This window comes from Telopea speciosissima, chromosome 10 (genome assembly GCF_018873765.1).
Source record: "Telopea speciosissima isolate NSW1024214 ecotype Mountain lineage chromosome 10, Tspe_v1, whole genome shotgun sequence".
Lineage (NCBI taxonomy): Eukaryota > Viridiplantae > Streptophyta > Magnoliopsida > Proteales > Proteaceae > Telopea > Telopea speciosissima.
In genome coordinates this window covers 37,647,017-37,719,105 of record NC_057925.1, presented here as the reverse complement: position 1 = coordinate 37,719,105, position 72,089 = coordinate 37,647,017, and the positions used below count along the sequence as shown (strand labels likewise).

Genomic DNA, 72,089 nt, shown 5'->3' with positions numbered 1-72,089 from the left:
CACATTCTCTACCTATCACATGTGAGATGCGTGTAGATAATTTCACCAATTCACCCAAATATTATCCTATTGGCATCTACAAGGGTAGATCGATGAAATTTCTACACTCACCAACTAGGGGAGGCCATGAGAATCCCACCAACTAGGGTTTCCCATATCACACTTGTATTAAAAATGAGGGATAGTGGGAACGCATATAAACCACAAATATACATCCAATGTATAAACGAAATAGCACATCCATCCAAGGAAAAATATAAACACCAATGGTTATGGGATAGCATCTCTAGTCAACATGAGTTCATAACCATGATAAACTCACTTTGATTAAAAGATGGATGGGAGCAAGCATAGCCTCATATGTCATCCCCACTCATGGCAATTATAACGTGATAATGCATATGCAACTAACTATTACAGGAAAAAATTCCAAAACTGTAATAAACTTGGACACTTCAAGTGAGCAAGTCCTTCCTTCAATCATCTCTCCAACGAACCGGCAAGATCCTTGATTCACGATCCGAAAATGCGATCCCGATTTCAATACGATCACCAAGCGGTTACAATGAATAATTTTAAACTAATTCAAAAATTATTACAACTCTTTCCAAATAAATAAAATTACATAACAGAAAATCAGTCCACCAAAATTGGACTGCCTGGAAGATAAAAAAGGAAATTACATATAAAATCACATCCATGCCATGCCTAGCACACACATACATCTAATGCATATAATTTTTAAATCCCATAACCATGGTCCACATTACATATATGATGCTTAAAAAATAATATTCCAATATTTTATGCGAAAATTGCCCAAAAACACATAAAAACATCATTCCATGACAATCCAAGTCATTATGATTATGTGCATCCAATGCATCCATCATACAACTATTACCATGACAACTTATGTCACAATTGTTATGTGCATTATATGACCATTACCATGACAAACCAATTTCACTATGATCATGTGCATCACATAGTCATTACCATGACAACTTATGCCATAATGGTTATGACACATACCCCCACAAAGCAATCACATACATGCTCAAAATAAAATTAATAACCATAAAATTATAATAAGCCATTATGCTTATTGGGGAAGGTGGGTGAAGTGAGGAATCTCTCCACCCATCTTCTCCAATGAAATTTCCTTCAACAAGTAAACCAAAAATTTTTTTATTATTTTTTTTATATTGAAAAACTGCTACACAAAAAAAAAAAAAAAAAAAAAACAAAGCCAAAGGGAAAATCATTAAACAAAGTGCACAAAGGCACAAGGCAGCATCGCATGCAACAAGGCTACCCACGCACGCGCGCACACGACAGGCAGCCAGGTACGCACAAAGAGAGGGGGGTATGGCACGGCATGGGGCTGGGGTGCGAGTGGCAGGTGGGGCAGCCAGCCCGCGGCCCCCTTGGTCGCATGCATCTCATCCCAAATTTTTTTTTTTAATAAACACTAAATACAATTTTTGAGAGTATCACATAAATAATGAAAAAAAAAAATGAAAACAACCCCATCGATAAAGAGGCTCTGATGCCACTGTTAGCATCGCAAGTGTGATCCATGCGAAAGCGTAAACAAGATCACAATATCGATGGAGAAGTCATTCAAAACAAGAACGAAACAGGGATTGATTATTACCTAAGCCTCACAGATGCAAGACCTCTAATCGATGATAGCCCTTTCTCGATCGTTCTACGCACCACGCAAGCTTTGCGTTTTCACACAGTCAAGCTGTATATCTCCTCCACAAACCAAGGAACACACCACCTTGATTTCTTCTAGGATCAAACACCAAAGAAGAGAGAAGGGAGAAAACGGATTTTGGAGAGGGAGAGAGAGCTCAACGTTTTTTTTTTTTTGGGTTCTTGTGAATATTCTGTGTGATTTTGCCCTCCACAAAAATATATATTTGTCTCACACAATCCCCAAAAGCTATCTCACATGGGTGTGATATATTGAGTTTCCAAAAAAGACTCAATTATCTACCCATCCAATCTTTCTCAATGAAGAAAGATCTCCATTGCTAGAGGAATCCAATCTTGGGTGGAATATCCAATATTCCCCATGGGTGTCCTTTTCTAACATAGTGGGCATCTAAGCCACCATAAACCCTTGCATCCTCATCTACAAGATATATGTTTAATCCTATTCTATGATTCTATTAAGTCCAGTATTGTGAAATCATATGCATTCATACACATTCTTTCCTACAATTTCAACTTTGAAGTTAAATCTAGTAACCTACTGGGTGGTGATCAATGTATTCAATTCTGAGTCCATCATTTTCAGTATTGCTGACTTGCTATTCATCTATATTAATATCCTCAAATCGCCCTTATATAATTATTGGTTGCCTAAGATTAAGTGATTAGGTCCTATAAAACATGGCCAATATCTTTTAAAATTTCTCCTTGATCAGTTTTATAGATGAGTGACACATATACTTATCTATCATTCCATCAAATAATATGCTTATCTATCATTTCTGAATATCAGCTTAATCAAACCTAAGCAATTAATTAATAAATTATATACAAAAGAGAGCCACTGATAAGCTTATTATTCCATTATTTATTGGAATATATACATCTTTGCCAGAGTATCTCCTATCCAAAATATATGCATTGGAGGAAAGATCCCATTCATTTTGGAATAACATTCCTCTCACCATTACTTTGTAAAAACCCTTAAATTGTTCCACAAACTTTAGAAAATAAGATTCTCCTTTCTTTTTTGGAGAGATGATAAGAAGGAATTATGTTGAAGACAACACATTTGGACTGTAGAGACTAAAATTAGCATTTGGATTTCATCACCAATAGGCACATACATATCCCTACATTAACAAAAAAAAAAAAAAATCTAATTGTGGGCTGGCTCGTCAAAACCTATGTGGCTCATGGGCCTAGTAGAAAATTAAATTGAAGATTTATGGGTCATTGTACCCTTGATAAGGAAAATAACTTTGTGGCACAGTGAAGTGTGAGAAAAAATGATGGCTCGGTTTGGTTGTAAGGGAAATTAAAAGGAAGGGAAGTAAAAATTTTTAAACTTCAGAAGAAAACTTTGATCATCGTTCTTAGGAGGCTGGGTGGGCCTCATTTATTCTAACTCATGGTCAACTAACTTTTCTGGCTATGGATAATGATGTTACTGGAGACATGGTGGAAACAGAAGTTAGGGGGTTGCTCTAAGGGCTTGAAGGAGCAGTCTCCTTGGGTTGCAAATTTATCGAAGTAAGGATGGAGTTGCTTGAGCTGGTTTAGATGTTCGCTCAAGAACAGTGGAGGAAATGGCCTTGGGATCCCTTTAATTCATTGTTAAAATTTGAGGAGGTTACTTAGACAATTTCTATGGATGACTGCAAATATTTAACTTCTAAACTTGTTGTAAAAGCTATGACTAATAGGCTTTTACACTATTCTCCTATGAGGATGTACTGGATGTTTTAAGCTTTTTAAGTTAATGGTTAGTTTTAAAAAAAATATAATTGTCTAAACTACATAATTACTTAAATATTTGCTAATGATTTTTTTAAAATGTAATTTCAATTTTCTTTTTCAAATCCAAGGGATATTAGTTGCAAAGTAAAATGAATTTTTATAACTAAATATGGAATGACTTGGAGTTAGTAATATAATCGTGTGGCGTAATTACAAAAATTTCTTTTTTAGGTTTCAAAATTTTACTTCCCTTCAACTAATAATTTCCAAGAAAAAGTAGTTGTTAGAGCTCCTCAACATCAATGAAGATGTTTCAGAGTTCTACTCAAGTGGTTATAGTCCAAGTGATTATTAATATATAGTCAATGTCTTTCCAATTTTTTGACCACGTAAGATTAATTACTTTGCACGGAAGATCGTGCAATAATCACTGAAGACCCTGGCTATAGAGACTTGAGATGGTCACTCTTGGACATGCACGAAAGATCGCAGAAAGACCATAATGGTCGTCCATGGACACTTACTCAATAAAAGCTCGGTTGTCCATCAGTCTAGTCTTAAGATTTTTAGATATGCCAATATAGCTCAGCCATCCATCCTTGTTCACAGAAGACCATGGACAATAGACTTTGACACTTTTTTAAGTCAAACCACCTAGTTTCTTGGTTTTTCCAGTTAAGCTCTTTCTAATGTCATTATTTAGACTTTTCACACCTTTTTGATCATCTACAATAGGATTACAAAGATATTCCAATTTAAATCCAATCCTAATGTTCATTCACCCAAAAAAAAAAAATCCAATCCTAATGTTTACCTTGAAAGAATCTTCCACTTAATGTAACATTCAACTCCTTGATTCTTCAAGCACACATAAGACCGTCTTCAATAGTTCTTCTTCCAATCAACATGCTTTGTTCTTCTTTCAACTGTACCTCTTCAGTAGCTTTGTATCATTCATCTCTTAGTACATTTAGCACACACATTAGTATACCCAAAACACACATCACACAATAGTATCCATATTTAAAACACCTAGTATGTTAAATGAAGCCTTCTAGTTCCAACATAATCCTAGTGTATAAGATCCACAAAATACAAAAAGGCCAAGAAAATGACATCAAAATGATAAAAAATGGAAGAGCCAAGAAACTACGTGGATTGACTTAGAAAATGTCTAAGTTTGTTATCCACGGTCTTCCGTGAAAGAGATAGACGATAGAGCTTAAATGGTAAGTCATATGAAGTTCTAAATCATCTGGGATGGACTACCATGCTCAAATGTTTGAGTCCACAAAAGGACTTGACAGTCTTCCATGTGAGCTTCCGTGAGTATCAGAGAGCAATAAGACAAATTCATCTTAGGATGGATGATCGCGTGGTCATCCTTGCTATGCTTCCATCTATGTCTGCGAGTGAAAGTCTTGAGTCCCTACAGCTGCGGTCTTCCGTGATTGTCATATAGACCATGGAAAAGTATTTATTACCACATGATTATGGATTTGAATGGCTTTGACTTATCAGTAATTCTGCATTTGGACACTAACCACTTTAGTGGAACCTTTAAACGTCTTCATTGATGATGAAGAGCTTCAACAACTATTTTTATCGAAAAATACAAGTTGAATATTGGAGACCAATTTGGTTTAATACTTTCAACAAACTTAGAATATAAATGTATATCCAACAACTAGTTTTACCTTGAAAAATAAAAAGGTAAATCCAGTGTTTGAATAAGAAACCAAGCTTGACTCTAACAGCTAGTTTGTTGCCTATAAATGTGTGGAGTCATTTGAGGTCATGTATCAATTTAAGAAATCACAAGAGCAACAAGTGTGTAAATCGATTCATCATCTTAAAGAAGGTACTGTGATTGAGCTACATCATCTATATCATCTTGAGAAGGGATGTGAACAGAGTTGCAACATGTTCAACATCATAAGAAAAACATCTTGTATTGATCATCTAAGCTTCAAAGTGTGTATAGTTTCAGGCTTGAAAGAAGAAGCCATTGTTTGCTTTATTTGAAGTACTTTTTGTACTTAAAGATAGAAATCCTCAGCTTGTGTGGCTCAGATGGAAATCCTTAGCCTGTGTAGTTTGAGTCTTTAATATGAGGGATTGTGATTGAATGTAGAAGGGCTTTGATTGGTCAAAGTATCTGGGAGTAGATATTTTTAAAGGAAGGGTTATGAAGGTGAAAGTGCTGCCTCTAGTTGACAAGTTCAAGGCGTGCCTGGCAGGGTGGAAAGGCAAGTTTCTATCTTTGGCTGGTAGGGTGGAGTTGATTCGCTCAGTTATGACAAGCGCATAATTTTTCTATTTACTGGTAGTCGTCGTCACTTGTTTCCCTTATGGAGAAATGGATCAGAAATTTCATTTGGTCAAGGGATATTGAATCTAGGAAAGCTATTATGGTGAAGTGTGACATTGTTTGCAAACCAAAGACGGAGGGGGGGGGTTGGGTATTAGAAGACTTCGCGATATTAACTCAGCTTTGCTTTGCAAATTAGCATGGTCTTTGCATAATGATTCCCTAGTGTGTAATTTTTTTAGAGCCAGGTTTGTTGGTCTTGATGGGAATCTGAAATCCCAACATCTTTCTTTGTTGATTTGGTTGGGCATTAAGAAAGTCTGGAATTTGGTGAAGATGCAGGAAAGATGGACAGTAGGGAATGGTTTGTCTGTGGATTTTTGGAAAGACTGCTGGTTGGAAAATGAATCTATTGCAGCTGCGTCAGGGTTGGATTTGGTCTTCTTAAGGATTTTTTAGCGAAGGTTTCAGACTTTACCGTTGAATCGGCTAGGAAGCTGCCTCAGGTGCCGTCTACTTTCCTTGGAAAAAAATTCCTTTATCTTCTTTAAATGGGTGAGATCAGTGTTCGTGGGGTTTGACTGCCTCTATTTGTTTAGTGTTAAGACGGCTTGGGATTGCATCAGGGTAAAAGTTCCAATCGTTCCTTAGTTTGGGCTGATTTTGAACAAGTCTCTACTCCCTCGTCATTCTCTTTTTGCTTGGTGTCTACTGTTGGGTAAAATTTCGACGGAAGAAGCAGTGAGATTGAAAGGGATCTAGTTGGCTTCTCGGTGCCAGCTGTGTGATTCTGCCTCTGAGTCGTCCCATCATATTTTTATGGATTGCTCTTATGCTCGGGCAGTGTGGAATCGCTTTTTGGAGTTCTTTGGTGAGCAATGGCCGGATCCAGTTTCCTTTGAAGGTTTAGTGGCGTGGTGGAAGAGGAAAGGTAAGCTGGTGCCTATGAAGGACACTTGGCTTGTTGGGGTAGTACTAGTCTTTTATGGTTTGTGGGTGGAACGAAACAGTAGGAAATTTGAGAATAAATCGAAATCGGTGATTGCTTTCTTCGAGGGGATTCTTGCCTCTCTAAAGGAGATCTCGGTCAGCTTCAAATATCTAGTTTCCTCTCCCTCTAATCTGGTATGTGCTAGGCGCTTGGACCTCCCTGTGCTCTCCAAACCTCCTCAGGTTATTAGAGAGGTCTTCTGGTGTTAAATTGATGTTGATGGCTAGTGTTCTTAGGGATGAAGGGGCTGTCCCTTTGTCTGCTTTCAGTCTATTCCTTGGTATGACCGCAAATTATGCTGCGGAATTTTAGGCTATCTTTCATGGCATTCTAAGGGCCAAAGAGTTGGGGGTTTCTCGTCTTTGGGTTGAATGTGACTTGGGATTAGTTACGGGGGCTTTTCAGTCGGGCAATATTCCTTGGTTTGTTAGACAAAATTGGATCAGTTTTCATTCCTATCTTCAGTCCATCCAATGGAAGATTTTGCATTGTTTTAGGGAAGCAAATCCGATTGCAGATTACTTAGCGAAATTGGCAGTTAGAAGTGGGGCTTCTTCTCCAGTGGTGTCTGCATTTCCAGATTTTGGTAATGTTTCCTGTCTAAGGATGCTCTAGGAAGAGCCAGATATAGATTTGGGTAGTGGGGAGCTATTTTCCCCTTCTTTTTTTTTTTGGGTAAGACTTGTACCAAGTCCATGCTTTATGTTTTTTGTATACGTCTCAGTATGCCCAAACGTCAAATAGTTGTTTCTGTTTTTCTTTATAATTAATTCATTGTTGATTTGTAGCAAAAAAAAAAAAAAAAGGGCTTGATTCTTGCAAGAAAGAAATCCATAGTGGAATAAATCCTTGGTCTGTGATCAAGGTAGTGGACATAGAATCACTTGGGTCCTAACCACTCTCTCTCTCTCTCTTTCCTTGAACTTGCATTGCATTTTAGTTTCTATTTTAACATTTGCAAAAAGAGTAGTCACACAATTCTCCCCCCTATTTGATGTTGCCATTCGATCATACATTGCTTAAAGAGAAAGAATCCTCACTACAAATACATAGCAAAATCAAGGAATATAAAGGGAGGACCCGGGGCCAGATCAAGTTGGGCTGGGTTATTGAGCCATAAACGTTGTGGGAAGTGACAGAGGACGTGCATGTACGCTTCATAGAAGGGGTATGATCAACTCGTTGATTGTTAGGGACTTTCACTCCTCTATATTCGAAAATGTCTTTCTAGGAGCATTACGATTGCAGCTCAAATGGTCGAATTCTACTAACAAATGGGTAAAAATATTTCTCTTTTGTATCTTGCGAATTTTTTTTTTTTAAATCGAATCGACAAAAAAAAAAATAAAAAAAATGAAGTGCTAAAAAAAAGTCGTCTGAAGCGACAGAACAGGACACTACATTTTTCTAGGAAGGCAGAACGAGACCTTTTCAGCCTGACTTGATGTAGAGGGGATTTCTAAGATAAGGGTTATAGTCTTGCACTCCTACCAATACATAGAGTAGCTCGGACAGGACCCTAAATTGTTCAAATTTTTGTTGAACATCGCATTGCCAAGGTTTTGAAGGCAATTCAACAAAATTTCATTCATCTTCGGAACAAATCCTATCATTGCCTGATGAGTTCTAACTTACAGACGTGGAGTGACATTGCGGGTGGTGGAAGGATGATAGTTCTATTTAAAATTCTTTGGGTTATAATTATGTTCGGCTGATGGGCCTAACCCAAAAAAATTCCTCAAAGCCTATGGCCTCTTACCCTTTGGAATCAACCCACTTTTTTGCAAGCAACGGAATATGAGACATTGTACCCCCACACTAGCAACTTTTTTCCCCATAATTATGATAAAAATTATTTTTCCAAAGTAATCTTATTGTTTTTTTTTTGGGGGGGGGGATAGGTAAAGTAATCTTATTATTGAACACACACAGTATAGATGGCAGTGACTGTGTTTTGGTTGTCATTATTGTCAACATAGTGCATCTTGGTGTAGTATAGAGATTGTGGCAGTCAGTGTACAGTAGTAGTCCAAGGCAGTTATAAAGTTCAGGACAGTTCAAGGAGCATTCTTGTTGAGTTGGCAGTCTCGTGGCATGTTGGCAGTGATTAAGGAGCATCCGAGCCTATATGGTAGCATAGGGGATCTTATTACATAGTTACTCAATGTTTGGAAACCTTGTACAACCTCTGTTGAAGGCTACATGCCTCCAAAATGATGGTTTTCATAGGATCTTGCACTGGCAGCGGGTTTGTCGGCATTTCGGAGGGTCAAATGGAAGATTTAGGTAGAGCATTCTACATGAGAAACGTAGAGCAACGAGTTGTCTTTCCAACACAAATGAAAACGCTTCGTTTCAATGCCGGATGATGAATATATTGCAGTTTTTGTGCGGTTGCGTAGATTAAAAACAAATCTGAGTTTTGGGGGATTTTGTGTATATGAATGCATGCTGCATTGTTGGCATGTACATGAAGTCAGTTGATGATGTGGCACTTGAGGCTGCAAGATGGCATGGTCACATAGCCAAGTGGCTAGGTTCAAGAGAGCCACGGGTGAAGCCCTTTTGGTGATAGAGAAATGAGGAGAGAGAGAGAGAGAGTAGGTGGACCCCATGTGTCACAGGACAGTTAGATTGTGATGGTGGCTGTCCCATAGTTATAACTTTTTTTTGGGTTAAGGCCGTCCCATAGTTATGATAATATTAAAATGCATATGATGGAATGCATGGTAGATGCCATGAATGATGGATGTTGAGATGCATGGATGCATGAGTTTGTTGGTATGAAGTGAATATGGACGAAACATGATGGTTTAATGCATGTGGAAATGCATGGTATGGTGGACATATACATGTATGTATATGTGAGGCATGATGATGATGGTGGGCATGAATGGCTTGGAAGGAATCATGCAAGATGATGTGCAAAGAGATGATGACGATGATGGCTAAACTGATATATATGGCACCATTATTCATGAATTGCTAAGTGTATGTGGGTCCTACATGGTTGCTGATGTGGCTACACAAAGTGTCTAACAACTTGCATAAAGGCCAGCTGGGCATAGTTCAAGAGACAATGGTCATTTTTGGCCATGGCAACGGCCATGCACATGCACAGTAATGCAGCCTGGTTGGAAGATACGGATCGGGAGGGTCAAGAACACACTTCAAGGGTTTAACGTGACTCTTCAAGGACACGGGAAGATTGCAACTCTTCAAGGATGCAACGTAACTTTCTAGGGTTACAGGGAGGACACTTCAAAGTTCCAAAATACTCAATAGAGTGAACTTTCATTAATCCATTCTTTACTATTTTTTTTTTCACCCGAATATTATCTGGGGCCCAGACTGGCCCCTAAAATTTTATTAATGATGGAATCAAATTTGAAGAAAAGAATTCACAGGGGGGACTTTCCCGCCTTACCCCAACCCGAAAAGACATACTATTCTCACGCACTTGAAAGGGGAGCTTGCCACCCTACACAAACCCAAAAGTAGAAAACAACATTATTTTTGCACAATCGGGAAACCAGCTGCCTCCTCCAGAGTAATCTGCTTAAGATCAGGAGGAAGATTAACAAAAGAATTAAATAGCATGTTGGACGCCTAAGTGCAAGCATAATTTGCTAACCAGTCTGCTGCTCTGTTACCCTCTCTAAAGATGATGGACATCATCGGGCAAAGAGCAAGATTTCATGGAACTAGTACTACCCCTTCCAAACATTGCACTCCTTGGAAATGCAGTGCACCGCCAAGGCCGAATCTGAATTGACGTGGAATTTCGAAAATCTCATTTCAGCGCAAAGTTTCAGACCATCCCTTAAGGCTCTCAATTCCGCAATGGAATTAGTACAATCACCATAAAATTTTGCAAAGACTGCCAAGACATGACCATTTTCATCTCTTATAATTCCACCTGCTCCACCTAATCCGGAGTTCCCTTTACACGCCCCATCCATATTAAGCTTTACAGCATTAAAAGGGGTACACCAAAAAACAGCAAATAACAGCAATAGGAGGCTTGTACCAAACAGGAGAAGGGGAAATATTAAGGATTTAAAGGAAAAATGTTTCTTTAAATGATGAGGTTTTTTTAAAAGAGCCATAGTAAGGGGTCTCCTTCATCCAATTTTTAATCGCCTCCACAATGAAACTAGCCGCGCTAGTTCTCCCCTCATGCCTCCTATTATTTCTCTCTTTCCAATAATTCTCAAATGATGAGAGAGGGAATCAATCCAGTAATCACCCCACATAAACCCTTTCCCTTAGTATGCTCATGCCAGAATAAAATATGACTCTTATGTCCTATGAAGCAATGATCTCCACATCAAATACTCTTGAAAAATAAATCCACACCTTTGAAGCCATTTTACCATCCACCATACAATGGGAAACTAATTCACAAGTGCGGTTGGTGCAACAGGAATATTTTGATGCCAAAGGGATTCCCAGAGCTTTCACGGTGTCATCAGTAGGGATACCACCACACATAATCTGCCAGGAGAAAAAACCAATCTTAGGGGGAAGAGAGCGATTCCAAAATCATTTTGACATTATTCACTACTGATGAGCATAGCATTTACATATTTAAAAAGAAAATAAACTCTAATGTTCAAGCCTAATTGCAATCTATCCTATGGCTATGATTAAATAAAAAATTACATCATAAAATAAAAGAAAAATAAATATCAAAGCAAATCCTAATCTAAGCTGAACTCTTTAATAATTAAGAAATACTAAAATTAATAAAACCTAAATTAAGGAAGGTTGGACCGTAACTCTCTCTCTCTCTCTCTCTAAACCGATTCTTTTAGATAGATTTTCCAATTCCTAAAATATAGGAAAGGATATTTCTTTAGCAATCTCTAGCTTTTCCTCAAAAATACAAAAATGGTTCTTGTAGCAATCCGTTGAGGGGAAGGAATCCTTTCTCATGACTTGGGCTAGAACTTGACCTCACATGGACAAAGGAAGTTGCTGGTGTGGCAACACATCCATAGGCTGTGGAGCTTGTTTTGGTATGCTTGGTATGCAGATCTAGACCAGCATCATTCCAGGTTGAAAAAGAGTTTGTCCTCGAACTCTTGCCCCCATCAATGATGTTTGTCGTCCACTGGGGTCAACTTGGAACCAAGCAAATTCATTGGTGTTGTATCCAATTGAATGAAACAAAATTTACATTACCACTTTCGATTTGATGATGATAGCAATTGATGTGTTCATGGCTCGAATAGATGAGGCATTCAAATACGACCTATTGATGATGCCCATACCTAGAATTGAAGTAGAGACGTGAAAACAATAAAGAGCAAATACGGATCTTCATACGTACTAGCAATGTCACACCACAGGAACGAGAAGAGATCATGGGTTATAACCTTGATGTAATGTGGGTAGAAATCTTGTTGTGTTTTCAAAATGTAATCTGGTTCAAGACTTTCGAAATCACCATTTTTGTCATTGTACTCATCTTGGTACTCGTTAAAAATTGGGGGTTTACTCAAATCTATTTGAACAATGATTCGTTCGTCTGCAACATTATTCATCATCGTATGAACTTCATCTCTTGTGTTGATGTCCTCCACAGGAGTTGTATGATTACCTCTATGCCTGTGTGCCATCATAGGTAACTTCAAGGTTCCAAAAATACTCAATTGAGTAAACTTACATTAATCCATTCTTCACTACTGAATGAGCAGTTTTTTTTTTTTTTTTTTGCTAAAGGTCAGCAATGTATTGATATGTAAAGAGAAAAATGAAGTGTTACAATGAGAACTACAGATCAAACCAAAAACCCCTCAAAGGGGTGAGAACCTTACAGCTCAATAGAGCATGTCAAGTGAATCTGTAATTAGGCTGGCCAGTAGCATCCCAAAGTACAGCCTGAGCAATGAATGCAGGGGGAGCTAGCCAAGCTCTTGAACTCTTACTTTGTGCCGCATGATTTGCTAAGGCATCGGCGGCTACATTAGCTTCCCGATAGCAATGCGTGATCCTCCACTGAATAGAGTCCAAAAAAGTAGAAATGGACCACCAACCTTGCATCAAATTCCAAGGAATCTTGCAAGAGAGAATTGCATATATTGCTGCTGCCGAGTCACTTTCGATCCAGAGCTTTGTTATGCATAGATTCAGGGCTTCTTTTATTCCCACCATAAAAGCCGCCATCTCTACCATGAAATTTGTTCCAACCCCTTGGAAAGATGCAAAACATCTAACTATAGAGCCCATATGGTTTCTAAAAATCCCCCCCGCTCCAGTAGATCCTGGGTTCCCCAAAGAGGAGCCGTCAATGTTAAGTTTCCACCAGCCTGTAGGGGGATGTTTCCATTGCACCTCCAAAATATTTCTGGCTTGAGGTTTGGTGATCAAGACCTGCAGTCTTCTCGCAAGGATCAACTTACTTACATAACTGACTTTCACTCCTTCTATGCTAGAGCAGTCCGAGACCTCTCTGATGCATAGCTTCACCACTTGAGTAGGCATTCTTTTAAGGTTGTCGTAGCACCACTTGTTACGCTCTAACCAGATCTAGTGACAAACGATTACAATTAGAGCACTCCAAGCATTGGGTAGGGGGATGCTCTGTAGCTTTTTTCGCCACCAAGAGAAGAGGAGTTGGATAGATGGGAAACCCCTCCAGCCTTCATTGAAGAAGTAAAGCAATTCCCTCCATATAATACCCGAATAAGCACAGCTCAAGAAAATGTGGTTTACTGATTCACAATCGATCCCACATTGCTCACATCTGGACGCCAGTGGCACTGCTCTTCGACTCATTGCTTTGTCAGTTGGAATGGCGCCATGCAACAACCGCCATCCAAAAACTGAGGTTCGAGGCTGCAATCTTTTCTGCCAAATAGCCCAGCCCCACCCAATAGGCACAGCCTTGGTTCGTATTGCATCCCAGGCAGACGCCATTGTGAAGGAACCCGATCTGGTGTGGGCCCAAAAAACATTGGTCACTCCTGCTTGTATCTAAAGTGCCCAAGGCTTGGATATGATTGAACATGTTTTGTAATTCAGGAATGGAGGTTGCTGGAAAGTCCCAAGTTCCATCCCTAATAAAATCTGAGACCACCACATTAAGGGTGCGTGGAATCAGAATTGGCTGCAAGAGGTCTTCAACACTTTCGTTCCCGATCCATCTATCATACCAGAAATTAGTGGAGTGACCGTTTCCTACCACCCAACGCTCTGATTCGCAGACAAATTTCCAGACCTTGCTGAGTCCAAAGAGAATTGATGAGGTACCTGTAGCTTTTTTAAGCGAACCATCTGCTTTAAGCAATCTTCCTCGCATGAACGCTGCAAAATCCGAGTTGTCAATTTTTATAGACCATGCAAATTTGGATAACAGCGCCATATTAAGATCCCGTAGGCGACGAATCCTAGGCCTCCTTCTTTTTTTGGCTTGCAAATACTGTCCCACCTGACCGTAATGGATTTAGCACTATCAGCCTCGCCCGTCCAGATGAAGTTGCGAATCCACCTTTCCTTTAAATCTACCATTGAGGCCGGCCACAAATAAATAGAGAAGTTGTGGATTGGGAAGCTTCCCATTACAGATCGGACTAGCTCAACACGTCCTACCATAGAGAGAAGGCATCCCAAGTTGCCAGCCTATTTTTAAATTGATCAACAAGTGGTAAGACCATGTCACGATTCACCCTGCCTTTCCTGAGTTGAATACCCAGGTCTCTTGTAGGGAATGTACAAATAGGGATTTCAAGCTCCAAAGAAAGCCGCTGCCGCCTAGCCACTGAAATTCTTCCCAGGAAAACTTTTGCTTTTTGCCAAGTTGATTTTTTGGCCCGAGTATGCTCCATAATTATCGAGGAAGCGCATTACCCGCTTTACTCCCTTCAATTCAACCTTCATGAAAATAAATAAGTCATCACCATAAAGCAGGTGGGAGGGGGTGTATACCTATCGTGGGCTTGGAAGAGCAGAGATCTAGCCTTTAAGACGAAGCTCTCTGAGTCCTCTGCATAGGATCTCCTCAGATAAAATAAAGAGGAGGGGGGACAGCGGGTCGCCCTGTCGTAGCCCCCTTTCAACTCCAAAGAAACCAACTGGCCCTCCATTTATCAACACTGATATTTTAGTAGATTGCAGGATCTGATGCACCCAAGAAATCCAAAGCTGCGAGAAGCCAAAAGCACTGAGAACATCAAACAGGTAGGGCCATTCAAGAGTGTCAAACGCCTTTTGAATATCAAGTTTTATTCCCATCCCTCCTCCTCTGCATTTGACATGCATTAAATTAGTAAGCTTAGAAGCCACCCCAATGTTCTCAAAAATAACTTTTCCTTTCTGGAAGGCACCCTTCTCAGTCGAAATAAGTTTATGCAATATGGTGGATAGTCTGCTAGCCATAATTTTTGGGATTAACTTGAAAAAAAACAAATTTCCCAATCAAATTGGGCAAAATTGCCCTACCTTGTTGGCATTGTCAACCTTTGGAACCAAGGTGAGGAAATTGCAGTTAATACCTTTGGTGATCACTCCCTCCCTGAAGAAATTTTGAACACCCCTGCAAACATTGCTCCCTACCGTGTCCCAGCAAACCCGGTAGAACATTCCAGGAAAACCATCCGGGCCTAGGGCACTGGAGGGATCCAAGTCGAACACAGCAACCTTAATCTCATCTGGAGAGGGGACCTTAGAAAGCATGGCATTGTCCGCATCAGAAACTAGGGCTGGAACCATTGAGAGCAAATCTGAATTCCTTATTCCCGAATTGAGTTATGAGCATGTCGGATTTTAGTAGATAGATGGAAGAATCTAGAGCAACGATCACCACATGTAACCCTTCTCTCTCTGGCCTTTTCGCTCCAAAGCTTTTCTTGTAACATAACAGCCTCATCATAGTTTCTTCTTGCTTCTAATTCCCTATTAAATAATTCTTCAAGGCTTCCTTCGGTGTCCACTGCATTTTGTGCTGATTCAAGGAGGGCCCTAGTTCGAGAGACATCATGACCTATATGTGGATAGACTTCACGCGCCCAGCTTCTGAGGGGACTTTTTAGCCGCTTAAGTTTCATGGCCACCACAAAAAGAGGAGAACCTTGAACTGGCTCAGACCGAGAACGCTGCACAAAGCTCCTAAAATCTCCATGCTCGCACCAAAAACGCTGCAGTCGAAAAGGCATATTAGGCGGCCGACCTGGAGCCTCACAATTGATGTAGAGTGGGGAGTGGTCTGAAGGACCCCGCACCATAACTCTCTGTAGACAACTTGCATACTGCTGCCACCACAGGTCATTACCAAAGCTGCGGTCCAGTGTTGCTCGAACATTCCCAATCCTGCGATTGTTCGTCCAAGTAAATGTTGGACCAGTGGATGGAATTGGTGTCAGAGAGACCGCTTCCACCATGGCTGCAAATTCTTCAGCTGCCCCTAAATTGAATCATCCAGGGCCCTTTTTTTCAAAGGAATACAAACAAGCATTGAAATCCCCAGTGACAAGCCACGGCCGGGCAATCCCTGCCAATGACACCAAGTCATACCAGAGCTGTCGACGAACTGCTCTGAAGCAGCTTCCATGAACCACCGTAATGAAACTTTTGAGGCCATTCACTTCAACCTAAACTGTGATCTGCTGGTCTAAGTCTAATAACACCACTGGGCGCACTAAACCATCTTTCCAAAAGAACAAGATGTTTGGATTACCTCCATCCCTCGAATTGGAAATAAGATCTGCTTTCAACCCGAACTGTGAGAGAAACAACAATGGGCACCGTTGCACCCCAAGCTTAGGTTCAATCAAACACACAAAGTCTGGTTTATTCTCCTTTACTATCAACCTTAAGTGTGCCTGAGCTCTGTCATTGCCAATCCCCCTTATGTTCCAAGTGATACACTTCATGAAAATTCAGAAGTGGGATTACATTGGCACCTATCGACGGCACCCTCAATCTGGGAGCTGTGAATGGCAGCAGCCACTAATCCTACCTCCACCTCGCGCCTACGACGACGAGATCCTGGGATGATATTAGCTTGTTCAATGTTTCGATCTCTGATACGATGACGCCGCTGCACTTTGATAAATGGATCTTCACCTTCAGTGACCCTTTCTTGATCCTTTGAAGCATGTGTCACAACAGCTGTGCGACCACAGTCTTGGCTGGTGATAACTGCGGGTGAGAGAACCACCTCTAAGCGCCCTTCACCTTGAAAGCTCGAACGACCCGGGCTAATCAGGCCTGGCCAGCCCGAACCCCCAGGGTGGACCGCTTCTACTGATTGGGTTTGAGACACGTGAGTTACTTGCAATCCCACATCCTCAACGTCAGCCTCCTCAATATCAGCCTCCTCTTCGCATATGGACTCTCCAGGGGATACTTCCAGGTTCTGCGGAGAGATAGGTGAAGGTGCTCTGGAGGAGTCCTCTCTTGCAGGAGAAGATTCCGAAATATTTGCAGCTCCTCCCTTGACTTGCGTGGCAATGTCCTTCTCCACAACAAACTCCTGGTTCGCATCGTGTGAACGCTCCCTCCCGACCGGAGCAGGCCTTCGCTGCCACTCCCGCCGCCGCCTTCTTGGCAGATCATCAACATACGTTGCCCCCGGAATGGGACCATCCACAGTCTTCTCAGTCTCACGAGAAGGAGGAACTACTGAATGAGCATAGCTCTTACATACTTAAAGAGAAAATAAACTCTAATTTTTAAGCCTAATTGCAATCTATCCTACAACTATGGTAAAATAAAAAATCACCTCATAAAAGAAAAAAAATAAATATCAAAGTAAATCCTAATCTAAGCTAAACTCCTTAACAATTAAGAAATACTAAAATTAATAAAACCTAAATTAAGGAAGGCTGGACCCAAAAAAAAAACAGACATGATTAAGTAGAATTAATAAAACCTAAATTATATGAATGCATGGTGCATTGTTGACATGTAGTAGAATTGTATCGATATGAGAGAGAGAGAGAGAGAGAGATGGATAAGTTGACTTTAGAGTTTCCCAGGTAATAGAATTGTTGTGATCTCTGTTTGTTTTGGCATAAAATTTTATTCGAAAATTTGCACTTCAAAATATTTGACATGTAAAATTCTGTGTTCAAGGAAAATTTTCCATTTCACTGGAGGCTTGTCGAGACGTTTTTATCCCGCACAATGCATATTTAGGTTAAGGCTTCACTGTCATCGAACGAAATTTTGCTGCTACACTAGTAGTAGGAATGCTCCTGCTACAAGGCTGGCAGCCAAAAAAATGAAATCTTAAAAGGTATTTTAGAAAATACTAAAACCTAGAAGGATATTTATGAACCCAAAGAAAAAATGAATTATTCCATTTTCTTGACCGCCACCCTTGTAGCAAGAACATTCCTGCGTGTTCCTGCTACAAGTGCAGCAGCAAAAATTTTTGCACTGTCACCGACTCACTTTGCAAAGTGATACTAATGATCGGTAAGATCGATCGTAAAGTTGTAGTTACAGCAATTCCGATGCTCATTAAGAAAATAGCCGAAAGATATATAGTAGATTTTATTAAGAAAGGATTTCGCCATCAATCATTACTCTTGAGAGCCTTATTTTCAAAAGTCCCACCAACTTAAATCACCAAAGCAGCTGGGGGGTCATACTTATTATGTAATCCATTAATCCCTCCCACCAACCCTCTTCTTTAATTTTGTGGTTTCAGCACTCGACACCTCTCTCGCTCTCTCTATATATATTATTATCTCTTACGAAGTTATGGATTTACACATGAGTTAGGCCACCAATCCCTTCTTCATTTGTTGACCTCTTCATAGTGACATCTCTTTTTATCCTTAACTTCATAAAGAATTTTTGGAACATATAACAATTAATTATTCCAATAATTACATATCCGATTTGACCTATGGACGAATATGCAAGCATCCGTTTTATGCTTGTTTGAGTAATAGTAATGAGATTCTCCAATATCATGCTAAGAATAGCTAGGATTTCTAGAAGAAGATGCCATTCGTTTGATGAGAAATAAAAAGGAATATCGAAAATTCGACTGGCTGAAGCTGAAGCAGCTACTTTCGAAGTAACAGAAAGAAAAGCAAAACTTCTAAGTTCATCACCTTGGTGACAACAAGAAACAACAAGGTAATACAAGCTTCATACTCGGCTTTCCAAGAATTTCAGAATTTTATTACGCCACCAGGATAAAAATATGAGCATTGATCCTTGTAGTCTTTAAGTCTTTCGGGTTGGTCTGCCCCTGCACTATGTTTGATTAAAATCAATTGTGATGTAAGTCTGATCCCCAGCACTTCAATTGGAGGCTTAGGTATTATCTGTCAGGATTTTAGAGGGTATTGTCTTCATACTGTGTCGATTCCAACATCACTTACTGTAGCAATTGGTGAAGCCATGGCCATTCGATCATCATGCTACATGCACTCTCGAAGGGTTTTGAGAAGGTGATTCTTGAATTGGGTAATAAACATACGATCTCCCTCTTGCAAAATGGAATTACTACTTTTTCATTAAGTCTGAGAGCAATTCTAGAGGATATCATATTTCTTTCAAGCTATTTTGATTGTTGTACTTTTAACTTTGTTCCAAGGTAGAATAATAGCTTGGCTGACTCCCTGGCAAGGAGAGCCTTTTTGGTAATGTGTACGACGGAGTGGCCTATTTCCGATACATGATTTTATGATTTGTGTAATCTCCAGCCATGAGCTTCTCACGTTATCTTTAATAAAATTTTCTTAAAAAAAAAAAAAAAAAAACACGTACAAAAACTAGTTTCCTTGAAGTCATTCTCTAGGTAAGTGGATAAAAATAGTGATGGAAGTATGACTTTGAGCTGGCTTGTGTGCTTCACAAAAAAAAAAGAAAGTATGAAAGTAGGTCACGGAGACTATGAAGAATTTGAAAAAAATATAAGTCAAAGGTATAAGCCACTTGGCACTTGCTGCCTTTGTAACGAGCGATCGAGATCGTCTACGGTGCCCTGCTCAGAGCGGTCTGAGCGATGCATAAATAGGGCACCCTGCAATGACCGTCTTACCCCCATTCGGATAAGATGCTCTGACAGGGGCAAGGCGGTCATTGCAAGGCGACCTGTATGTGCACCGCTCAGACCGCTCTACCCGTGGCGCCGTAGAAGATCTGGGTCCTTGTAACGAGAGTGTATATAAAGAGACCCATGCTCCCTGGCACCCACCCAATAACCACACTTTTCATAGTAGCAAAGAAGAAAGATATATATAATATCTCTATATCTTAAGGTTTCGTTTCGATAATGGCGATTGATTTGATCAGAAATACCATCTTGAAACCTCCTTCTTCTTCCGACGCAGATGCCGTTGTTCCCAGGGTACCCCTAACCATCTTCGACCAAGCAGCCTTCGATCTCCACGTAGCAGTCCTATATGCTTTCCGTCCACCCATGCCCTCCAACGAAGCCTTAAAAGAAGGTCTCTCCAAAGCCCTCTTTCACTACCCCCACCTCGCCGGCCGTCTCACCACCGACCAATGCGACCGCCCTGCTATCATCCTCAATAACGCCGGCATCCGAATCATCGAAACTTTTGTGTCCACCACTCTCGCAGACCAGCTCCCCTTCACCCCTTCTACAGACTTGACCCACCTACTTCCACCCACTCAAGGTGTAGAGGAGCTACTCCAGATCCAACTCAACCGCTACGCTTGCGGCGGCCTCGTCATTGGCCAGACCGCCCACCACCACGTCGCTGACGGCCAATCCATGAGTTCCTTCTTCATCGCTTGGGCCAAACTCGTGCGTGGCCTTCCCTTAGACCCACTCCCCTACCATGACCGATCCGCCGTTTCCGTCCCAAGAAACCCACCTAGTCCCGAATTCGACCACCGTCGGATTGAGTTCCGGAAATGCGCCACGTCGCACTCGATCACGTCTCTTTCCTCAATAGCTAACATCGCTGTACACTTCTCGGCTGACTTTATAGCCAATCTGAAGGTGAAAGTCAATGAGGGAGGAAAACATCGGTACAGTGCGTTCGAGTGTCTTCTGTCGCACATGTGGAAGAAGGTGACGATGGCTCGTGGGCTGGCAGAAGAGGAGTGGACCCAAGTGAGGGTGGCAGTGAACGGAAGAGCAAGAATGAAGCCGCCGGTGGCGATGGAGTACTTCGGGAACCTTGTGCTATGGGCGTACCCGAAATTGAGAGTGGGGGAGTTGTTGAAAGAGAGTCACAAATACGTGGCTAAGGCAATCCACGAGGCGGTGGCGAAGTTGGATAGTGAATATTTCCAGTCGTTTGTAGATTTTGGGGAAATGGCAGCGGGGAAGGAGAAGGGAGGAGGAGGAGGAGAAGAAAAATTGGTCGCGACGGCGCCCGAGGTCGGGACTGTGATGTGCCCGAACCTTGAGGTAGATAGCTGGTTGAGATTCGAGTTTCATGACTTGGATTTCGGTGGAGGAGGGCCGGTTGCTCTCCTTCCACCGAATATGCCCGTCGAGGGTCTCATAATATTCGTGCCTTCTTCCAAAGAAGGAGGTGGTATGGATGTCTTCGTGGCTCTCTTACATGAACATGTCCAGCTTTTCAAACAAATTTCACATTCCTTGGATTAAAAGTTTTCAATGTCTGGAAATACCCTTTTTATCAGGCATGATTATTAGGGAGTATTACCCCAAAAAAAAAAAAAAAAAAAATTATCATACGTTAGGGAAGTTGAGAGGAGGGATAAACATATTTCATGCATGCAATTAATGTTGAAGAATTGATAATTTTAATTCTATACAATCTCAATGAAAGAAGTAATCAATTTATGGGCTTTGAATCTTTGATCCTCATAATCCAAACTATCATGGAGCTTCAATTTATTTTTTCTATGTGTAACTATTATGGAACTGCTTGATATAGTAATTATTTAACTACTTTTTTTTTGTGGAATTATTTAATTAAGCACTTTAGGTACCACAAATACGCAGTGCTAGATCATGGTTTTGTATTGTATATTCTCATTAGGCAACTGAAGACAATAGTTACATATATACAATGAGGTCTATATACATAACAGGGATATACAAGGAGAGAAACTCTAAAAGCTAGGAAGAAGAGGTCTAGCCTAAGTTGGTAATTGAATGTACGTTGCCATTCAAATATAGAAATTACATATTTGGTTGATAAACCTGCTCAAGGTGAGGATTTGACTGAGTCGATCTTCAACTTGTCCCACAAAAACTAAAAACGTGTAGCAGCTAAACCCTTGGTTAGGATATCATTAAGTTGATCTATGGTGGACATGAACTGAACGAACAATTCATGTTTGGCAACCTTGCCAAAATGAAAATCAATCTTAACATGCTTTGTGTGAGCATGGAACATAGGGTTAGCCGAGATAGGTGGCTCTAATATTGTCACACCATAAAATTGGTGGCTGAGAGAGCATGGAACACAGGGTTAGCCGAGAGGTAGGTAGCTCTAATATTGTCACACCATAAATTGATTCAAGAGATTAGATTATTGCCAAGAAAAATGCCGTATACTCCAATGGATTTTTGATCATCAAAGTCCCCCCTATCTAGTCAGCATTTCAGAAAGCTTGGAGACGAAGACTTTGGGACTGCTCAATGAGTAACCCATGAGTGCGAGTATGCTTCAAGTAACACAACCAATGATCCTCAATGGGGCATGCATAAATGACATGCATGATTCACCACAAAAGCCACATCTGAATGAGTGAGGGTGGTATACTATAGTGCCCCTACAATGGAGCGATATTGTGTGACATGAGAAAGGAGCACACCCTCGAGTGAGATATCTTTGTACTGGCAACAATGGGGGTGCAAGAACCGTTTTGCACTCAATCATGCCGACTCTGTATAAAAGATCTGTGATGTAACTGTGCTAAGAAAGTAGTAGTCCCTTGGAGTGAGGGATGGTTTCAAAGCTGAGGAAAACGCTGAGAGGCCCCAAATCTTTGATGGAAAATTTAGTACTTAATTTGAGCTAGTAGAGAGGTGGCATGACCAGAATGGCTACTTATAACAAGAATGGCATCCACATAATTTAGGACATAAGTAGTGATCATACCATTCTTGTAAATGAAGAGAGAGGGATCAGTGTGACGAGCATGAAATCCCAAGCGAATGAGGAATTGGGAGACTCGCTAAAACCACGCCCTTCGTGCCTATTTCTACCCATATAAGGATTAATGCAATTTACATACATGGATCAAATGAGAAGAATCTTCAAAGCCAACGGGTTGAATCATGTATACTTCTTCATCTAAGACCTCATGAAGGAATGCATTGTGAACATCCAATTGAGGAATGGGTCATCCCTAAGACACTGCAAGAGAGAGTAGTCTGAATAGTGGTGGGTTGAGAACAGGGCTGAAAGTTTCAGTGTAATCAATGTCTTACTGCTGATGAAAATCCTTGGCTACCAAAAGTGCCTTGTACCTTTCTAAGGACCCATTGGTGTTACTTTTGGTCCTGTAAACTCATTTGCAACCAACCAAGTTCATGTTAGGATGACGAAGCACAAGTGTCCAAGTGCCATTGCGAAGAAGAGCATTAAATTTGTTGAATATGGTAGACAGCCACTCAGGTATTCGGTTGGCAAGGGAGAAGCAGGTAGGTTTAGGGAGTGGGGGAGATATAGGAGATGTGGGTTTGGGGTTTGTGGCAAGGCCAAAGGATCATGGGGTGAGACCGAGCGGGTGGGTGAGAGGAGTTTCGAAACATGGTGAAGGGTGGGGTTTGAGGATCATCACAGGAAGAGAGTGGTTGGGCATAGAGGTCTGCTAGGGGTCGGGTTTTAGGATGAGCATGGAGAGGGCACCAATAAGGGAGTATGTGCTAGTCGAGTGGATGTTGGTATGGGAAGCAGGAGAGTAGGTAGGAGTGGGGGAGAGTGAGAGTTGGGAGCAAACACCCAAGGAGCAGAAGAAGGAGTAGGTGGTGTCGAACCTCGAATAGAAGGTTTAGCAAATGGATAGGACAACTCATTAAAATGAACTGTCTTGCAATATAGTTTCGATCTGTGGTTAAAACCAAGCATTGGTAGCCCATGTGAGAAGGGATATACCCAAGAAAGACAAAAGGAGTACATCTAAATTGCATCTTGTGATTATTTTAAGGATGAAGAAATAAAAACATAGACCACCAATAATGGAAGAAATGTGTAACATGGAGACTTGTTTTAAACAAGATGAAAGGGAGAAACACCTTGAGAAACCTTGGAGGCCATGTGATTAGTGAGGTAGACAGCTGTTTCAAAGGCGAAATGCCAATATTGCTGAGACGAAATTGTAGCCAAGGAGTGGAGTGGAGTGGAGTTTTCTCTATTTAGTTTTGGCACGGTTTGGTTTTGCAGATGCTTGGATTGACCTAATTAAAAAGACCGTGGAGAACTGTTGGTTTTCTGTTGTTTGGGGAGGGGCTCCCACGCCTACTCCACTCGTGGGCTGAGACAAGGCGACCCACTTTCACCGGCCCTATTCATTCTTGTAGAATAGGTTTTGAACAGAGGTTTGAGGAAGCTTTTGTGGAGGGACGGGCTGCTTACTTTCATCTACTGAGGGGGTGTCCTGGCATCTCCCATTCTTTGTTTGCAGACGACACCATTATTTTTACCAAGGGTTTGAAGAGCTCGTTGAAGCAAATCCTTGGATTTATAGGCAGATATGAGGATTTCTCAGGGCAGTTTGTTAACAGACAAAAGAGTTGCTACATTATGAGTCATAAGACCTCAGAAGCTAGAGCTCGTAGGGTTGGATGTATTTCTGGTTTTAGCAGGAGAACATCATTTACCTAGGGGTTCCTATCTTTACTGGAAGAGCACGGGTAGCATTTTTTGATGAGCTTTTGGGTAAGATAAGGAATAAGATTGAGGGGTGGCAAGGGAGGCTATTATCTTCAGGAGGACATCTCACTCTTCTAAGACATGTTTTGGCATCCATGCCAATACATTTGATTGCTTCGGTGGACTTGCCCAAAACAGTTATTCGTAGTTTTAATGGAATCTGTGCGGACTTCTTATGGGGGAATTCGGACTGGGGCAAACGACATCATTGGGTGAGCTGGAGGAAAGTTTGTAGGCCTCTGTTGGAAGGTGGGTTGGGTATAAGGTGCTTGGATGATGTGGGGCTGGCTCTCCGGTTGAAGGGCTTATGGCGAATCCTTTCTGAGACCTCGCTATGGAGCAATTTCTTTAAGGCTAAGTTCTTCAAGAACGTTCACTTTGTTTTAGTTGGATCAAGCGGGGTTGGGTCCAGGTCTTGGAGAAGAGCTTTGGCACTTAAAGAGTTTATCCTTGAAAGGTCTAGATGGTTGATCAGCTCAGGCGATGTAAGTTTCTGGCTTGATGACTGGGTGGGGGTGGGGCCATTAATTGACTTTGTGGACAACGCATTGCAGACGGATCTCTCTCTATGTGTCAAGGATGTGCTTGACATGAATGGTGAGTGGGATTGGGCTATAGTAAACCAAATTGACTCAGTGTCGGTCAAGGAGTGCATTGCCACGGGGAATTTCCATTGAACTACTAAACAGGACAGGCTAGTCTGGACACCCTCCTCTGATGGTAATTTCTCAATTAAATCAGCTTGGAACGAGTTGAGGCAGCAGGCCACTACAACTCCCTACACGAGATGGATATGGAATCACTCCATCCCTACGAAGATTGGGTTTTTCATATGGCAGGTTATGAATGGTAAAATCCCCACTAATGACTCTTTGATGGCCCTAGGAATCCCCCTAGCGTCAAGATGTGTTTGTTGTGGCAACCCAAAGTGTGATACGGCCATCCATTGCCTGGTGGAAGGGGTAACGGCGGCTAAGGTGTGGTGTTATTTTGCTGGGATTTTTTACATTGCTTTGGTTCACAACCAGGATCTGAGGAGTAAATTTTCGCTTTGGCTCAATGTGGCAAATTATCAAAGCATGTGTGGACAGATCACGGGTTTCATTCCCTCATTAATCATGTGGGAGCTGTGGCACGAAAGGAATAATAGGATGCATGGGGAAAATCCAAGGACGGCTGGTACTATTATTTGGAAAATCAAGGAGTGGGTACACAGCCTCCCCTTCCCCTCCAAAAACAGGCATAGGTCGAGTCTCAGGGAGGAATTAATTTTGCAGTGCTTTGGTTTGAAGGGTCACAACCCGGTGAGGAAACCACCAATCCCGGTTTGCTGGCGGCTGCCGGCTAGGACTATAAAGCTAAACGTTGATGGCGCATGTAAGGGGAATCCAGGCATAGGAGGAGGGGTGGGCATTGTATTAGTTCTGAGGCCGAGTTAAGGGCCCTTCGAGATGGGCTGTTAATCTGCTAGGAGTTGGGCTATGTTGCTTTTGATGTGAATTCTGACTCAGCCATGAAGGTGCAAATGGTTAACCAGAGGAAATGTCAACTTTGGAAAGGGTGGTACTGGTTTGAGGACATCATGAAGATTAGCTGCTCTTGTCAGCTCACAGTCTCTTTTGCCTACAGAGAAAGTAATAGAGTAGCGGATTGGCTAGCCAATTTTGCTTGTGAAACAGGCGGCAATAGCGTTTACCGCTCTGACTCTGCTCTCCCAAGAGGCTTTCAGCAAATTCTCTGGGAGGATAGGGTGGGGCTTCCAGTTTTAAGGAAATAGGAGGTCCCTGATAGTCAACAATGTAAGGGTTGGGGGCTCAATGAGAGTTTGAGAGATTATGTATCATTTGGGCCAGGGGTAAGGTGGGTATGTCCCCCCCTCTGTATTTGATTTTTTAAAAACTTTCAATAAAATTCTAAGGGCCTCCCCCGGTTCCTAGATAATATTCGGGGTATAAAAAAAAAATTAAAAAAAAAAACTGTAGGCAAGGAGAGTGAGATCAGTTTCAACTATGTGACAGTGACGTCTTTCAATGAACCCCCTTGTTGTTCGTGGATGTGCTGTAATGTTCCACATTTTTTCATTTTAATATTTTAATATTGAATTAAAATATTTGTGATTATTTTATTATTAATTGGAGTATTTTAATGTATCTTAACATGTTTTTTTTTTTTTTTTTTCTGGAATGACAAAGGTATTAGCAATCTCTAGGGTATAAGGATGTAAGCTTCTGGGCTCCAGAAGGCGTAGCCCAATCTAAAATCAATTGTTAAAATCGTGGGGCTTTTGTTGGCCGTAGGTTGGCTCATGAAGTTGTGATGGCCTTCCAACTTCACACTTGAGATTGAAAAGTGGGCCTATCTTTCTTTTCTTTTTTTTTTTTTTTTACTCGAACATTCACTGGGATCCGGGTCTGCCCCAAGAAATTTTATTAAAAAATTGATTACTCGGGGGGACATAACCCGCCTAACCCCAAACCCACAAGAAGAACAATATAATTCTCTCACACAATACACCCTGAAAAACCCATACACAAGACCAAAAACAAGAATTGCATTCTAAACACTGGCAATCCAGCTTTATCCTCACGAATAATGCGTCGAAGATCTGCCGATAAAAGTGGGCCTATCTGATATAAGTAGTGTGGTCGATAACATGAATCATTGCATCACTTATAGGTAATTGTTTTTGGTAAATCACCACAGGTAATTGACTTGCTTAGGAATGGATTTTGGGATTTTAGAAAGAGGAACAACAGTGCCTAAAACCTATTAAGAATAGGGATGTAAACGAATATTCATAAATCCGAATTCGGTTAGCATCTATATTCATTTAGGGGCATTCGTATTGGTTTAGAGATATCCAAAAAAAAATTATCCGATCCGAATAGATATCCAACTAATAATAAAAAAATAATAATTAATATCTTGAGGGTTTTTGAAGATTCAACAAGTTCTAAGGAATGAGGAAATGAGAATCATGAGACTATGACAACTAAGATACATGGATTGAGAGTGAATTGTATTTGCTGGGGGAGGAAGGTATGGGTTACACAAGTCAGGGATGTAAATGGATAATCAAAAATCCGAATTCGGTTTGCATCCTTATCCATTTAGGGATATCCGTATCTGGTCATGAAGTATCTGGATCTGATCACACCTCTGATTCGTATTCGATCTATTTACATCTCAAATTAAGAGCCAAAACTAACCCACCCTTTAATTATTGATACTGGTTCCCCAGGTATGGAATTGAATAGCTACTCAGGATAGTTCAAGGTGAAACTGATTAGGACTCGATCTAACTAATCATAACCATCCCAATAAAGACTCCTACACAGTCTACCCTTTTTGGCTTCAAATGAAGGCATAACCTTCCTTTATACTAAGGTTGTGTTTGGTATGCAGTCTCGGAATAGAATGCATTGTGATACGAGAAAATTGAGAAAAAACGAGTTTCAAAATATAGACCCAAAGTCTACTCCAAGAATGTAGCCTAAATTTGGATGTCAAGTAAACTGCCTTCAAAATTTTATAAAAAACGAAAAATGAACTTTTATGCATCTCTCGTTAACATTTTTTTAAGGAGAAGTTTTCCTTCATTGCGTGGAAAGGTTCAGCCACCAGCTTAGGGTCCTAAAACACCTCCTTATTGGAAGAAGTTGATCACACCGTCCCCCTGTTGCACGATACCTTCTCCCACCTATACAAAAGTTGAGGTCAAGGGATTCTCCTTCCCCATGGCTTAAGGAAAACTCAGTCCTTTTTTTTAAAGGAAAAAAAATCTTACATGGAGTACCTTAAATAACAAATGTCTTAGTCTATTTTATGATGATTCATGTTACTGCAAGATAATCTAAAAAAAAAAAAAAAAATAAGAAAAGAGAAAGAGATGCGAGAAATATATAATAGGGGAAAGGGGTTTTTGGGGCTTTACGGATGAAGACGTCGGACGTCCCCACGGAATCGGGAGGTCACCGACCTTTTTTCTCCACAGAGAAATTATAGGAATCCAACTCTATCAATCTGTCTATTCCATTCTCGAAATTAATATTTAAAGAGACTATATATATATATATATAAGAGAATCACCATCGAGGAAAACCCCTCAAGAGTTCTCATCGTAGCCTAGGGGCTCCCTTGGAGTAGCTATGATCGCCATGGAGTGCACCTGGGGTAAAGAACCTAGCCACATGGGTCACCCCTGCTCCAAAGAGGTGATCAACGGAAGCTACCGCAAAACAACCAAAAGAGGAGGCAGTCCTAGGTAGGGATGTCAATTCTATGCCCGGCCCGCTAGGCCCGATCAAGCCCGCCCCGTTAAAGCCCGGCCCGGCCTGGCCCAATTACTAAACGTGTCGGGCTTAAGCCCAACATGTTTAGTAATCGGGCGGTCCCGGTGTGGGGTTCTAGCCCATCGAGCGCCCTACCGGACCGACTGATTCCAGGCCCGACCTAGACCGCCCTGTTGCAGCCCGACCCAGCCCGACCCTTTAACTTATAAACTTCCCCTCCCCTTCCCTTCAAATTTCCTTTTTTTTTGTTTGTTTTTTTGTTGGTCTTTGACATTTATTGGTTAGATTTAGATACACTTACCGTAGGTGAGATGAGGCTTAGTTTTAGTTTTTAGATCTTACTTTGTTAGATGTGCTTCTATTTGGTGTTGTATTGCTATTTTTTTTTTATTACCCTCTACTTAGTTTGTTAAAAGTGTTTCTATTCGGTGTTGTGCTGCTATTATTTTTCCATCTACTTACTTTGTTAGATGTGCTTCTATTCGATGTTCTGTTGCTATTTTAGTTGGGATAAGTTTTATTTGATTTTGAGTTGAGGTGTACAGTGAGTGCCCAATGGTGTGATGGTTTGAACTTAAAATTCTGGTTGCATGTCAATTAGTAAGCCCACACCGTTTAGAGACCGTTTAGAGTCAAACGGCTCATTAGCCAGTTTTAGACCCGGTTTAGGCCCGTTTAGTTTGAATAAGGCTGCCCCGATTAAAGACCGAACACCGACCGATCGAAATGAAACCGTACCATGCCTGCCCAAGGCAAGCCTGAATGCCTAAATGGTCGAACACGGTGCAGCCTATAAAATTGGTGAGGCCCGACTAGGCCCAACCGAGACCGACCGAGCCCGACTGGTTGACACCCCTAGTCCTGGGCATACCAACAGATCACGACGCCAGGCGCCATCTGAAGATAAAGTTTGAGACTATTACACCATATAAAGATAAAGTCCAAAAGAAAAATAACAGGGGCGCAACCCTCAGAAAGAGAAAGGCAGGCAAGCACGGGTTTGTCACACAATGCCTTCCCCCCAGGCAAGGAGATGTCTCAAACGGTGCCATGACAAAACATGTAGCTCCAAGTTAGAACAACAGGCACAACGATGTAAAGAAGAGACAAAGGAAGAAGCCTCACGGTGTCTGCAGAAACAGGAAACAAAGGAGCCACCCTCATAAACAAGAAGGAACGGCTGAGATGAAAAAGCATACGACGGTCCAGATAGAAGGACAAGACATGCACCTGAGAAAATCATAGAAGGAATAACTGCCCAGTTAAATGTGACGGCTCTCCATTGGAGGCCTCTGGATACAACGCCTCGAATGTCACAAATAACAACATTTTCCAAAAGAGGCATTGATGAGGATTCACTAAAGAGAACTACTATTCCGCGTGATGCGTCAGGTTTCCCCAAGATTCAATGCATGGGTAAGCGCAAGAGCAAAGATGAGGAATGACATCCATCACTCCTGCCTTAATGACACAACAGTTATGCTCCAAGGCACAAGCTGCACTACCCAAACAGAACCCGAAGCCGAAAAATATCATCGGGGTAAGGGTGTCAATTTGGAACCGAAACCAAAACGACCGCATAAAACCGTACCAAACCGTACCGCGTTACAAAAACGGTATGGTACGGTATGAGAAAACGATATTGGTCTCGGATGTACCGATACCGTACTGTTTTACAGATACCGTGCCAATACCATACTGTATTGGAGGGTAAACTTGTAAAATAAAAAAACTACCTAAAGGGTTATGAAATTGATAAGGGTAAAGTAGAAACCCTAATTCCTTTCGGCCATTAACCTTTCTAGCTCGTTGTGAAACAGAAGCTGAAGGAGGATTTCTTCAACAAATCTGCTTCTCCTCACCTACGGCTGCTCTGTTGTTAGGTAAAAAAATCTAAAATCTATCACCTTCCTATTGACAATGATGGTACATATATGCCCAAAACTTTGAAAACCCCAAACAGATTGCTCATGCCAAAGTAAACAAACAATAAATCGACACTGTTACGGTAATGAAGCCACCAACCTATAGTCTTTTATCTTTAATAGGTTTTCCATCAAATTATTTTCTTTTTCTTTAAAACTACCTTCATAAAGCTCTCACTTGGTAATGATACAAGACAAGAACACAACGTTTGCTATCTTTGAAGAAAAAAGCAACAACCACACAAAAGATTAATCTATCATCATTTTGGGAATTTACTTCTTCTTTTCCTATATTTTCTTTAACCTTCTTGATTTCTATCGTTCTTCCTATTATTTTCTTTGCTGGATTTTCTGTTAGAGAATGTGCAAGTGCAATGTGTATGCCTCTTTGCAGTTTTTTTCTTTCCTCTTCTTCTTCTTTAAGCAATTATATAGAAATTCAGTCAAAACTGGTTTGACACAGAAAAAACCAAATTTTGAACCCTTTTTGTACCGAATCTGTACCGTTTTCTGTACCGTATATATTCTATACCGAAACCATATCGAATTGGTACGGTATCGGCATTAGAAATATAAATTTTATGCGATACGATATCGGTACATCTGAAACATGTTTTCTGTACACTACCGAAATCGTACCGTATTACCAAAATTGTACCAGTTGACACCCTTACACGAGGGGGCGCATAAGCAAAGTAGGTTTAACACAAGATCACCCAAATCTTAAAAAGATTCAGAAAAAACCTGGGGACAAAACCTACTACAAAATAGCAAGGCGCGAGATCGTAGGAGGCACACCAAAATCTGTTCTACTCCAACACACCCCAAAACGAAATCTATTCACAAATTTTCTTCTTATTTCATTTTTCATTTATTACATTTAAATTTATATTCTATTTAGAATTCTATTATTATTCTAATACTAATATTATATTAGAATTATTAGAATTTCTTTTTTTTTTTAATTCTATCATTACATAGAAATATAGAATATCATTTTCTCTACAAATCCTTGACTCCCCGAATACAATGGGATTTCACACCTGGCAAATCTTTCACTGTACCTCCTCTTATTAACACCATATATAGGATGTTCCTGCAAATTATGACCTTCGCCCAGAATGTGAGCAAATATATCATGTCGATTGCTCAACCATATTTTGGCTATCTTACGTGGAGCTGAAATTGGTTTTTTTGGTCTTCTCGTTGGAACACGTGGGCATACTCCTTGCTTCTGGGGACAGTTCAATATGCTCATCAGTGCCTAACCCGGAGATGTGGATCATCCAAGGCACATTAGCATGGCGTACTTCTCCTTTTCGAGTAGGAGTTTGAAACCAAACTTCTCCTCTGGAGGATAGATGGGGTGATTCAGGTGAGATCCAATGTAGATCCAATTGATCCGAAGTATTCGATGATCCCCACGATCCAAGTCCAAGTTGTTGGAATTGGAATAAGTTCGGCAGCGGATCACGAATCTTGGGGTAGGGGGGCTTTATGTTATACCATATAATGGCCACCCAATAACACCACAATACGTGACGCCAGTAGAGACAGTCAATTGGGTATATTGGGTAAGAACTATCCACCCAAAGACCCATGACGGGCCTATTGGGTAAGAACTATCTACCCGAAGACTCATGATGGGCCTATCGGATAAGAACTATTCGCCCGAAGACCTGTAGCTAAAAGATTCAAGGCCCCCTCAAAGAAGAAAGAAGAAGCTATCCGTTAGGTCAAGAAGCCTATCAAAGGCAACTCTACATGACCTAAAACATCACCTCTCAAATAGGTATGGGCACACTACAGGGGGCCTTAGCACATCAAAAACCCTCAAGAAGGTGGTGATCCAGTGAAAGAAGCCACTCTCTATATCTCCACTGCATTTATGAGCATTTATTGATGCCCACCGAAAGGAGCCTCTATGCATATAGGAATCCTTCTCTGATAAAGCATTCTCCACATGGGACTCTCCAGACCTAAGACAAACCTCTAAGAAAGAGAAACACTCCACTTCCTCCCTTGAGAAGGGCTCCGTCGTTGGTCACGTCAGGACCTCAATATCATCACGACAACTATACACATTAATCCCACGTACTACAACTTCCCACTCAATCCCACAATGACTCCCTCGCTTACATGTAACTTCAAAATACATATTTAAATTTAAATAAAACAATAAATACTTTGTCCACATAACACCTAACTCTTATCTCCAAATGCACGTAGCAATCCATCCCCTAAAATAGGTCTTGTCCTCAAAACCAATTGTAGGACACGAAAGAGTGCACCAATAAAAATTTAAGAGCAAATTACTCAAACCTCCCCTGGTCTTATTGACAATTCAGTGAACCACCCCTGCCCTTCTGACAAGTACTCAGACCTCCCCTGATTTTCAAACTGGGCTTCACTTAGCCCCAGTCCGTTAGTTTTTTAACGATAGGTATCGGATAATTGTGAAAAAACTAAAAAAACAGGTTTTTACCTAATATGAATTTACCCTATTGCCCCTTAATGAATAGATAACCTAAAGAGCAAACCCATCGTCATCTCTACCTTTCACAAGCTCTCAACGAAACCGAAACCCCCCAAGGTATTTTGTTCTCCTTATGTTAAATATATCTTATTCATTCATTTATGCTGCTATGAACTGATACTCATCCCTCTCTTGTCAGACTAAAAACCCCAATCGAAGCACTCATCGGTTTTGAGTTGATACTCATCCCTGAACCAAGAACCCAAGCTTAACCCCTTACTATAAGGTAAAAAAACCCCCATTTTTATGCTCTATTATGATTTATCGAATCAATTTCTCTTTCCCATATCATTTTTTAGCTCATCCATAACAGCTTAGCCCTTTATTGTAAATTAAATCCCCCACACCATTGGTATGCTATGCCATACTCTGTTATGGAATAAAAAATTAACCATAGAAGTCCCCCCTCCCACCCCATTTTTATGCTCTGTCATGCTCTGTTATGATATTGAATGTAATGTCATTAATCCAATAGCTCAACCGTAAGTTAAATCCCCCCACCCCACCCCCCCCCCCCCATTTTTATGCTATGTGATGCTATTAATCCATGTGTATTTTTAGTGCAAGTAAAACATTGTGAATTAACTGTGCATTCTCAAAAATCTATCATGTCTATACTTCTTGTCTGTAATTTATGATGAGTAATATGTGTATCTTAACCATTGCAGGCCACTATTTGAGTACTAGTTTGAAACAATATGGGTACTGTATGCAAAATAGTTTATCATTACTATGGGAGGACTATAGAGAGATATGTAGACCCAGATAAATATGGATACCTTGATATGGTATATGATGTCTACAGTTCAGTCTTGAGACATATCCCTAAGGGAAAAACAGTGACTTTCCAGATGAAATTCATGTTACCTGATATGATTCAAGAGATGGAAGTGATGTGTGATATGGATGTTTTAAAAATGTTTTGTGTGGCTGAACAATTGGATGCAAGTAATTGTATACAATGTGCAAGCTAGTGAGGAAATAACAAATACTTGGACCATTAATGGATATCCTGATGATGTGGTAGGTAGGGATGAGGTAAGCAGTTTGGCAGTTAGAGAGGATGAGTTTCTATCAACTATGGAGACAGCCAGAACTGATATTCAAAAGCGAGGTGGTCCTAGCACCATAAGACCTAAAAAGTCTACTATTAGGAGAGGTGGTGCCACTACCATGGGTAATAATATTGTGAGGTTTAATAGTAAGAGTATTGGCACAGTTGGTGCAAATACTGAGACTCCTTCTACTATCAGATCATCAAGTAGAAATTGTGCTAAACTTAGTGATACTGTTGCTGGTTTTGAGCATGTTCAGACCGCTAGCAAGTGTGCTGGAGGTGTTGGTGTGGTAAAGGTGTCAAGTCAGAGTACAACCACTATAGGGGATACTAATGCTAAAGGGGGTGTACATGTTGATTCAAGTAGCCAGACTGCTACTATACAGGAGAGTAGTGCTCAAGGGGGTGAAGAAGATGATTCAGGTACCAAGGATGCTACTGATGATGAGGGCTTTGAAATGTCTGATCCAGATGATGAAGAATGGAAAGAGGATTCTGAGGATGAAGTTGAAACATCTACAGATAGTAGTGATAGTGAGAGTGATGGAGATTCTGAACATAGTAAATCAGAGGTAGAGAGTAAGGATGAGTTGTCTCATTACCAGTTAGATGAAGCGGAGGGATTAAAGGGGGTAAATCAGGAGGGTGAAAGAATTAGCCAACAAGTTGGATAAATTTTTACTGATGTTTATGCATTCAAGGCTGCTTTTGTTGATTATTCTATTCAAGAGGGATTTGAATTTCTGAGACAAAAAAATGAAAAGTCAAGGGTTACTGTAATTTGTAAAGGTGATGGGTGAATATGGAGGTGCCATGGTTCACCTATTGATGAGGTGGGCACTTATATGATTAAAACATATATCTCAAAGCACACTTGTGTCAGAATTAGCAAAAATAATAATGCAACATCAACATGGATGGCCAAAAAACATGAGGACAAATTGAGGAGTGACCCAGACATGAAAAAAGAGACAATGAAGCAGTTGTTGAAAGACAAATGGCAACTTGAGCCTCACAAAATGCAATATTATAGGGCTCGGGTTCGTGCATGGGAGTGGATTGAAGGATCACATGCAGAGTCATGCACTTTGCCAAAGTATGGAAATAAGTTATTAGAAAAAAATGTAGGGAGCAATTATGTGATAGAATCTGAACTGAGAACAGTGTTATTGAAAGAAGTTAGAGTATTCAAGCACCTGTTTATCTGCTTTGAAGCATGCAAGAAGGGATTCTTGAATGGGTGTAGGCCATTTATAGGCCTCGATGGCTGCCACCTTAAAGGACCATATGGTGGTGTGTTATTGGCAGCAATTTCAGTTGATGGGAATAATGGATTATTCCCTGTTGCTTTTGGTGTTGTTGAATCTGAATGCAAGGATAGCTAGATGTTCTTCTTACAACACTTGCATGATTCAATTTTTACAGAAATGGTGATGCCCATCACATTCATGACTGATAAACAAAAGGTATGATGAGTAAGGTTTGCTCTTGTTTTAGATCAATTTTGGAAACTGGTTTGTTTATGACTTGTACTATACATCACATAAATTTTGATCATTTTCATTTTCATGTTTTATAGGGACTCTCCCAAGCAATAGCACAGATATTTCCATATGCCAACCACAGGCATTGTGCCAGACATCTGTACAACAACTTTAAAGTGAATTATCATGGTGCACTATTAAAGAGCCATTTCTGGGCTGCTGTCAAAGCCTACAATCCCATTCAGTTCCAGAGGTCAATGAATGCCATGAAGTCTCTCAATAAGGAAGCCCAGGACTGGTTGATGAAAAATCCAGTATCAGCATGGTCTAGACATGCATTTGACCATAGGATCAAGAGTGACCATGTCACTAACAATATGACAGAGTCTTTCAACCAGTGGATAGGACAGTCAAGAAGCAAACCAATCCTTACTTTGATTGATGAGATAAGGTTGAGATTGATGGGTAGGTTACATAAGAGGTATGAAATGGGTGTCTCATTTGTGGGTAGGGTGATACCACAAATGAAGAAGAGATTGGACATAGTACAAAGTGAGTCCAGATTTTGTACAGTTATCCTGCATTCACAAATCAGTTTGAGGTACAAGATGGGAGGTACAAGTTTGTAGTTAATTTGGAGAATACTTATTGTGATTGTGGAGTGTGGGGTGCTATAGGACTGCCTCGCAACCATGGTGCAGCATCAATTAATTTTAAGAGACAAAAGATAGAAGACTACTGTGATTCATATTTTATAGTACAAACATATCTACAAGCACATCAGACCATGATACACCCATTACCAGATGTAAGCCTCCTATTGGATGATGATGATGATGGCAATCTTGTCTTGCAGCCTCTACCATTGAGGAGGTTACCTGGTAGACCACACAAGAGTAGAAAAAAGGAACCTGGTGAATAATCCTCTCAAGATATTAGGAAGTCAAAAAAAAAGTATCAGATGTGATTTCTGTAAGGAAATAGGGCACAATAGGAGGGATTGTCAAAGAGCTCCAGTAGCTGAGAATGGTTCTTCTTCTAGGAAGAGATCAAGTTCCAAGGTACTATTTCTAAAATCCTTTAAACATATTCAAGCAGGTTATGTTTTTATGTATGTAATATAACTGGGCTGCCAAAGAGCTCCAGTAGATTAGAATTTGAGCTCTTAGAATTTTGTTGTTGAAACTAATTGAGAATGGACTTTTATAGGAAAAGCAGAAGAGTAATAAACATGGTGAAACCAGCTCATCTCAAAGGGTAACATGGTCAATGGCATCTTCTACAACCTCAGTTGTCACTGCGCAAGAGCATAGATTAGCAAAAATGGCTGCCAAGTTAGCCAAGAAGAAGGCAAGGAGGGCTGAGAAAGCTGACCATGGTCCTCATGAACCTAGACCATTTTGACTTCCTTATGCTGTGGTGGTGATGGTGCAGCTGCTGCTGCTGTTGTGGTGGTGATGGTGATGCTGTTGTTGCTGTTGTGGGGATCATGATGTTGCTGCTGCTGCTGTTAGGGTGATGTTGATGTGCTGCTGTTAGGATGATGGTGTTGCTGCTGTTGTTACTATTGCTGTTATGATGGTGATAGTGTTGTTGCTATTATGATGGTGGTGATGTTGTTGCTATTGTGGTGGTGATGGTCCTGTTGTTGCTATGATGGTGGTGGTGCGGGTGCTGTTGTGGTGGTGATGGTCCTGCTGCTACTGCCAGCCCACCTTGTTGCCTTGTGTTTTTTTGTTATTGAGTTAATTTGGTGTAACTATTGGGCTTCTATGGTTGTTTATGGAACAGTATAGATGATGTGTGCAAAACAATTTGATGTTTTCTTTATGTGTTTGAGAAGTAATGGAACAGTATGGAGTTTATGTGTGCAAAACAATCTTTTTGATGTTTTGTTTATGTGTATGACAAGTGATCGAACAGTAGGGAGTAGATGGTGTGTAATACATGTTATTTGAGAAGTTATTCTTATCAACTTCACTAGCTTGCCTAGTGTTGCTTGAGTCATTATTCATTCTTCACTGATTATGAAGGATGCGTTGGGAACCTTGTCTTTAATATGAATTAAGATCATAGGTGAGGCAAGGTGAGGCATGAGGGCATCAATTGCAATAGCAAAGAGTTGGGGTTGCAGGCCTACTAAATGCTTACAGGGTTCATGTTCTTAACCTATTAAAATTTCACAGGTCTCCATTGTCCAATACCATTATTACTGTCACTGCTTGGATATATTTGAGTTGGAGTAGGACATTCACATGAACAACAGGTGTTTTGTTTTAAAATAAAAAGGAGAAGTAGTGCATGAGTTGCTGCTGCCACATGGATCTTTAGAATTTGGATGCCACATGTTATTAAAGTATATGCAGCTTTGAACACTAGTGTAGCCTGTCTAGCAAGTTACTTTGCTGGAGTTTTTATTTTTTCATAAAGATTCCGGACCTTAATGGTAATCTTCTTGCATGGTATTTAAAAATATATATATAGTAAATCACATTTGAGAGTCCCTGAGGAGAAATAACCTGGGATTCCTCATGGGCAGCAAGGGTTTGATATTATAAATTCTAAATTGGGTTGCGGCTATCTAAAATTTAGGAATACAGCACGGGAGTGATAAGTATAGATCAAAATCCAAGGAGGTCTCTAGCTCTATAAATGGAATCCCATGTTTACTGATGGCAACCAATAATATCTCTTTTTTTAGTGAAATAAGCCATTGATTAATGTCATTGGATCTCACCATTCATGTCGAATATTTAAGAAACAGAGCTAACAGTATAACTCTTTAACCACAAGCAAGGAACCATTGCATTAAGAAATTAGGGGTTCTTACATCCTTTAAACCACAAAAAGATAACAAACCTGACAATGAACAAAAGTTCGTTCAAGGTTCCCATCTTCCCTATTTCAAATTTTTACAATAATGACCACAACCATAACAACAAACAAAACTATCATGATCTTCCCCAAAATCTGTAGTGTTTCATTAAACATCTCCAGCTTCTTCACTCTGCTCTTCAGACTTTTGAAATCTTCTAGACTAACTTCTCCCACATTTCTTGGTGCATTCCTGGTAACACCAGTCTCCTCTCGAGCATCCATAGTCAAACCATATTCCCCTGGTGAATCCACTGGCATACACCATGAAAAAAAACCCACAAATGTCATCTGGACATACATAGTAAAGCTTGTTTGGGTTTTTAGCTGACTCAGAGATCTTCACATCAGCCCTTTTTTGACATTTGCATTTGATGTTTATATATTTCCCTTGCCTACACCTGCTATCATTCACACTGGAGCTTGACATCATACCTGCATAAATCATGCAACTCAGATGATGTACTAGTTCAACATCACTATGTTGCAATTTGAAAGGAATTTTACATGCTCAAAAATCAATTTGGGATAAAAAAAACCCTAGTTTCATAACTAATAAGGAAAATGCAAACATGATTTTTTAAATCAAACTTCACAAAATGGAATGGAGCTTGCTGGAACGTGAGGGACTGCATGTATTGGTAAAATAGAATGTTCAAGCTTGAAGTTGGGGTGATTCTTAGCTATATGGGTTGAAGTTCAGATGGAATGAATAGCAGCAGGGTAGTAGAAGGGAGTGAAGCAGCAATGTAGGTGAAGTTGCAGTCGTCGGAGGTAAGAACAAGGTCGTCGGACTAATTACCTGTCGGTTGGTGATGGAATGAGATAAATTTCAGTCGTCGGAGATGAACTTCCAGTCGCCCCTCTTCTTCTTCAACCCCTATTGTCTCTCCTTTGCTAGTTTTAGATGGTGTGGATAATGAGAATATGAAAGTGTAATGGTGCTATAAAACTAAGGGTAATTTGGTCAATGAATGTATATTTTTAACGTTGTTAACGGACTGGGGCTAAGTGAAGCCCAGTTTGAAAATCAGGGGAGGTCTAAGTAGTTGTCAGAAGGGCAGGGGTGGTTCACTGAATTGTCAGTAAGACCAGGGGAGGTCTGAGTAATTTGGTCAAAATTTAAATAATCCCCACCCAGATCCCAAATCTTGGTAGAAGACAATCCAACATAACTTGCAGTTTTGGATGGAGAGTCTCTTATTCATCTTGCATGGTTGGAAGGCCACCTTGTTTTTTCCCTTGAACAAAGGAGGTTATTCCCGTATAGAATGGTTACGGTCAATTTCCTCGGCCATGCCTAGCTTTGATGCCATTTGTTACATGCAAGATAATCTAAAATAAATAAATAAGAAAATAGAGAGAAATAATAGGGAGAGAAAGAGATGAGAAAGGGATATATAATAAGGATATGGATTTGGGGGGCTTTATGGACGAAGCCGGTGGACATCCTAGCCCAATTGGGAGGCCGCCGACTTCTTTTCTTCAAAAAGAAATTATAAGAATCCAACTCTATCAATATGTCTATTCCATTCTCGAAAGTAATATTTAAAGAGACTTACATAGTTAGGTAACTACTACACAGACTAATCCCACGTACTACAACTACCAACACAATCCTACAACGATTCCCTTGTTTACATGTAACTTCATAATACATATCTAAATTTAAATAAAACAATAACTACTTGTCCATATAACACCTAACTCTTATCTCCAAATGCACGTAGCAATTCGCATATCATGATATTGTATTTATTTAGGTAACTACCTATATTGATATTTGATACACTCGACACAATTCATTTAATTATTTTCAGTAGTCATAAAAATACATGCACATTGAGCTGACATGTATCGCAGAGGCCCAGATAGGCCGTTGTTAGTGAAGGCTATTCTGATCAAGATTATAGGTATCAGTATTGGTTGTTGTATAGATCACTACCAATACAGAATACCATGGATACAGATCAGGTCATATCGGCTCGTATCGGGTTTTAATTAAAGAAGATAGTCTATCTAAGAACTTGTAAGGCTTTCTCTAAAAGTTTTCGAATCCATTGATTTCTTTGGACCCAACGTCTCAATCCCATTATAAATAGACGTTTTACAAATACGCATGTGATAGCAAAAGCTTTAAGGTTTTAGAGCAAAAATCACCTTAGGCTCCAAGGGGGCTGGAACGTCAGTGTACAAAAGAGTGTCTTGCATTCCTTCATCAATTCCTTTTAATGTTTTCGAATCCATTGATTTCTTCAGACCCAAATTGGTCATTCTACCCTATCAAGGGCAGAATGGTCTAATCATGTTTACAAAATGCTAGACAGTAGAACATAACGTCCTAGATTAACGGGGAGGACTAGAGAGTTACATAGTTTAGAAGTAGGGGTGCATTTGGAATTAGTGAAAGTTCAGGGGGCATTTGTATGTTTGGGAAATTTGAGGGAGCATTTGAAAAAAAAACCCTATATTTTATGAACACAATCATAAAGTCTAAAATTCCTATGCAGGTTTCAAAGAGTCCACAGCTCCGATGCAATGGTTGTCTATCCTCGCCATTCTATTAGAAATTTGTAATGCTTTCTATAGAAGTTTTGGAATCCATCGATTTTCTCGGGCCCAACGTCTCAATCTCATATCTCCACCAATGAACCAATCTCCTTCTCCTTATTAATAAATTCCACCTCCAAATTCTTAGTCTTTGTGTCATTATCCTTTTTTGATGCATAGTCATTGAAATGAAGCATTGACTCCATCAAATCGTTCAAACTTTTTCTTCATAAATTCCATTAGTGAATACAAAGGGAATTCCATCGGCACCAATAGAAATTAAATCTGTCAGCTCAGTTTGATCCATTGAACCCTAAAGAAAAGTTTGGATTGTCATATAAACAATGAAATAGAAAAACAATTACAATCAATCATAATTAAAATTATAATGTAAATTTGACAACATACAAACTCAGGAAATGAAGTACAATTTTCATCAAACCGAAGCCGATCATAGTAAGCAATTCAAGTACTTGTAAATATTTCATTAGTTTTCTCCCATATCTCAATAATAAGGCTATAAAACCAGACTGAAATTGAGTAATCGCTACTCCAAGCATCCATGAAATGATCCTAAATTGATAAAGCAATCAGCAATTTATAGCAAACAATAAAAGTGGGGGGGAATAAGTAAATAAATGAACAAATGTACCTGTTCACGTTTTTTCTTGCTTCTAAACGCATTAAACATTGAATCTTCACACAAACTTGTGATGGCCTTCCAACTCCACAGTTGATGTGATTATAAAAATTGTGATGCCTTGCCTTATTTACATGAGTGCCTTTTAAGTTCACAGCTGGGCTTAGGTTGGTTCATGAAAGTAATGATGGCTGACCAACTTCACAGTTGAGATTGAAAAGTGAACCTTGTCTAAAACAAGGTTTTAGTGCACGGTATTGGATCGTTATTGGTCACCTTCAAAACCCTCTATCTACTAACCTGACAACCCAAAATTACAGAACTAGAAGGTTAAAACATGTATTTGCTATATGAAAAATGTGTTGTTCTAGCAGTTTAGTGTATCACCCACAGCTATGGTTGTAATTAGGATAGAGCAAAGGTGAGAAAAAATCTTTGCCTAGGACTATGCAACCCAATGTCTAAACGTTGCCCAACCTAAATTCAGACTAACCATAGACCATAGAGCTCTTCAAGATAGGTTGAAGCCTGGTCCCAAGATGCATGTAGCGCAGGTTGGTCAAAAGAAGTGGCAATTCGGGTTAATGTTGCCCAAGGCTAAAACCTTCTTTGGGGTAGGACATAGCTAGGTGAGGATTCGATCAATCTGCCCAATCTGATCAAGGGTGCAACCAGCACAGCCCGGAGTCTCTAGGGCTCAGCCAAAGCCCACCCTGACGCGAAGTCAAGCTGAAGTGTCTCACCCCTGGGCTGGACTTGATCTTGTTTTTGTCCTTTTTCATCAATAGACTGGAAATTAAAGAGGGCAGGCCTTGGCCCAATGGTAATGGTTGCTCTATTGCGACCAAGTGATCACAGGTTTGAGTCTAGAAATAGACTTTTGAGGGAAAAAAAAAGGTAAGACTGTGTATATTATGACCCTCCCCAGACCTTGACATGCAGGAGGCTCGTGCACTAGATACGCCATTTTTAGACAAGCAATTGAAAAAGAAAATAAAGAAATAAGAGCATTAGAGGTGTAAGTTTGGCCCTGTCAACCCAAGCCCGCCCAGTCTGCTCCACCCTATGTTAGGTTATGCTTTACAATTTATTGTTTACATTTTGTAATTTTGTTTAGTATCTAATTATTTATTGGTTTACCAAAAAATAAAGGTTAATTATCTATTGAATGAAAATATTTATAATTTTAAGATTAGGCGAAGTTTTTTAACCCAAAGAAAAATCTAATAATCAATTGACTATATAACAAACCAATACCCAATCATATGTGTCTCATTTTTTTAATGCATAGGAGGATGTAAATCGCAAAAAAACAAGACAAATCAGGGCCAACCCAGCCCGGCCTGATCAGGGTCAATCAGGGCCTAACTGGGCTGGACTGAGCCCTACAGGGTTGGGCCTGGGCTGAGATATCTCAGCCCGACCTAGGATCGGTTGGACTTGGTTTGAGGTACCAGAACTCAAGGATGGGCTAAATAGGGTCTTAAAAAACCCGGCCGTGTTTCTCCCTAAAGAGCATGCATCCCTGATATCAATCAAAATGCGATACAAAACATATTCCATCTTCACCAATTGAATCTCCTTTGGCCCATTAAATGAATGCACCCAATGCACTAGGAGGTAAAGAGCAATATTATCTTTCTTATCTATTTGTAGTTTTTTTATTAGTTTTTTTATAAGTTTGTTTATTACCTATATTAATTTCTTGCTTCTACCAGCTGTATAATGATGTTAGATGAACCTTAATGTTTCCCTCTTTTATGCCTCTTTTTATTCGGGAAGTACTAAAGAATTTCTCTCTTTCTCAATATTGACAATTCATAGAAATAGGGTGAAACTCAGAAAATTATCACCTCAATTTGCCTACCTATCAATTTCCTCAATTCCCTCTAATAGAGGGAGGTAGACCCTATCCGGGCAGTGTATTCAGGCAGGGGATAGGATGATCATTTCTACCCCTGTTAGATGAAATTGAGAAAATTGACGGACAGATAAATTGAGAGGATAGAGGTTTGTGAAACTCTCATAGTAGACTTGGCCTAAGTAATAATTGGATTGGAATAATTTCTAGGGCCATAAGGACATTAGATAAGCCGTACACTACAACAAAAGGGCTCAACAAATGAGCAAAAACCGTATGACGGCAATTGTTTTTTCGTCTATGAGCGAGAGAGAGAGAGCTCTCTCTGTCTCCTTGCAGAGACTGGAAGGCCGCTCCCCCCTCCCCCCTCCCCGCCCTTCTTTTCCTCTTCTATTTTTGGTCTTTGTTACGCTTTCACAATTTTCTTATATTGAGGATCCCTCTTCTTCCTTTGGTGGTGCAAACATACTACTGTTGTCCCATGTAGGGAAGCAGTGGTATGTTAATTCATTTTTTTTTATTGATTTACAAGTTTCATGTTGGCGTTAGTATTATGTCCACCTTGTGCGTGTTCCTTGTTCTTAATATTCCATCTAATCTCTCTCCAAAACAAACTTACTGATATGTTTTCGACTCTGTCTTTATTGATATATATCTCTCTTTGTGCGTGCTCCTTGTCCTTCGTATTCACTTTCATTAAGAAGTATCACTCCTTTGCCGCGAATAATGGAGTATAATCGTCAAATTTTTAAATTTTCAGCAAATGCAGCGAAAATACAACAAACAAAATATGAAAACAAGAAAGTAACATCCTCTAAGATTGATCAAATCTGCAAAGGCGAAGATGAACAATCATTTTGAAGACAGGAAATAACATTCTTATTGTTTGATCCAAATAACAGCTTCACAAATCCCTCGGAGATCGACTCCAACATTGTTGATCAGATCCTGCATCCCAACGGTTGTAACCGCTTCCAAATGTTGTAATTGTTCCTGCACTTGCTCAGGTACCAGAAAGTCCATCATGGGATTTGCAATTCACAGCAAGATGCATGGTTTTAGAAATCAGTAGTGGATCCACGGAATCCCCCGATTCGGATTGGTATTGATGGTCCTTGATTCCAATTCTTGGCCGATTCTGTATTGGTGGATCGGTACGGACGAAAGGTAAAATGTAGGAAAAATGTTTTTTAAATGAATGCCAGGAATAAATCTATCCGAACTGGATCGATACAAGACAATCCGGATTGATATCGGATTGATATCTGCCAAGACCAACCCCTTACCGACAACGATTTCTAAAACCCTTGACAAGGAGAGACCTGAGGTGTGTCATATTTTGTCCGACTCCTCTACTTCTGCCTGCCTCTACTGCCGTATGCGCCACACACACAAGCAAGGCGGAATGTATCCCGCCTTACCCCTGCCCAAGTACCTTGCCCGAGTGGGGGTAAGGCGGTACTTTCTGCGTTGCTTGTGTGTGAGGCGCACGACAGTATCGAGCAGACGGAGGTAGAGGAGTCGGATCCATCATATTTCTCATTTAAGTTCTCATAATTTCAAGATATACGTGATAGTGTTGTCCAATGAAAGCAAGAAATTCAATAAGTGGCCTTAAACCCCACCTAGAGTTGTAAACGGATCGAATACGGATCGGAACCATCCAATCCGGATATTTCTTGACCAAACGTTTACATCCCTAACCAAACCCAATAAATTCCTTCGTTGACCTAACCTTCCTTTTCATCATCTTCATTGAAAAATATTTCTGAATCCGACTCACTATGATATTTAATTTTTATGTGGTTCAAAAATTTTCTTGTCATAAAGTTCCTTTAGATGCTTCCCTTTAAGACTTTAATTTTGGATCTTATAATTCCTATAACTATATATATACCTCTCTCTCTTCTCATACACCCAATGTGGGACTAAACATTCTACAAAAAAATTCATTGCCTAAAAACAAATCCCATGAAAACAAAACTGCAAGTTTTGTGGGAAAGAAAAACAAATTTTCCAAAAGAAAAATATTTTGAAACTCATTCAGGTCAAGATAAGTTTTCAGTAAATTAAAGGTGGGCTCGAATACATAAACGGGATGATGGCTTTTTCCAAGTTTGGATTGGATTCGAATAAAATGGGACAAAGCATCCTCTACTGGTCTTACGAATGAAAATGAAAAACCACTTTTTTTCAGAGGTACCTATTCTATGGGGGGAAAAGGTAGGGAAGAAAAGACTTGAACCCAAGACCTCTTGATAGGATGAGCTTTTACGCTCCACACTTCTACAAACTCCATGCGGTAGGAGTTCTCAAAAAATCATTTATTAAGAGTCGAGGCTAGGGTTTCCAAAGTTCCTTAAATGACGACATGATTAAAGCTTGGGCCTTGATATATGTGAAAAATACTTTCATAAAAGATGTGTAGAGGAAGGGTATGGAAACCCTAATAAACAAGTGGCCCCCCACCATTAAGGATGCTTTGGGTTTTGGACCTTCTACCCACCTTCATCTAGGTGAGTCATGGTAACCAACCCACCATTGGAGGACTGTTACAATTGACCATCTACTAAATGTAGGTTGTAACTATTCAACTGACCCGAACTATATAAGGAACAGTAATAGCCAGAGTTAAGAGATCATATTTATTACTCTTACCGGCCTGGATCTGACTTTATCATCGAAGATTAACCAGGGTTTACCTCGGGTTCATTATTCCAACATCTATTCACCTTTTACAAGACATCCACATCAGCAAGGTTGGATTCTATCGGCAATAGATTGGCACCGTCTATGGAAAACGTCAAGAGTATTAGTGATCATCACCAACACAAGACATGGTGATAACTAGAGCGTCCAACGACCTCTAACCATCCTCAGGCCTCCCATGAAGCTTTCGAAGAACAAAATTTAAACATTGTTGAGAACAGTGCTACTCGGCAGTCCAAGCAATCTCCACTCAATCAAGCTCAAACCCTGTGGCACCACCATGCAACACAAGTCGTGGTGGAAAAGTCGGGGTCACACATTTCGTCAAGAAAACAACCATGATAACCTGATCAACCCCAATCCGGGAATAGTTCATCGTGATCAACAAGCCCCTATGACTCAAGCTCAGTTCGATACCTTGCAACAACGGTTTCTGGATCTAACAAAGGCTATCCACCAAAACATCTGAGCAGTGACTCAAGACCATTCTCGGGAACAACCGCTTCCGGTAGCACAAAAAGCTAACATCAGCAAACGTAGCGGTTCCAACTCTACGGATTCAAGCCACAATCCAAGGAACTGCCTGGGTACCAAACCATCGCCCTTCGATGCCAAGCACAATGAGGTAATCTCTCGAGGACAATTGGAGGAACCCTCTAAGGAGAACACCAATGAGAAAGACCTTAATAAACAAGTTAAGGAGTTGCAAGAACAAGTCCAGAAGATGGTGAGGGTCCAAGCTGAAGCCGAGAAGCTAGTCTGTTCAGGCAAGATAGCCCTTTCTAACGAGATCATGAATGTTTCGATCCTTAAAGGGTTCAAGATGCCGGTTGTCGAATATTATGATGGTACCACAGATCTCGTACAACACCTTGAAGGATAACTCCTTAATGGCATTTTGCGGAGCATCTAACCCAATCATGTGTCGAGCATTCCCAACTACTTTAAGAGGGGTAGCAAGGACTTGGTTCACACGACTTGTTCCAAAATCAATTCATGTTTTTTCGAGAATTGAGCACAATCTTTGCTACCACCTTCATGAGCAGCTGGAGTCACAAGAAGACCTCGGTTAGCCTCACAACTCTAAAGCAAAGATGTGTGATGAGTCATTTCAGAACTTCATAACTTGTTTCAATCGTATGAAATTGGAAATTGATGATCTTGATCCACCAGCTACAAAAGCTGTACTCACAGCCGGTATCATCGAGATGCAGATTTGAGCTTCTCATTATGCAAAAAAACCCCCTATAGGATCTGAACACACTCCTAGCTTTACGAGAAGTACATGAATGCAACCAAGACCATGGAGGAAAAGAAGGAGAATTCTCAAGAGAAGGCAGAAAAGAAGAGGACGGAGCGAGATGAGAAGAACGACTGCAATAATGACCCTAAAAAGCAGCGGTCTGATAAGCACCAATATGGGAGCCCGCTTAATCAGTTTGATCGGTATACTCCGCTCATCCACAATCGATCTGAGATCTTGATGCAAGTTTAGAATGAGAAGTTCATCAAATGGCCACCCAAGATGGCAATCACCTTGGGAGGCATAATCCTGAGAAGTTCTATAGATTCTATAACAGCAACGACCATAATACCTATGAATGCAGGAATCTCAAAAGCGAGATTGAAAGCCTCAACCAAAGAGGTTATATTGGTTGTGATGATGAATGTCACCAACTTTGAAGTAAAGAAGATTTTAGTCGATAATGGAAACTCAACGGACATACTTTTCGGGGAAGCATATGAATGAATGGGCATGAGCTACAAAAGATTAAAGAAGGTTGAATATCCCTTAAAAGGATTTTCTAGTGCTTCAGTCCAAGTGACGCAATCAATAGAGCTACCACTCACGGCGAGAATCGGAGTGCAACAATCTACTGTAATTATCAATTTCTTGGTAGTTGACGTCCCCTCGGCCTATAACGCTATTTTAGGTTGGGTAGGACTCAACGTCTTGAAGGCTATTATCTCTATGCCTCACCTAAAAATTAAATTTCCAATTGAGAGAGGAATAGATGAGTGCAAAGAAGACCAATTGGCCTCTCGAAGGTGCTATGTGACCGTTCATAGGGGGAAGGCAAAAGCAGGTGAAACAGTCCCCATAGCAATTGAAGACCTTTGAAATGACACTAGTCAAAGCCAAGGAGAACCAATTAAAGACCTTATTTTGATAGATGTCCTCGAAGACCACAGCCAACAATTGCAGATTGGGTCTCATCCACAAGGCTCATGATGTCAAGAGATTGTTGATTTTTTTTTAGGAAACTCGGATGTGTTTGCCTAGTTGGCCTCAGATATGTCCGGAATAGCTCAAGATTTCATCGAGCACAAACTGAGCATCGATCCAATGAGAAAGCCATTATAATGAAGACGAAGAAATTTTGGTCCGGAAAGGTAAACCAAAATGGGAGACATTAATACGATGTGAAATGAGATTACAACTTGTATTAAGAAGGTTACTAAAGATGTCCTAAGCAAATCGAAAGGAAAACACCATTCCTCTAGAGAGACTTGGTGGTGGGATGATGAGATTCAATTAGCCATTAAGACCTGGCAAAGGACTAAGGATATAGAGGATCTACAAAGGTATAAATTTTTCATAAATGAAGCTAAGAAGATTGTGAGGAAAGCAAGGGCGAAGATATAAGAAGATCTTTATAACAATTTAAGCACAAAGGGGAAAAAGCTATTTATAAGATAACTGAAGTGAGGAAAAGGAAGACTAGAGATATCGACCATGGTAGGTGTATTAAAAATGAAGATAGTAAAATACTAATAAGGGATGAGGCCACATTAAGAAAAGATGAGAAAGTTATTTCTGCAGTCTACTAAATGAAAACACTTCGAGTAATAGTGTTTCGAAAGATTGCATTATCCATCAAGACACCACATGTTGTAGATATATACGAAGTATTAGGGTGTTTGAAGTAAAAGAAGCTTTAAGGAGGATGAAAGTAGGCAAGGCACAAGGTCTATATGACATCCTAATAGCAGTGTGGAAGAGCTTAGGACTCTATGGTTTATCTTTGCTAATCAAGTTGTTTAATAAGATTATGGGCACAAAGAAAATGCTAGATGAATTGAGGAGAAGCATCGCGGTTCTGACTTATAAAAATAAAAGTTATATTCAGAGCTGCAATAACTATAGAAGCATAACACTAATTAGTCATACCATGAAATTATGGGAGAGGGTTATTGAAACCCACTTGAGACAAAAAGAACTACCATTACGGAGAACCAATTTGGTTTATGCCATGAAAAATCCACGACAGAAGCTATTTACCTAATTAGGAGACTTATGGAAAGATTTAGAGATTGTAAGAAGGATCTCCATATGGTCTTTATTGACTTAGAAAAAGCTTATTACAAAGTCCCTAAAGAGTTAATCTAACAGGCACTAGAGAAGAGAAGTATTTAAAGTAAATATGTGAACATAATTAAAGATATGTATGATGGTGCGGTAACAAGTATAAGAACTTGGGGTGCCAAGGAAGTGAATTCCGTGAATTCTAAATTACAATTGGGTTACATCAACGATCAGCTTTAAACTCTTATTTGTTTGCACTTATCATTGATGATTTAACCAAAGACATTCAAGATGAGGTTCCTTGGTGTATGTTTTTTGCTGATGATATTTGTGTTTTTTGTGAATGAGACAAAAGCAGGAATTAATGCCAAGTTAAAGTTATGGGAGATCAACCTTGGAATCAAAAGGTTGAAGATAAGTAGAACGAAGATGGAGTATATGATGTGTAATCTTGGTTACACTATGATGGATAATGAGGTGGTGAACATTGATGAGAGGGAGATTCTGCAAAATGGTTATTTTAGGTATCTTGGCTCAATCATAAATAGGTGATATAGAGGATGATGTTTCACAAAAAAATTAAAATAAGATGGATGAAGTGGATAGGTGCATCTAGAGTGTTGGGTGATTGACATAATCCTTTAAAAATTAAAGAAAAATTTTATAAAATAGTCATACGACCAGCTTTGATGTATGGTACAAATGTTAGGCAGATAAGAAGCATCATATAGATAAACTCAGTATAGCAGAGATGATGATGTTGAGATAAATGAATGGTAAAACTAGGAGGATAAAGTAAGGAATGATCATATTAGAGCTAGTTTGTGAGTAGCTCCGATACATGATAAGCTATAAGAAAGTCTTTTGAGGTGGCATGACATGTTCAACAGAGTACAGAAGAGTGATTTGATTTCGATTGAAGGGACTAAAAGAGCAAGGGGCAGACTTAAAATGAGTTTTAGGATAAATGGTGAGGAAAGACATGCATAGCTTAGAGCTAGGTTCCCATTCTCGTACGAGAACGTATGAGAATGGGTGTGAGCCGCCTAGATGGCATCTACTATGTGTGGGTCCCACATGGTGGATGCCATTTAGGCAATTCATATCCATTCTCGTATGTTCTCATATGAGAATGGGATCCCGCCTCCATAACATGGGTGTGAGCCGCCTAGATGGCATCTACTATATGTGGGTCCCACATGGTGGATGCCATTTAGGCAGCTCATATCCATTCTCGTATGTTCTCATATGAGAATGGGATCCCGCCTCCATAACTTAAGCCTTGTATCAAGTGTAACCTCGAATAGAGCTACTTGGAATGGATAAGGGTGAGTTGTTGTTTGATTGTCTTCAATATTCAAGTGGGAGAAATAAGCTTTAAAGGTACTTTTTTAATTTCAAAAGCGGGGAGACAATTCATTCAATCATGGGCTCCCATAGTTATTAAGAAGAGAGAATGACAATGCGCGTCCCATGGGTTATATGAGAGGACGTATGGAATCCTTCATACTTGTGCATCATACACTTCTTTTTCCCATATAAGAAATGTTGTCATTATTAGGGATGTAAATGGATAACCGAAAATCTGAATTCGATCCACATCCGTATCCGTATCCATTTAGGGACATTCGTATTCGTTTAGAGATATCCGGAAAAAAAATTCGAATACTCCGATAAAAATTAATCTAGAAAAAAATCCAAATACTTAATAATAAAAAATTAAGTAAATAATGATCTTGAGGGTTTTTAAAGATTTAACATGTTCTAGAATACGAGGAAAAGAGGATCATGATCTAAGAGATATGGACTGAGAGTGAATTGTATCCGTTAGGTAGGGGTGTAGAAATCCGTTTTCGTATCCATGTCCGTATCTGTTTAGCACTATCCAAATCCGTCCGAAAGCTAAACGGATGCAGATATGGATAGGCTATAGCTATCCGAAAAGCTATATTTACATGTAAACGGATAGAATATCCGATCCGTATCCATCTGAAAGCTAATTGGATGCAGATGCGGATATAGCACTATCCGAGCCGAATTCGATCCATTTACAGCCCTACCGCTAGGCCGCTAGGGGGAGGAAGGTCTAGGTTAAACAGGGTAGAGATGTAAACGGATGATCAAAAATCCAAATTCAATCCACATCCAAATCCATTTGAGATATCCGTATTAAACCAACGAATATCCAAATCTAATCACATCCGATCCATATCCGAGCTGAATCCGATCCATTTACATCCCTAGTCATTATAAAACAAACCCTTTACAAACTCTACGAACCATCCCACAGCCAATGTGAAGCCCAGTTGTAAGTTTGGCTCGTATCATTAATATTCGTCGTCATAACATAAATCTTAATAAATGCATCAAGGAAAATGACCCCATTGGTTCCATCCCACAATCCCACGCCCCCTCACATTCCATGTCATGGACCTCACTCTCCACATTAATGCTTAATTCGGTATGCATTATTGGTCAGTAATACATTCCAAGAAATCATACTAAATGCAGTCTTAATTTCAAAAAATCCATTATACAATTTCAAACGCTTAAAATATAGTTCTTTAAACGGTGAAATCTTGAGACTGAGAAGAAGAGACTACAAATATACGTTAAACCAATAGTGAGTCCTGGTGTTTAAAATCATCGAAGAAAAACTAAAGCTTCGTTTGGTTTAATTTTGAGAAATGCTTTATCAACTTGGAATGTATACCAAAACACAACCTATGCTAATCATTTCCAGCAATGCCTATTGGTGGAAGTCGCTGTATGTCATCGTAGGAAACTTCTACCCCATACACCAACTAGAGTGAAAACTGCATTATAGCATCATGGGAAACCTCTGCCCATACACTAAATAGGTTTCTTCCCTTTCCCCCATTTGAGTTTTCAAGTGATATTTCCCCCACTTTTTTTAATGGCACGCCCTTATTGAAATCTTTTTCCTTTCAAATTTGTTGAGCCGTTTCACAAGTACATTTAGACATATGCAAGGTACTCGAAAGAAACTGAAAGATGCAATAATAATGAGAACTAATAATAATGAGAGAACTAACCAACCCATCATCAAATATAAACATCTACTATTTGGAACATAAGCATGGATGAGATGGGGAATTGTGAATCCCAAATAACGCGTATTTCTGAAAGGAACATCAAAGCAGAGCGGAGCTGTTGAGAATTTACACCTTATTTCCCCTTTTTATGTTCCTTTTCTTAGTTCATGAGTCTTATTTACAGTAATTCGGCTAAACTCCACATAGAAATCATGGGTGTTCTACCCAAATGTGTTCTCCCCACTGTAGGTCATGTAAAGAAAACCATCTTCGTCTTTGTTCTCCTCGTAGATAGCAGACATCATGGCAGCTACAATAACAAAGATATAGCATGATTAGTCAATTTTGAGGAAAATTTAAAGCCACCTTGTGCAGAATTGTTAGGATATGGGAAATGCATGTAAACTTCACATTGGCACAAATTGGCAAGCTGTCCCATGTTCAGAGCGTTTCTTAACCCATAACACATGCATCGGCAATGTTTACCAATGTGATATCAAAAAGCAACAAAGCTCAAAAGGGTAAAGGAAGAGAGCAAGGGAGGAGTCATACACACACACACACACACACACACACACACAGGGAGAGAGAATACTCACCAGTGGGTGGCAAGACATTCTTGACAAAGATGAATATGGCCTTCTCAGCACTAAGCTTTATCCTCTTCCGGACCACATAAACAAACTGCCCAACGGTCAAATCAGCAGGAACCAGATATCTGTATTCAAGGCAATAGAAAGGACATAATCACAAGAATTCAACAAAAATAGACAAGAAAAGAGATACAGAGAAAAATGAGGACAAATTCACCATTACAATGCTATCCTTACATGACCATGTCTAAATGCTGAATACAGAAAGATTTGGTTCTCAAGATTGCGAAACTAACACTAAAACATATTCTTAGTTCATGAACCCAAGCACTACCTTAAGTTCCAAGACAAAAACATTATTATTACTGGTTTAAGTGATGTATATCGGAAAAAAAAACAATCAAACCCAGACATTATTACAATACCCATATTGATCAACTAGCAAAAATTGCAGTAGGCACAGAGATAATTCGATGGATTGTTTATCCTCATATAACTGTAGCAGCAGAACATATTTTCCACTCCATACTTCTGGGAGAGAGGTTCACTATTTGCAGCCCTACTCACAATACTTGCACCCTAGCTATGATAAACTTGTCAAAGACCATTCAAGTTATGTATGTTGACAATGTCTAGACATTTGTTTCTCAAACCTCAGCCAACAAATTAGAAGTCACTCATGAAAACAATGCTAGAAACAGTAACTCTCTAAGATAGCATGCATTCTAAGCAATATATACTATTGTAATATCTCTACTGGAAATTGTAGAATACATATTTAGCCACTTAGGATAGGAACGAGTTTCCCTCCACCCACGGTGAATGGGATCCCATTCACCGAGGGGTGGGAGAGGGCAGTAATGGGTATCGGGAGGGTATTTTGGAACATACTAAAACCCTAGGAGGGGTTTGTGAACCCTAGGATGCTAGGTGAACCGTCCTCTATGGATGGAGGAAAACTGTCCTATAGGTTATCATTAAACTTTATCCAACCTCCCCCCCCCCTCCAAAAAAAAAAAAAAGAGGATATTATTCAAATAGATCTTTGCCCAAAGTTAAAAATTTAAATGCACATCCACATGCTTAGTTAATTGTCTCTAATGCCCATTTCTTTTCAGTTAAGGGGCCATTTCTTAGAGCAATGGTAGAAGGTTCAGGCTGCCAGGGAAAATGCCCATTTGTTTTGAAGTTGGCCACTTTGAGCAAAAATGCCAAAGCTTTGGACCAATTCCAAACTCAACCCTCCCAGGACCCCTATTGGGTGTCCACTAGGCAGGACAAGCACTGCGTAATGTCCCTTTTTAACATTTCTTTCCACTTGGTAGGCGAAAGGTTTTTTCCAGTTAGTAGACAAAAGATCAAGTTGTCCGACTTCTGCACAAACATTGCAACAATGTAGTAAACATGGTTAAAGAAATCAGGATCAGCAGAATAAGCCGATCTGAATCGGGATAGGATCAACGGAATAGGCCAATTCGAATTAGGATCAACCAAGCACGATCCTGATTCGACCCTGATTCAGACCTTGTTAAATGTATCAGCAAATCTGTTCCAGATCCCCGATTTGGCCGATAGGTATAAATTAGGGGTGTCAATAATGCCCGGCTGGCCCGAACCCGCCCTGAGCCTGGCCCGGACCCAACCCTGATCTGCCAGCCCAAAGGGCGGGTCAGGGTTGAGATTTTGGCTGACCCTGGCAGGGTCGGGTCGGGTCGGGTCGGGTCGGGGATAAAACCCCGGGCTTAGCCCGGCCCGGCCCTGACCCAACCCTGTATTAGTTACAAGTATGTATATTTGTGAAAATACCAAAATGCCCATAAGAGATGATAACCCTAACCCATATTCCGATTATTCTCTTTTCGTTTTCCCGCTTTCATTCTTCTTCTTCATCCACGAGAAAGCCGCCGCTCGAGTGCTCGACTAGCAGTCTGCCTTAGTGCCGCCTTCTTCCTCGGTTCCTCCTTCCCAGATTCTCATCAGGAATATAAAAAAGAGTGAGATTAGTCGTCTATTTCTCACTTGCTTCCTTCGTGTGCGTGTGCTTTAGATAAGCTGTTGTGATTGTTTTATTACTAGTTAATGAAACTTTGCTGTACTTCTGTTGCTGGTTGGGTGTTTATTATGAAAATTACTCTCTGGTTGCGACTCGTGGAAACTATTGCAAGCCAAGTTGAACCTATTCTCTCTCTCTCTCTCTCTCTCTCTCTCTCTCTCTCTCTCTCCTTATTTGTGCTCTGTTTTCTCTTCTTTGCCGACCCCATTAAGTTGGGAATTGGGATAGGGCTGAGTAGTTGTTGTCTCTTCTCTTTTGTTATTTTATTTTTATATGCTCAGCTCATACTTTACAGCCTGAAAATTTAAACATAACCATTCGTTAAGCTCAAACCACCATTAAGTTTCTCAGTTCTCACTCCTAGGTCCTAGTATAGCCAATCACTACTTACCACTTTCATACTCATCAACGATCTTTGAATCCTCACCTTATCAACTGTCACACTATATATTCCTCTTCATCTTATCCCTTATACTAAGCTTAAATACACAGCAAATTCTGCTTGGGAGTATCAAACCCTAACCATATAATTACGTTACATGGCTCTTTCCTGGATGGGTTATGCATATCAATAAGATAACCAATGACGAGGTTGTAAAGATTGGTGAATACAAGACAGCTGGGGCAACCATTTGCCTTTCAGTCTCCATAAAGATCAGGACGTTTAAGGAGATAGTTCCCATAATATTATGGTGAGGTGGATTGATGCAGTTAGGCATAGGGATAATTAGAGATGTATGAAAACAAATTTAGCAAATTCTAAAGAAAGTAAGTTCCAGTTTAACCTCATTCTAGTGGCTGGTCTAGTCTAGGTTTTAAAACTCTGATGAGCCATCATTTGCTATAATACAACTTTTTGAACAGATTTAAGTATGGTAGATGATTAAGATAATTTAAATCTAGCAGAAGATAACCATCAATATTTGACCCTAAGCCTTAGCCCACAATGGCCACTTCTCAGAACAGATAATGAATTTTCTATTAGATGGTTACCTCCTTGTGAAGATTGATTGATTGATAAATTGATTGCTATGGTTTTATTGCCTTTGATTTCATTTGTCATGTACATGGCAATACCATTCTCACATTATCTAGCTGATGTACTTTTAGTCTTTACATAGATAGATGTGGGTATCAATGTATTTTATGGTTAATTTGTTGGGGGTTCATCCAAATTTCTTTTTGTTTTTTTTATTTTTATTTTTATTTTATGTGTTCTACCAGTATGCCAAATTTGCAATAAACGTACACATGTCTGGATTTTTGAATTTGTACAGATCTCAATGGAGGAAAACTCAAATCCAAGTGAGCCAAACTTTAATTCAAATCAACCAAATTCAAATCCAGCTCAATCATCCTCTAAGGATCCTGTGGCAAGCTCTACAAAGGCACAACCAAAGTCTAATGCTTCTGAGGTGTCTTCTAATCCCCTCAATATAGGGTCATCTAGAGTTTGGAATCACTTCACTAAATTTATACCTCCCAATGGTTCAAAAGCTACTAGGTGTACGTGCAAGTATTGCCACAAGGAATTTGGTTGTGCAAGTGAACATGGTACTAGTTCACTAAAACGACATTTGGATAGATGTCTTCTGTGTCCAAGTAGTGAAAAAAATAAGAAGCAAAAACTTTTGGATTTTAAAGTTGATGAAAGTGATGGTAAGAGTACAATCACTAGTATCTTAGCTTGGAAATTTGACCCTGAATGGTGTAGAAAGGAGCTTGCTTGCATGATTATTATGGATGAATTGCCATTCATATTTGTAGAGCGGGAGGGGTTTAGAAATTTTTGTAAGGCTTTACAGCCTAGGTTTAATACTTTGACCCGTAACACTGTGGCAAAAGATTGCCTTCAATTGTATATGGGGGAGAAAAAGAAGCTGCAAGATCTGTTTAAGAGAACTGCTTAGCGGGTGTCCCTCACCACAGATATGTGGACTTCTATCCAAAATCTTGGTTATTTGTGCCTCACAGCACATTACATTGACCGAAATTGAAAATTGCAAAAGAAAATCATTAACTTTTGCATAGTCACCACATACCGGTGAAGCAATTAGTAATGCCCTTGAGCTGTGTTTGATTGATTGGGGGTTGGATAAATTGTGTAAGTATTACTGTGGACAATGTAAGCAGTAATGATGTTGCAATTTGAAATTTAAAGAGAAGATTTAATAAGAAAAATGGGTTGTTGTTGGGTGGTGAGTTTTTCATATGAGATGTGATGCCCATATTTTGAATTTGATTGTCAAGAAAGGTCTTAAGGATTGTGGAGATGTTGTAAGTAGAGTTCGTTCTGTAGTGAAGTATGTAAGGAGTTCACCATCAAGGTCACAACAGTTTAGATTGTGTTGTGAGCAAGAAAAGATTGAGTCTAAGAAAGCTTTGAGTTTAGATGTTTCTACTCGTTGGAACTCTACATATCTTATGTTGCAAACTGCTTTGGAGTTTCAAAAAGCTTTCGAGTGTGTAGAAGATAGAGACCCAAACTTTACTATAGAGTGCAAGGATGGGGTCCCAACTACTCCAGATTGGGAGAGAGCTAAAGTTTTATGCAAGATGTTGGAGTTTTTTTACAATGCAACTACAAGATTGTCTGGATCTCTTTTTACTACTTCAAATCTTTACTTCAAAGAGATTAGTGTGATTGAATCACAGTTGAACAAGTGGTCAAGAAGTGAAGATGACATGATTCGGGATATGTCATTGGCAATGAAAGAAAAATTTGACAAATATTGGGTGGCAATGGTACTGACAAAATGAATATTACGTTGGTTGTTGCTCGTGTTCTTGATCCACGATTTAAGTTGAGATATGTGAGATATTGCTATTCAAAATTATATTCTCAACTTGAGGTTGAAGAGAAAATTGAGAGGATTAAAAATGTCATGGATCGCCTTTTGAGACATTACCAAATGCAGGGGTCGACAAGTAGTACAGTGAGAGTCGATTCATCAACAACCAATTTTGATGGTTCATCAATAGATGATGATGACAGTGAATTTTTAGAAAGGGGATTTAATAATGCATTAGAAGAGGAGGAGCGTTTCCATGTTACATCTGACTTGGACAAATATTTATTGGAAGGTATTAAGAAGGATGATGACCTCAGTTCTTTTGACATCTTGAATTGGTGGAAGGTCAACAGTACAAGATTTGTGGTTCTAAGTAAGATGGCAAGGGATGTTTTGGCGATTCCTGTCTCAAGTGTTGCTTCAGAGTGTGCTTTTAGCACTGGTGGTAGGATTTTAGACCAATTTCGTAGCTCTTTGACACCTAACATGGTAGAGGCATTGGTATGTACACAAGATTGGCTACGACAGGCACCGGTTTCAGTTGATGTTGAAGAGAACTTAATTGACCTTGAGAAGATCGAATCAGGTAACAACCTTTTAAATTTCCTTATATCATTTAATTACAATAACAATAATAACATTATGAATGATGATTAAGTTTATTGTTTTGTTCATTTATTAAATGTTTTTTTTTCCAGCTACTAACAATGATTGTGGTGATGCATCTATGACTTTGATTTGATGGATGATAATGCATACTTATTTGGCCTAAACTGGTAAGGACATGTACCCAAACAATAGTTCTTATTAGCTAATATTTTCTTTGACATCTGCCTATTAGAGTTTTCCCCTAATTTTGGGCATTATTTTTTTTTTTCAGGAATCCCAGATTGAAGCATATCATAGAGATGGATGTTGCTGTGATTGATGGTTGATTGTGGCAGTATTTTTATTCATGGATGATTGTGGCAGTATTTTTATTCATGGATGATTGTGACAGTAGTATTTTTATGGATGTTTGTGGCAGTATTTATATGGATATTTGTGGTAGATTACTATGGATGATTGTAGTAGTATTTTTCTGATGTTTGTGGAAGTATTTTATTTATGGATGTTTGTGATAGTATTTTTATTTATGGATGTTTATGGCAATATTTTTATTTATGGATTTTTATAGATGTTTGTGAATTATTTTTATTTAAATTTACAAGTCCCTCTCTCCCTTTCTCTCCTTCCCCTCTTATTCTTCTTCTTTAAAGAATTTTTCAGGTTTTTTTTTTAGATATATTCTTTGATATATATCAATCAGGGTCAAGACAGGGTCAATCAAGGCCAACCTGACCCTGCCCGACCTTATCAGGGTCGGATTAGGGTTGAGGGTTTCTTGGCCCTGCCAAGGTTGGGTCAGGGTCAGGGTTTAGGTTAAGGGCTCTAGGGTCAGGGTTTAGGCAGGCCCGGCCCAACCCGACCCATTGACACCCCTAGTATACATACTCTAAACACATCTCTCTCTGCCCTAAAATTCTAATGGTGGATTTGGAATCACCACCAACATGATCAGTCTTGTTCTCCTGCTGATCTTCACCTCTGAAATCAACCTTAGGGTCCTCCTCAAAACCTACTTCAGATTCCTCTAGAAACCCTACCTAAATCATTTCTACTTGGACATTGATCCGTTGGCGTTCTGATTTGTTTGAGTCTACTCAATCACGATAGCAATCTAACTCGTAATGAGATCTTCTATAACTGTCTATGCGATGACGATGTTCATCAGAAGAGTATGAAGGAGATGGCAATATACCTAATACTGGCGACTAACGGTCATTTCTCTGTCATCACGGCGACGTCCTTCAGGATTTCCACCATCAAAGAGAGTTTCCAATCACGGCTTCAAGATGTGTGCTACCCGAGCGATCCCTGCAACTTAGAGTCGAGCCGTTTCCTGAGTTTTCTTCCTGTACAGAAGGCTCTGATCCTGCCGGTTTTGGCCAAGGGAGGGTCCCATTGCTGTCTTGTATGGTGATCGTTGTGGTGATTCACAAGGGCTCCAGGTTGTCCAGCTGATCACCATGTCTCAAAACGATCACATGTTGATGAAACTGATTGAGATCGTACGACTAAAGCTGATTCTCTTTCTACTCTTTGATTTGCCTTCCTTATGCTCCCTGCGCCTGTTTTCAGCTCGAATTTTGCACAGCAGAGAGATGGACAAATGGGATCCATCGTTGAGAGTGAAAAAGAACCTAAAGCACTTCTGCGTATGGGAAATGGAAGTGGTTGATGAAACAGCAAAGCATACTGTTGGAGAAGACGAGGAGATGAATGGAAGATTTTACGAACGAGAAAAAGCCCAGAATCAAGGTTTCCACACCATCTCTGCATCTCTTCTTTGTGTTCCTTTCAAATGGTTCATGCAAAACTTCTGTAAGTGTCAGGCTTCAGTAGATGGAAGAACAACAGTACTATAACAGAATCACAGAGGAGATGGAGATGAGCGCTTCTCTCGTATACAAGCCCCAACTCTTGAGCGTTGTTGTAGAAGAGAGAGAGATTTAAATATTTTATTCATTAAATTGGGCAATTCCTAGGCTATCCAAGTATGAACTCTCTCTCTCTCTCTCTCAACATTTGCACTCTCCCTCTCCTGCATGTATTATACGACCCTATTCAATCCTGGTGGCAACTCCATGGGCGTACCGTTACTGACAAACAATATTTAAACCCATCTTCTTGGGGGGGGGCAAAAAAAACAAATTAATGTCTAATTGTTTGATTTCTGACAGATAATTCAAGCATAGACAACAACTTCATACTTGAAAGAAGATTGAACTTAACACCACAGTAATTAAAGTGCAGTATTAATGCCACTGAATACTGTATTTGAATAAAAGTATAGCTTAGTTTAGACAATGCAATAAACACAGAAGAAAAATGTTAAGATGTTGGCAAATCATGATAGACAGCGTAAATGATATGCTTTTACTAGAGTTTGCCAGACAGGCAAAAGAGTGTCCCAGTGCACGAGGCTCCCGCTACTGCAGGATCTAGGAGGGGCAAATGTACGTAGCCTTAACCCCTGCTTTGCAGGAGAGACTGTTTCCAAGTTTCGAACCCACACCAAGGCAAATGTACAAGCTTCCAAGGAAAGATAAGAAAATGGCAGTTTCAGACACAAAAAAAGTGAACAGGGTAACAACATACAGTTTTCAAGCATCCAAGGAAAGAAAAAAAAGGAGGAGAAAAGGGCAGTGGATTCCCTAGCTTGCCAATACTCATCATCATACAATAGAGAGAATTCTAGGAATTACAAAAAAAAAAAAAAACAAAAAAAAAACATAGCTTTGAGTTCCATGTGTGAGAAATAGAGGCAATAAGAGATGAAACAAAAAACAGATCCTCAAAAGAAAATGAAGAAAACAAATTCATTTACATGCAAATAATCAACAAATTTGAAAGAGAAGTAATAACAAGATTACAAATGCAACTAACTTCTTCTTGTCGATATCAGGAATGTCACTTTTTTCGGCCTTCTCCACAATTACCTACACAGAAAAATGATAAGTTCAGAAAATAAAATTGAAAGAAAGTACAAAATTAAACATGCTAACATTTTTTTTGTGTAAACAAAACTAAAAAAAAGAAACGTAAAAAGTCCATACTGGTATTCTGTCTGGATATTTCTCTCTGATACGAGCAGCTTCAGCTTGCCTCCGTTCTGACAACAAGAAGAAAAATTTTAGAATACAAACAAGAAAAATATGATACAAAAGGCTGATGTCCAATATATTTTGGCAACTAATGCATTGTTACAATAATAATACTATTGTATCTCCGCCAAATCAAATATTAAAAACCCTACTTTATAATGCATCCCAAATGGTTTTAAAAAAGAGGGAAAAAAGTATTGAACAGGCAACCACCATTGTAATGATATACACTGAAACAAGATCAAAGCTATGGTCGAAAAATCATCATTACAGACTTTTTGTTATTTCAAAACTTGGTGAATAAGGTAGAGTAGTTGACATCACAAAAATATTCTTCATAAAATTCCAAGAAATATCAAGTTGTCAATCAGAATGAGGGATAGAAGGGTAATCAAAACTTTACCAGCTCCATCACCCCCCCCCCCCCCCAAAAAAATAATTAAGAAGGTAATAGTAGGTCAGAAACTAATAAAACTAGAAGCTTAAAAATCGAAAAGAAAACCAAACCACATGACATCAAGAAAAATGCAGATTGTACAAGAATATGGTAAGCATGTTGGGTGCAATAAAAAATGCCTCTTCCATAGCCAAGGTAAGAGAATGTCACACGCTATAGTCATGGTGCTTAAGTTCGCAATTACTCCAATTCTTCTCATCAATAAAAGGTTTTAAAGCCAACAATATCATCTTTTCATACTATTAAGAAATAATCTATTGATAAATTCTTCTGCTGAGAGTTCTTGATGATAAGACTGCTCTTCCGCACCATGAAATCATAATTCACCAAGAACCACACTTGAATCAGATGTACCAATTCAGGTTTCCTAACAACAATCACAATTCAACCCCAAAATTTTTTTTTTTTAAATAAAAAATAAATAAATAAATAAAGACAGGAAAAAGGAAGGAGAAGACAAACCCAGAGGGTGCTCGAGCTTGAAGGAGCTTCTGGCCATGGCGAGACTTTCTTTACTCCAAGTACTATCTGCGAATTTGAAACATCGAAAACACATAACACACCAATCATCAACCAAAAGGATTCAGAAGCGCATAAAGAGAAGAAATACAAAGTTGTTGGGGGAAAGGGGGGCAAGTTAACCTAGCCCTACCGAGACGGAAATAACAGATGGAAGCGCTAGATTGGTTGCAGATAAACAGACAGAGATTGAAAAAATATCTCAGTTGTCAAAATCAAAGTGGAGAAATTGTGAGATGTGCTTGTTAATTTAAAGAGCAGGATAATAGCGTAAAACTAGGGTTTCTGATACCGACAAGAAACTGAAAGGAAATAAAGAATGGAAGAAAGAAAGATGAAATGCCTGCTAAACAAGAAAACCGTGTCACTATGACCTTATCCCTCCCTCCTTCCCTCTCTTTCCGAGTTCCGTCCAGACCTTCCCCAAATAAATACTAAAAATAAAACTGCGAAACCAAAAGCTGTGATCGATTACTCAACTGTTGGTGTTCTCTTCCTTTTAGCTTTTCTTAATGGCAAGAATTTTTCATCACCGAATGGTGATTTGACTTTATGATTAAAATTCGGAAGAGAAAAAGATCTTAGAGGCTGCGTGGTGCCTGCGTCAAGACTCAGATGGTGGTGAAATGACGAGCCCATCCCCATAAAATATGAAATTCCTACTCATGTTGATGCCCTGCACGTGGTCACGTTGGTCTCTGTGAGGATGCAGGCGCCACGCAGCCTAGAAGCGATTCTCCTTACGGGCCCACAATATCTTTTCTGAGATCCGGGTTAAATCTTGTTCTTGAAAAAATTCTCTTCTCATCAATGGTGAAGCATAATGGGAGTCAAGGATCATTGGAGAATCTTAAATCTTGATAATGAAAATGGGAAAAGGTTCTTGAACCGTTGGTGTAGGCTACACTAGCACTTTTGTGTCTATTTTTTTCTTCATATAAAATGATCTTGTTGTCATGATTTGAAGTATCGGTAATTGATTGTTTGATACGATTGATACTGCACGATTTTAAAGGTGATCGATTTCGATACCTGGCCGATATTATATCAATGAAACGATAGTATAAATATAACTTATATTTTTTTAAGGAAAACCAGGGGTAAACTTATCTGATATAACCAATTTGTAACGATACCATACCGATAATTTATCGATTTTGAAGGTGGCCAATACCCGACCCGATACCGTGCATTAAAACCATGCTTGTTGCCCCCCAATGTATGATACCATTTCATTGCATCTCGTTGATGCGTTCCTCTTTGCTGCTTGATCATATAACCCTCTCGTTTGAAAAAATTCTCTTCTCACCCATGGGTGAAGCATAGTGAGGTTCGACAATCATTGGAGAATCTAGTACTCGTGTATGGTTAAATCCTGCTATTGCAAAAATTCTCCTTTGACCATGAATGAAAAATAGTGTTAGCACCGGACTATGGGCAGAATAATATAAGAATACAAACAGTAATAAAAACATAAACAGCAGTACGAAACAAGAGTATAAATAATCAAATAAATATACGTACTTGTTAGTTGCAGGATATCGCCAAAGGAGATAGGTTGGAGAATACGAAGTGATGACGGGGAACAGTGCGATTATACCTCCAGTGCTCGACAATCATTGGAGAATACGAAGTGAAGTTACCCCTACCAATACCCTTGTATATATAGAATACGTAGAGACAGGTTGTAAAGATATTTATTTATACACACCCACACCCACACTCGGACTCGGCCCGGCCCGCTTGGTTTGGCACGCGTGATTTAAAAGCACCCCGGACCAACCCCCACACAAGTGAGAAGACACACTTCTCTCTAAGGAACCCATGTCCCTTAAGGACCCATGAATACTTATAAGCAAGCTCACATCCTTGAAGCTAACCAATGTGGGACTAAACAACATTGGTTTTTTGACAAATGCAACTCAAAATATGGAGGGAAATGAAAACTCAAATTTGAATAAGATTGGACAATGAAAAGACCTTTTAGACAAAAGACAAAGACCACATGTGACAAAGACCTTTTGAATCTTTGGTATAATGAGATATAATGAAATTGAATTTCATTTTTATCCAACAAATAGCGAGCTCAAGGATCATTGGTGAATCTAAATCGGTGTACCACCCTCCTCTCTTTGGCTCTTCCCCACAATTATACCATACAAAAAATTACTGGATGGAGACCTATTTTTTGTCGTGTGACAAGTCAGATTGAGTTGTTTTCATTGCCCAAGAATGTGAAATCAATAAAGAATGCATTCCAAGAATGCATACCAAACACAGCCCAAAAGAGTGCGTAGAATCCTTGAACGACTAAGGGATAAATAGATTGAATTGAAATTGAAATTTTACACATAGCCACTCTAGACCATTTCTTACATATCCATCTATTAGGCTATTTATGTTTGAAAGTCAAGAAAAAAAAAGAAGAAACATTAAAAGACAAAAAGCATGATGACACGATGATTAATTATGTCTCTCTCTTCTCAAATTCGAGATTTTTTAAAAAAATTTCTTCTTTTTCCTTGGCTTCCAAACATGCCTTAACATCATTGAATCAACTTCTTTATTTATTTTTGGTAAAACTGAATCACCCTTGTACGTGACATAATTGCGTATCCATCAACTTATTTTGGTAGGTTTGTTCATCAAAAGAAAATTTTGCGTTTTTTTAAGCCAATAGTCAATATTTGCGTCTTCATCTGCCATGTGCCATGCCAATTTCTCTTAAAGTTTACTATTTGTGTGGGCCTAGTTTCCTTTACTTATGTGGAAATTTAAACTCTATTATGCTTCTGCCAAGTTCCCCTTAAATTGTAATATTTGTGTAGGCCTAGTTTCCTCTACTTATATGTAAATTTAGACTTTAATATGATTTTACCAAATGTCAAAATGAAGGAAAAATTAATTAAAAATTAAAAACTTAGAAAAATTATGGACCATTGACCAAAGGAGATATTTTTTTTTTGGGAAATCACCAAAGGAGTATTGTAGATAGCTAAAAAACAGGACCACATCGTGTAGCACAAGCATCCCTACATGGATCATTTAGGAAAATTTTAGAATGTTTAAATAAACATTTATTGAAATAAAACCATGTGGATATATTTTAAGATAGAATATGTAATTTAATTAAACTGTGCGTACAAGATTGTATAAACTACGTGTATGGAATGGGATCTTCGTCTTGGTCACTTAACATGCGTAATCATGGACGATTAGTAGTAAAGCCTTCCTCTAATGACTCTCATTTCTCATCTCAATCATTCCATGAAAAAGGTTCTAATTAAACAGAGTTTAATTTTTGCATAGGATCTATTATTCGTACTCTTGGAATTTTTTTTCTTCTTTCTTTGGGTACTAGAATTAAGCCCCATTAGGGGGGATCCACAAGGGAGTCCATTAGGGATACACCCATGAATGGGTTAGGACAACAGACCCACAAAGGGTCAGGAAGGGCCCACGAAGGACCAATACTTGGTACTTCCACAATACCCCAGGTAGTCAGGTACCACTATAACCAATGGTCTCAACCATCAATACGTCCAAGACCAATGTCTTTAGGGTGAAATACTCTTGGACTTATACTGCATCTCATCTTAATTTTTCATTCATTTAAGCCAAAACTAATAGTGGCTTTGCTCCCTTATTGTCCTCCCTTATTGTCGTGGCCTAGAGAGTTTGGCTATGTGTTTTTTACCTATTAGAGTTAAGTCCAAAAGGGTAACTCAGGTGGGGTTTGCAATAATTGAGAAAGAGAACGCTACCTAGATGCAGGTGGTGCACTGCCTTTGTTGGAGGTTTTTCAACATAATGGCATTGGGAATAACCCTACATCGGAAATGTAAAGTTTTTTTTTTTTGGTAGAAGAAATGTAAAGTTGATTCATTGGATATATTTAATAAAGCACTATTTGTTGTTTAAATTAACAAATATGGTGAATGCTACGGTGTGTGCGAGGACTTTGGTCCGAACACGCACATGCACTCGAGGCGTGGGCAGTGGGCTATGGAGGCATTAGTGATACGCACACTTAGCACTTAGCACGCTTCGAGCGAGATCTGATCTGGACCGATCCTTTTGATCCAGTGGTCCAATTTGAATCTGGATAAGATCAATGTATACAGTTGATCAACAATTATGACTATTATATTTTTGGACGGTTTAGATCATACAGTTACAATCTAACGGACCAGATTCAAAGATGAAAGAATCCATCTGTTGGGAACAAGTGCCAAGTGGCTTCTTAATACCCAAAGTTATTTCAAACTTGCAGATATCCAAAGCGTTGTTCTCCTCCCTCATTCTCAAAGGTGATCTTGCAGGGAATCTGTTTTATTGCAAGAAACATATTTCTCTGCTATTGGCTTTTCTGTTTTTCTCAAAAATCTTTCAGGCATGATCTTGGCTTCGTTTGTGCAATATGCAGCCAAAATAATCAACAAGTTTGGGCTTCATTGTATCCTGGGAGACAATTCATTTACAACCTATTTGCATCTGGAAGTAGAGACGAATTCATCTTAAGGAAAGCGACTCTGTAACGCACCTTGAAGATTCAAGCCAACTTCTATTTTAATAGCCCCTGCACCCAAACGCAGGATGGGCGAAATGACCTTCGTGCCCCCAGGAATTTCGACTTTCCATGGGGAGGCAGGCATTTCGCCCACCCAGGTGCAGGGTCAATGCACCGCACGTGCCTAAGTAGCATTCTTTCTCCCTTATTTCTTATATCAATAAACCTTGCCTAATTTCAATTGCATATCCTTGTCCACTAGGCAACTCCTCTTATAATCAACCAAGAGCTAAATTTAACCAAAATGTCACAAGTTCCTAAATTACTAAATTAGTCTAATTAATGAGCTAATATATTATGTAAAGCATAGTTGGGAAATCAGTTTTTTCGCCTTGACTACCCTTTTTCAAGGTGACTCAACTGAGTCAAACTTGGTTAGGACGAGGCATATATGTTTTTTTTTTTTGGGTTTTTTTCACGTACCCTCCTGAGGTTTGACGTAATTATGAAAAAATCCCTTGGTTTTGAAAAATTGTGCGTGCCCCCCTTGAGATTCTTAACAGTTAACAGATACCCCCATTCCGTTAGTCTAGGTCTAACAGTGTTAAAATCAAGGGATGAACTGAAAAAAATGCCGTTACAAGAAAAAAAAAACAAAAACTGCAACTCATCTTCCCCAAATGATTTGGAGAAGATAAGTTGTAGGTATGAACACCATTGGGTTCTTGAGGTCTAAGTGCAGCACTAGTGACTCATCAGAGTAGAGTAGTCCCAACTCCCAGTGAGTGATGAATTCTCCACATTTTTCCTTCCTTACACTCAACTCGGGGGCTCAAATTTAAGATTTAGGGTTTAAACCCTCTCAGAATCTCATTCTCACATCTCACTCTCCCTGCATCTGTCTGAAATCCGAATTGCAATGTCGACTTGATTCTTACTCTTTCTTTCCATCTTAGCGCTTCTGATCTTCAATGGCATCTCCTCTGCATTTGCACCTCCCTCCAAGGATGACTCTAAGAAAGACGACGATCTTGATGAAGATCTTAGTTTCCTCGAGGAAGATGACAAAAAAAGTCCCTTCGATAAACATTATGATTTAGATCCAGACTTCCCCAGCTATGAAGGTGATCAAGATTTCGACAATTTTGACGATTTTGATGGAACATATTCCAATCACAAGTCGTCACAGCCTGAGGTAGACGAGAAGGATGTTGTTGTGCTGAAAGAGGGGAACTTTAGTGATTTTTTGGAGAGTAATCGGTATGTGATGGTTGAATTCTACGCCCCGTGGTGTGGACACTGCCAAGCTCTTGCTTCGGAATATGCCACAGCTGCGACAGAGTTGAAGGGAGTGGTGGCACTCCCCAAGGTGGACACGACTGAAGAGAATGAATTGGCAGAGAAGTATGATGTGCAGGGGTTTCCCGACGGTGTACTTCTTCATTGATGGAGTTCACAAGACATACCAGGGTCAGAGAACCAAGTGCGACTTTGATTTCTTCGTGTTTCTTTTTTGCTTAATTTAGGTATTTATTTCAGTTCAGATTAAATAGGTTTCCATGGTTAAGGTACTTATTCCCATGGATAATTTCATCAGATTTTTTTCCTTGCAAAATTGTTGCAATCCAGGCCCAAAACCTCAAGAACCCAATGGTGTTCATACCTGCAACTCATCTTCCCCAAATCGTTTGGGGAAGATGAGTTGTAGGTTTTTTTTTTTTTCTTGTAAGGGCAATTTTGCCCTTTCACCCCTTGATTTTAATACTATTAGACCTACACTAACAGAATGGGGGTGTTTGTTAACAGTTAAGAACCTCAGGGGGCACGTAGAATTTTTCAAAACTGAGGGATTTTTTCATAATTACGACAAACCTCCGGAGGGGTACGTGAAAAAAACCCTTTTTTTTTTATTACTAATATCTTCCTTCTTTTCCTTCTCTGATTGAAAAGGGAGTGAGGCTATGGTTGTTTTGCAAGTGAGAAGAAAAAAAGGGGGTAACATTGAAGACAATGAATAAAAATTCTATAGGTTTGTTTAGTTGTAGACCAAATTTATGGTCTATGAATAGTATATGGCCACCAAAAAAAATGACTTGGTGAATTTCACATGACTTGGGAAAAAACACAAAGTCAATGAAAACTCAAACAAAATCAGAACTGGTCTGGTCATTTCTTAAACCTAGGAGAATCTTCATGACTCAAGACTAGATTTCACGTTTAAAATCTGCATGAGTTTAAAATGTATGGAAAATTGGCTTTGATGTACAAGTGGGAGATTGTTGGATTTATATGTCCATCAAACCCGGTTTGGTTCGATTCAGTCCGGTTTTACTTTGTATTGAACCTTTATACATTTTGGTTATTTAATATTATCACATGCGATATAAACTTTTTGAGCATTATGTGTCCGTAAGTATTACTTAAAATGGTAGTCGATCACGACTAGGGTTTGGGCTGGGCACTCTTATCATATGGTCGTCGCATTGGGTATGCCTAGACATGTGATGTCAGGGTATGAATGTGAGTACTCACATGTTCGATGTGTGTATTGGCAAAGAATTTACTTTGTTGATTCCCTCATGTGTTACTGTCAGATGTAGGATGGGATAGACATGAGTCACCAAAATCCTGTACCTGAGGGGACCCTGTCACTGCAAGATGTGACCGCATTCTTTGGTTCATCAATGACTGAGACTCAAGTGAGTCAAAGCCGATGTTTTGGGAATGTGCAAACATTTTGTGAGTGAAGAAGTTACTCAATATGGTCACCACTGCCCGATTGGGGAACACCAAAATTGAGGTTGTCTGTGAATGGTTGAATCGAATCTGGATCCAGTGTCGTTTTGGAAATGATTTTTGCAAACCTATTTTGCATAAAACAATAGATTATATATAAAGATTTAATTAAAATGTTTTATCGAGTTTTGAGGGAGCCGATCAGATACATAGACACTCTTATATGGACATGTACTATGGAATGGGGTTTGACAGTACTAGTATACATGCCCTAGATTCCATAATGATGGTGTTGATTAGTGGAGGGGTGGTACATGATAATTTATTATCATGTAGGGGTTTATTTGGAATTTGCTAATATAATTGGTTATTTATTTAATTAATGAATATGATGTTAATTGTAATTATCCATAAATTAAAATAATTAATTAATTATACTATTCCCTATTAGATTCTGCTTCTTTACCAATTAGAAGCACTTTGGGATTAAACAGGATTAAGCCAATAAGGAGAGAGAGAGAGTCAGCCTCTCATTGGGATTTTTCCCACGTAGGATTTTAGAAACCTTAGCTTTATATAAACACCAAAAACGCAGAGGGGGGGGGGGGAGAGTGTTCCACGTTTTGGTTGTGCCCCCTCTCCCACGTTTTTGGCTCTCCTTCTCTCTCTTGTGATCTCTTCTCTTCCCTTCTTCTTGCTCTCTAGTTTTTTAGAGCTAGGGTTTTGGAAACCCAGATCTGTGATTGAGGAACTGAAGAGGATCTAGGATTGGCTTGGAGAACCTTGGCTACACCATTGGAGGTTCAGATCTGTTTATTTGAACTACTCGTTGGAGGAAGAACCACTGTCTATTGGAGGAACAACACTTGAGGCTCATCAGGTTAATAAATTTATGTTAATTCCCGTCGTTTTAATTTTATGATTATTCATGGGATGTGAAAGAAACCTGAATCGATTCCTTTCTGCTGCGCATTCAGGTATGGGATGGAATAGAGATGTGTTTTCTCTTTGACATGGATCTCATAATTTTATCGGACATCAAAGAGATGGACTAGGCATTGGTTTGTCATACCAAACCCTAATAGGGTCACAGTAGGGCACCCATGGGCGACCATGGAAAACCCTAATAATTGAAAATAGGATGCCCAAGGCAACTAGGGTGTCCCAAACTTTCCAATATTTGTGAGCTCAGTTTGATACATTAGTACAATGATCCCTGGACCGTAGCATTGCCTACAACCCCCCATCCCATCTCACATTGTTTATGGGGTGTGGGGATTCGTCATTTCACCCCCTCCTGTGTCTGGGCGTAGGCAACCACACATCATGATAGCAATCTTTTTCTTTGTTTTTATTACTTTATTTTTACCACCCAATGAATCATTTTATTTAAAAAATAGTAGTTTTAGCCTACAAACCCAACTTATAAACTAAGAATGGGGACTTTGCATGTGCACCTAATGTAGGTGCCAGGCCACATGACAGAAATAGCTACTATTGGGAAACTTGGAAGAACATGTCATTGTTATGAAATTATTCTAGTTATTATTGCTTGATTTGTGAGCGGGTTGGACATGCTGCCAGTTTTTAATAAGCTAGTAGTTTAAACTAATTACAAGACTAGATACAGGAGTCAAAGTGAGTCTTTTCCAAAGAGGGAGGAGAGAGGATGACACAGGTTGGACACCCTAAAAGGGATCTTTATCCTCTACGATTCCCTGCCCTGTATAGTTCCTGCAATTTCTCTCATAGGGGGCGGAAATGACCACCCGACCCTCTGCCCAGGTGGGGTCTACCCCCTTCTTATTAGAAACACTAGGGAACTATACTGGGCAGGGAATCACAGGAGATATTTTTCCCCTAAAGGTG

The 72,089-nt window shown here is 39.7% G+C and overlaps 3 protein-coding genes and 1 long non-coding RNA gene across 6 annotated transcripts; 3 read left to right on the top strand and 1 right to left on the bottom strand.

Moving 5' to 3' along the window:
- The first annotated feature begins 20,007 nt into the window (after positions 1 to 20,007).
- LOC122641802 (tryptamine hydroxycinnamoyltransferase 2-like) lies at positions 20,008 to 21,321 on the top strand. Its single transcript, XM_043835105.1, has one exon. It carries the CDS (start codon positions 20,008 to 20,010, stop codon positions 21,319 to 21,321), a length of 1,314 nt encoding a protein of 437 aa, XP_043691040.1.
- Positions 21,322 to 34,013: 12,692 nt separating this feature from the next.
- Positions 34,014 to 35,046, top strand: LOC122643532 (lisH domain-containing protein C1711.05-like). Its single transcript, XM_043837149.1, has 2 exons — positions 34,014 to 34,263; positions 34,343 to 35,046. Exons 1-2 carry the CDS (start codon positions 34,014 to 34,016, stop codon positions 35,044 to 35,046), a joined length of 954 nt encoding a protein of 317 aa, XP_043693084.1.
- Positions 35,047 to 52,943: 17,897 nt separating this feature from the next.
- LOC122644121 (autophagy-related protein 8C-like) lies at positions 52,944 to 63,340 on the bottom strand. Of its 3 annotated transcripts, none has more exons than XM_043837727.1 (6): positions 63,318 to 63,340; positions 62,918 to 62,983; positions 61,951 to 62,006; positions 61,781 to 61,833; positions 53,453 to 53,571; positions 52,944 to 53,163 (listed from the first exon to the last, which is right to left on the bottom strand). In XM_043837727.1, exons 2-6 carry the CDS (start codon positions 62,952 to 62,954, stop codon positions 53,075 to 53,077), a joined length of 354 nt encoding a protein of 117 aa, XP_043693662.1. In that variant the 5' UTR covers positions 62,955 to 62,983; positions 63,318 to 63,340; the 3' UTR covers positions 52,944 to 53,074. The 3 variants fall into 3 exon arrangements, with proteins under 3 accessions (XP_043693662.1, XP_043693661.1, XP_043693660.1); XM_043837726.1 differs by lacking the exon at positions 63,318 to 63,340 and adding an exon at positions 63,108 to 63,293; XM_043837725.1 differs by lacking the exon at positions 63,318 to 63,340 and having other exon boundaries at positions 62,918 to 63,071.
- Positions 61,196 to 61,588, top strand: LOC122644123. The gene is made up of 2 exons (XR_006330238.1): positions 61,196 to 61,299; positions 61,435 to 61,588. It is a non-coding gene; the product is annotated as an uncharacterized LOC122644123 (long non-coding RNA).
- Positions 63,341 to 72,089: the final 8,749 nt, after the last annotated feature.

Excerpts from the sequence above, each read along its gene's own strand:
- LOC122641802 (XM_043835105.1), top strand. The coding sequence starts at position 20,008 with ATGGCGATTGATTTGATCAGAAATACCATCTTGAAACCTCCTTCTTCT.
- LOC122643532 (XM_043837149.1), top strand. The coding sequence starts at position 34,014 with ATGGGTACTGTATGCAAAATAGTTTATCATTACTATGGGAGGACTATA. Across the intron at positions 34,264-34,342 it reads GGCTGAACAATTGGATGCAA|GTAGGGATGAGGTAAGCAGT; the intron begins GTAATTGTATAC and ends ATGATGTGGTAG.
- LOC122644121 (XM_043837725.1), bottom strand. The coding sequence starts at position 63,011 with ATGTGTTTTCGATGTTTCAAATTCGCAGATAGTACTTGGAGTAAAGAA. Across the intron at positions 61,834-61,950 it reads AATATCCAGACAGAATACCA|GTAATTGTGGAGAAGGCCGA; the intron begins GTATGGACTTTT and ends TTTTCTGTGTAG. Across the intron at positions 53,572-61,780 it reads CCTGATATCGACAAGAAGAA|ATATCTGGTTCCTGCTGATT; the intron begins GTTAGTTGCATT and ends CCTTGAATACAG.